The sequence below is a fragment of the Nicotiana tomentosiformis genome, chromosome 7, assembly GCF_000390325.3.
Source record: "Nicotiana tomentosiformis chromosome 7, ASM39032v3, whole genome shotgun sequence".
In the NCBI taxonomy this organism is placed as follows: Eukaryota; Viridiplantae; Streptophyta; class Magnoliopsida; order Solanales; family Solanaceae; genus Nicotiana; species Nicotiana tomentosiformis.
The window spans coordinates 77320768-77392856 of NC_090818.1; the positions used below are offsets into that span (position 1 = coordinate 77320768).

Genomic DNA, 72089 nt, shown 5'->3' on the forward strand with positions numbered 1-72089 from the left:
GGTTAATAATAGTAGAATGGCCGCAGAGTGAAGCAGCTACTTGGGCCATTTTGATGTCAACTTTGCGGTAATTATGTGACCGCATAACTATTTCGCGGGCCACACTTTGATCGCATAATCAGCCTTAGGATTTTTGCGGAGGAGGTTCTGCGGCGCATTAAGCGACCGCAGAACAGGTCTGCGGGATGCATAACAACCGCAAACCCAGGCAGAGGTTTTCCAGATTTTGGAACCAAATTATGCGGCCGATATGCGGACCGCATATCCATTCTGTGGTCGCATATGCGACCGCATACCCTGTTCCGGAGCTTCATTTTTGAATTTTTAAACCCGACCCTACTTTGATAAAACATATGCCATAGTCCATTTTTTAGAACATTTCTGATATTTTTAGAGTGAGAAAGAGTTCTTATAGTGGGGAAGTAACCTTCAACATAATATCCAATAATTCTTGCTCAATCCTTGAAGATTATCAAGAAAGTCTTCATCCTAAAGGTAAGAATCTATGCCCTGGCTCTTAATTTCGAAAATCTTCTAAAAGGGGGGATAATTAGAAAGAAAATTCTTGGGTGTGGGGGTTGTTATCTTGAATGCATGTGTTATCAAAGAATATGGGGAGGTTGTGAGCTAAAATTAGTAGAGAATGGGTTGGGGAATGATGAAATCTTTCACAAAAGGGCCTTAAAAACATTAATGCCCACCTTGTTTTTGATAATGTGCTCAAATGAGCTAGAATTATGACCATCTTCCTAATTTTAGTCCAACTTGTTATATTTCTAAAATAGATCGAAGTGCTAAGAATTTCATAATATTTTAGAGTTTAAAGAAGCTCCATTGAGGTATGTTGGCTAAACCCCCTTCTTCTTAGAATCGAATCTCACAGTGTTCATGTAATTGGTGTAAGTCCCAAATTGATCATAATAGAATTGGCTATTCCAAATGTGCTTGTGTTGAAGGATATATGCTCAATATGTATTGTAAATGCTTCATCATATCACCTTATAATTTAGGATGTGTTCAAAATATGGAATTTGTGTTAAAAATGTTAAAGACTTCAAGTCTAGGTCTATATAAAGGTTGTTATGTCAAATTGTATGAAAAGCCTCTAAGTGCCTAAGATTCTCAAATTGCTCATATGTGAATTTAATGTCTTGAATGGGAAGCCTTATTGTTGTTGATAATAATAATGATGTTCGAATGTGAAAAGGGAAAACTGGAATTATGAAATACGGACAAGTGCCAAGAATGACCTTATAATTGTAGCCACTAGTGCCAATGAATTCAAAGGATGTGAAAGAAGTATGATGTGAGATGATCGACTGAAAAAGGTAATATCTCGGGTGAGACGGCCTAGCCGATCGGGCCGTGATCGGACGCCATGCCACACTCATGGTGGTGACTGTACTGGAAAGTATAATGAAATTGTGGTTATGGTTGATGTCTCAAATGAGATAACCTAGCCGATCGGGTCGTGATAGGGCTCTGTGTAAGAATACGATGGTATTGTGAATTATGGTATATCAGCACTAAAGATCACCCAACCTAATAACATGGAAATTGACTTGAAAACTTATGTGATCCCTAACTTGATGTTTTAGTATTATTTGAAGCTCTTATTGAATTCTTGATTGTTCCCCTTGTATTATTATTCATTCTATTGAGATGGTGTTTAGTTTTACGTACTAGTACTATTCGATGCTACTAACATCCCTATTGCCGGGGGCGCTGCATCTTTAAATGTATGCAGGTGATTCTACAGCAAGCAGTGTTGATCAGCGATAGTGGTACATCCTCTTCCCATCAGACTTAGTGAGCCCCACTTCATCCCGGGGTCATGTATTGTATCTTTTGTTCATATTATTATCACATTTTGAGGTATAGCCGGGGCCTTGTTACCGGCACTATAATAACACTCTTTTGTATCTTATAGAGGCTTCGTAGACACTATGTGGGTTGTACATGGGTGCTAGAAAAGTCAAACAAGTTATGTTGTGTTTTGATCACTTGTTCCACTCAACTATAAGAATGTGTATTTTGACACTTAAAAGTGAAGTAACTAATAGAAAGGTTTTGGTATTGTATTCATGATCTCCCTATTGTCTAATTAATGAATATATGTCACCTCTTTTTCCATGAGTGAGTTTGGGGTAGAAAGTATCTAGCAGGCTTGCTCGGCCGGGTTCACTCAGTTGAGCTCCGATCGCGCTCCCCGAGGTTGGGGCGTGACAGAGGGCCACCATGTTCCACCATTGTTGAATTGAGTTGCACACACTTAATGCCCACCATGTGTTTGATAAAATGCTTCAAAGAGTAAATTGCGCACTGGTGAATTTGATATCGGGCCAAGTGTGGGGTGTTTGGGGGTGGGTTTACATAACCCGAAGCTTGTCTTTAATGTTCACATGCTATAACCATTCCACCCACACCATGTATCTTATATTATGTATGTTGTATCACTTTGTTAGAACTAGCTAGTGTAGTGTATTAGTTGTAGAGATTGAGGACCATGTGTTACATAATTACACTAAGGCTAAGTCACTTTGCCATGTTCCACTACTTGATTCGTGTGGCTTAGTTAGTGAATTATGATTATGTGGCATGGGTACTTGAGTACCCATCGTCGTATTGTGCAATACTTGTGCACTTTAAACCAATATTCTGAGTATATTACATAGAGCCTACGGTTTCAAGTGTGGGGTCATCTTTGACTCTCACGATAACCTTAGGCAGATTTCTTGATTCATTCTCACATTCATGATTATTGTGATATAGGTTGATATGGCTCGTGATGGTGCAAACAAGGGCAAATGAGTGGGAAGTCCTCAACCACTGCTCACACTCCTAAATAGCGCGAGGAAGGGGAAGGGTCATCTCGGCAAGCTAAGGGGAAACATGTTGCCGACGGATCGAGGAGAGCACCATTTGGTCCAAGGCCCCATATAGATCTAGCTCGGGAGGATGCCATCAAGTGGTATCATAGCTTTGAGTCGTATGGGCGGTACATCTTGAAAATGGGAATCAATGTGAAAACTCTAGAGAAGAACTTCCTAGACGTGCCAGGCCGGCTGAGAGAAATGAAGATGGATAAGTTCCTAGAGTGCCAGGGATATGCAAATTAGATCATGGTGAGGGAATCTATGCAAATTGGACTGGGGACCTGTTCATGCCGTGGGTCCGAGGAAAAGAAGTGCCGCTGGATAGGGACTCCTTATGTAAATTCTTGGGAGTTGACTGCCCTAACCCGTGAAGGCTGCAAAAGTTTGTCAATTGCCCAAGCTACTAGGCTATATGTCACACTCTATGTGGCGCCGATTCCAATGCAGTGTACAAGAACTAAAGGTGACACCCATCTTGAGATGATCCGCATCGACTTCAACAAGACTGCCAAGGTATGGCAAAACTTCTTGCAGGCCATACTGATGCTAGTTGAGCACAACAGTGAATGCACTCGGGCTCGAGTGTGTTTGATATTTCGTTCTGTTGAGTGGGAGACCCATCAATATGGGCGAGATCATGTTAGGAGAGATGGCCCGCACACGATTTGGGTGGAAAATCAAAAGATTTTTCTTTGGCAACTTGTTAACATAGTACATGCTTTCCCGAGAGGTACCCGAATACCCCAGTTATGATGAGGTTGTGGAGGCTCCTAAGGGGTTGATGGACATTACATCCTTGTTGGAGTCTACGTCTAAGCTGAGCCAGGCGGCGCGGAACGAGAGGGACAAAAACTTCAATAGGTATCTCTATAGCTCCCTGAATGTGATAATGAGTAGGTTAGGCATGTCGAATGAGGAGCGTCTACATCTACACAATTATATGTCCACTTCTTCAAAAGAGATGTTGGGAATTGCACCTGGCAGTCCAGTTCACCCGTCAGAGGATGAGAACACCCTCAAAGGCTCCGGCGATGAGGATGATCTTGATGTTGATGTCATGGGGCCAATGGCTTTGATGCCCCTGGTAACGGATAATGATGATGAGTCTAGAGCTGCGACTGGGGGACATTCTGAGTATGAAAGATCCGAGTATGACCCGCTTGGTTCCGACTAGCAGGGTGGGGGACCTACTTCCTGTGATGTAAATTGTATAAATCTGTTTCTTTTTATTAGTTTTTCTTTTAGCAACCCGTAGTATACATAGTCTAGTTATAGAAAATAATACAAAAATAGAAAAAACAAATTAGAAAAAACTCGGTCATTTCCCAACGATGGATCTTTTGGACAATTTTCTTGAGAGATTAAAGTCCGATTAAAAACACCAAAAGATTTTCTTTTTCTTATTTAGGATAGTTAGGTAGTATCCCTTAGTTTTATTTTGGGTGTCGGGTTTTTTTCCAAGGGTGTAGCTTGAACCGGGTAATTTATTTTTTATAGGAGTAGGATAGGAAGAAAAATGAGTTTCTCTGAGGTACCTATAGACATGCTTGGTATTGGGACATTAGGCAATGGCATGCGCTCTGTCCTCCCATACATTTGATTTGAATTGTGATGCTTGAGTAAAATAAATAGCCTACTTTGTGACACCTTCTCTCAATTGTTTGACTTGTATGTCACCTAGTGCAATGTTGCTTAAAGTTTCTCAACTATATGTACTTGCTTGACTTGAGAGTTGAACATAACCGTCTGGATTGAGTCATGTGCAATGTGTGTGAGAGCATTTATGATATTCTGTTCTATCATGTGTAGTCTAGAACTTGCCCTGTGTATTAACCGAAGCGAAATCATTAAAGTGTGCTAGTCTAGGAGATGGCAGGGGCATTTCTTTGCATGATCATAGATGTGCTTGTTACTTAAAATAAAATTTCCCCATTGCTAGCCCCTTTGAGCCTATAGACCTTTTCCTTGGCACGCACATTACAAGTTGTATCCCTATTTTGTTCTTAATTTGAGCTTGTTAAACCTTTACCTTCGAAGGCACTTAGTCGCTAAAAGAAGTAAGGTGAGAGATTGGGAAGTAGCTTTCGAGTGGAACCATGGAAGGTCCCTTAAGGTGCACTAAAGTTGTGAAAAAAGGCCACTAGCCGATGCCCCTTAATGTATTGAGTGTGTGTAGTAGAAAAAAGAGAAAACAATTCAAGAAAAGAAAAAAAATACAAATAATGTAGAAAAATACACCTCCTAATCTTACTAATTCGTGCTAGTGGGAATATAGAAGTGCTTAATTGGAAAAAGGGCTATGTTGTGTATGGTTTGTGGCGAGTGAATTGGTTGAGAAGAATATGTGTTCGATTTTTGAGTATAGTGTATTAAAGTGCTTAGGAGGGTTAGTAACTATTACTAAATGTATCCTACCCTTCCCTTAGCCTACATTACAACCCATAAAGTCCTAATTGATCCTAGACTCGGCTAGCTTAGATTAGTAGAGATGTATACTACGGGCAAGCTTATGGTACGACCACGGGATGCACATGAATTCTTTGTGAGAGTGAGTGATTTTTTTTTCAAATTGTGTGATGTCCTTAAATTATATTCAAAGTCATACTTGAATGTGGGGACTATTCTATATTCACTCTTTTGTTTGTTGGTGAGGGAACATGATCTCATGATGAATTGGTGATGTTGTGAATTTCTCTTGTTGGGTGAGTGCGCGAGTTGAGGGTGCTTAGTGGTAACGAATCGGCTCTTGAGGTAGGGCGGTTATGGATAAGTTTTTTGAATTGATTGAATTGAAATGTTTATACCTGGGTATGTTTAAAACATGGAGAATGTGAAATTTGTATGCTCATGCTTGATTGCCGGTATCGATCATAGTCAAGGGTAGAGTGTACGATTAAAAATTGAATTCTTCCTCCCTAATTGAGATGTGTACGTTGTTGGGGTGTGGTTGATAGTCCCATTGCTCGAGGGCGAGCAAGAGTCTAAGTGTGGGGTGTTGATATTTAGCTTAAAGTATGTATATTTATATGCATATCGCCTTGCATTTTACTTATGTTTCATATATTTCAGATGTGAAATGTAATCATTTATGTTAATTCGTGGTATTTTTATGTGTAGGAATCATCCGGAGAGAATATAGGACGAAGGTGCGAGATTGGACGCCAAAAGGAGCGAAATGGGAAAAATGCCACAGAGTAGCGCCCATGCTAGCGTGTGGTGCTACCTGTGGCGTAGAAGGCAGAATGCTAAAACATCCCAGCGCCAGGGCTACCGTCCCACGCTAACCTAGGCACTGGTGATGGTAAAGTTCTCCTAGTTCCCCAGAGACAAGGTTATTGCGGCCCAAGAACTCCAACTCGTATAAAAGCAATACTAAGCCTTGTGGGAGGAGATGCCACTTTGAGGGGAGAATACACACGAGGAACATCCGGGATCAAGGATATCTCAGTTTTCTTCATCTTTTCTTAGTATTCTCAATTATTCAACACTTGTGAATTTGGTTTGATCTTATCATGAGTGGCTAAAACCCATAGTCCTGGGGTTGTAATTTAGCCATGAATGTTATTTTTTGACGTTGACTTAACCTTGATTATAATTTTCTAATATATGGTTGTTTCTTCAATTCTGTGATTAATTGCTTAATTGTCTGGCCAACAGTTAGGTTCTATTTTAATCTATGCTATGCTTGGGAAAGCTACGTCTAGATTAGAGAAGAATTGGAGAGGGCATGATCTTAACTCTGAGTGGGGGGAGGATTTGTGGTTAGGATAGGAATATACCTAGTCATCATGCTTAATTAAATATCATAATCTTAATGCATTCTTAATAGATTGATTCCATAGGAAGTTAATCTATTTTGAATAGGTGAGTAGTAATTTGGGAGAATACTACGAGAGCAATGATTCTATTAATCTGCAACCATGAGTGAATTGTATGAAAGGGAGAGTTAATTAGAACACAATAGGATTGGTGAATCGATCACAACCCTGGAATATCCATCACTACTGAATACACAACAACTATTTTGTTGTTTGATTAATTAGTTACTTGTTAGAATCATTGCTTAGTATAATCACAATTTTGAACTCTGATTGACTCGACTGAATAACAATTTTGGTGAAACTAGTGGGTAGTTAACACAAATCTATGTGGGTTCGACACTCGATTTATCAGTTTATTACTTGTACGACCACGTATACTTGTTTGTGCGTTTAGGAGCAACAACCACTAGCTAGGGCCGTGAGAGGCCAAGGCCACAGTGGAGGTCGAGGCATGGCTCGTACTACGGCCAGAGCAGCACCTGTGGAGCCACCAGTTGCTCCAGCTTAGGAGCAGGTACTAGATGTGGTTGAGCCGGTGGGACCAGCTCAAGCACCAGTATTGCCCATTGTGATTCTAGGCCTTTAGGATGCCTTAGCCTAGATTTTGACTATGTGCACGTGCCTGGCTTAGGCTGTTTCATTTCCAGCTGCAGCAGCCACTTCACAAGCCAGAAGAGGTGCCCAGACTCCTGCCCCCCATACTCCAAAGCAGCTAGCTCAGGGTCACCAGACACCGGGTGTATTGCCAGTTCAGCAGGTTGCTGCCGATAGGGCCGAGGTTGGTCCCCATATAAGTGATGAGGAGCAGAAAAGATTGGAGTGGTTTGGGATACTTAAGCCTCCAGAGTTCAGTGGAGTAGAGTTAGAGGATGCTCAGGATTTCATACACTGGTGTCAGCAGATTCTTCGCACAGCGGGTATTTTGGACACCAGTGGGGTTTAATTCCCTACTTTTCAGCTGACAAGGGTAGCTTACTGATGGTGGCAGGCTTATGAGTTGAGCAGGCTAGCCGATGCAGCGCCACTTACATGGCATGAGTTCTCAATTCTCTTCTTAGAGAATTTTATTCCACAGACTCACAGAGAGGAGTTGCGTAAGCAGTTTGAGAAGCTACGCCAGGAGGATATGACTGTGACTCAGTATGAGATGAGGTTTTCAGAGTTGGCTCGTCTCGCGGTATGCTTGGTTACCACTGAGAGGGAGAAGATTAGGAGGTTCAATGATGACCTCAACTATGGATTACGCTTCACTATGGATCAGGATGTTGCGACAAGTGCGAGGTTCAATGAGGTGGTTGATATTGCTAGATGCTTAGAGCTGGTTCGCAAGTAGGAGCATGAGGAGCGCAAGTCTAAGAGACCTTGTAGTTCAGGTGGTTTCAGTAGTGCCTCATCTGAAGGCCAGTCCTACTATAGCAGAGGTCGTTCTTCTAAACCTCTTCAGGTAGCTCGCCATATTCCTCGTGGTTCTTTAGTTAGCCAAAGTTCCTACAGTGGACGCCTAGCTCAGTCAGCATCCAGTGCATTGCTGACATAGAGTTCTTACCATGCTTTATCTGCATAGGGTTCCTCAGGCAGCTATTTATATCATCAGGGTTAGTAGCTCCGTCAGATGAGGGGTTGTTTTGAGTGCTGGGATTTGAGTTAACTCAATAGGGAAATCCCTAGACTATTATGTAGGGTTCCACAGCAAAGTTCTCATCCTATGACTCCAGCACTAGCAGCCACACCACCCGTGCAGCTAGCTTGGGGTGAGGCTTAGTCATCTCGAGGCCGCCCTAGAGGGGGAGGTCGATTACGAGGTGGTCAGGCCCGTTGCTATGCATTTCCATCTAGGCCAGAGGCAGTTGCCTCTGATGCCATGATCACATGTATTGTTTCGGTATGCCACAGGGATGCTTTGGAATTATTTGTTCCTGGTTCAACTTATTCATAGGTAGCATCGTACTTTGCTTGTTATTTATATATGCCCCATGATTCCTTAGTTATGTCTGTTCGTGTATTTACACCGGTGAGCGATTCTATTATTATGGACTGTGTGTATCGGTAGTGTGTGGTGACTATTGGGGGATTAGAGATGAGAGTTGATATTTTACTCCTTAGAATGGTTTATTTTGATGTGATTTTATGCATGGACTAGTTGTCACCATGTCACACTATTCTGGACTATCACGATAAGACCGTGAAGTTGGCGATGCCGGGATTGCCTAGGGTGGAGTGGAGAGGTTCTCTAGACTATGTTCCCAGTAGAGTGATTTCATATTTGAAGGACTAGTGGATGGTTGGGAAGGGATATTAGTACTAATGCTCCTACCGTTGAGTCAGTTCCGATAATGAGAGACTTTCCAGATATGTTTCCTGTAGACCTGTCAGGCATGCCACCCAATAGGGACATTGATTTTTGTATTGACCTGGTGCTGGACACTCAACCCATCTCTATTCCTCCGTATCGTATGGCACAACAGAGTTGAAAGAATTGAAAGAACAACTTCAGGAGCTACTTGATAAGGGATTTTAGGCCTAGTGTGTCTCCTTGGGGTGCACCGGTTCAATTTGTGAAGAAGAAGAAGGATGGTACTATGCGGATGTGTATTGATTACAGGTAGTGGAACAAAGTTACAATTAAGAACAAGTATTATTTACCACGCGTTGATGATCTATTTGACCAACTTCAGAGAGCTAGAGTGATTTGAGGTCTGGATATCACCATTTGAAGATTCAGGATTCTGATATTTTGAAGACGGCATTCAGGACCCGCTATGATCACTAGGAGTTTCTATGATGTCTTTTGGGCTGACCAACGCCCCAACAACCTTCATGCACCTGATGAACAGTGTATTCCATTCATATCTTGATTCTTTTGCCATAGTATTCACTGATGATATACTGGTGTACTAACGCAACCAGGAGGATCATGAATAGCATATGAGGATTGTACTCCAGACGTTGACGTAGAAGAACCTATATGCTAAATTCTCCAAGTGTGAGTTTTTGCTTGATTTTGTGGCATTTTGGGGCACGTGGTGTCTAGTGAGGGGATCAAGGTGTTGAAGAAGATTGAAGCAGTTCAGAGTTGGCCCAGATTATCTTCAACTACTGAGTTTTGGATGTTTCTTGGTTTGGACGGGTATTATCACCGTTTTGTGGAGGGGTTCTCATCCATTGTTACACCTTTGAGTATATTGACCCAGAAGGGTGCCCTATTTAGGTGGTCTGATGAGAGTGAGGAGAGCTTTCAGAAGCTCAAGACCGCCTTGACCATAGCTCCAGTTCTAGTTTTACCTTCAGTATCGGGTTCATATACGGTTTATTGTAATGCTTCTCGGATTGGTATTAGGTGTGTCTTAATGCAGGAGGGTAGGGTGATTGCTTATGCTTCGCCCCAGCTGAAGCCCCATGAGAAGAACTAACATGTTCATAATCTAGAGTTGGCAGCCATTGTCCATGCATTGAAGATTTGGAGGCATTATTTATACAGCATGTCATGTGATGTATTTACAAATCATCGGAGTCTACAGTACTTGTTTAAGTAGAAGGATCTAAATTTGAGGTAGCGGAGGGGTTAGAGCTTTAAAAGATTATGATATCACCATTTTGTATCATCACATGAAGGCCAATGTGGTGGCCGATGCCTTAAGTAGAAAGGCTGAGAGTATGGGTAGACTTGCATATATTTTAGTTGGTGAGAGGCCGCTAGCATTGGATGTTCAGGCTTTGGCCAATCAGTTCATGAGGTTAGATATTTCGGAGCCTAGTCATGTTCTTGCTTGTGTAGTTTCTTGGACTTCTTTGTATGAGAGCATCAGAGAGTGTCAATATGACGACCACCATTTGCTTGTCCTTAAGGACACGGTGCAGCGCGGTGATGGCAAAGAGGTTTCTATTAGAGATGATGGTGTGTTGCGGATGTTAGGTCGGATTTGTATGTCCAATGCGGATGGGTTACGTGAGTTGATTCTTGAGTAGGACCACAGTTCGTGGTATTCCATTCATCCGGGTGCCACTAAGATGTATCAAGATTTGAGGTAGCACTATTGGTCGAGGAGGATGAAGAAAAATATAGTAGAGTTTGTGTCTCGGTGCTTGAACTGTCAGCAGATGAAGTACAAGCATCAGAGGCCGAGCGGTTTGCTTCAGAGACTTGAGATTCCCGAGTGGAAATGGGAGCGTGTTACCATGGATTTTATTGTTGGGCTCCCACGGACATTGAAGAAATTTGATGTAGTTTGGGTACTGTGGACCGGTTAACTAAGTCTGCACATTTTATTCCGATTGTGACTACCTGTTCTTCAGAGCGGCTGGCTCAGATATATATCCGTGAGATTGTTCGCCTTCATAGTATACCAGTGTCTATTATCTCTGATCGAGGCACGCAATTCACATTGCAGTTTTGGAGAGCAGTGTAGTGAGAGTTGGGTACACGGGTTGAGTTGAGTATAGCATTCCACACCTCGACAGACAGACAGTCCGAGAGCACCATTCAGATCTTGGAGGATATCCTATGCGTTTGGGTTATGGATTTTGTGGTTCTTGGGATCAGTTTCTACCGCCTGCAGAGTTTGCCTACAACAACAGTTACCAATCGAGTATTCAGATGGCTCCTTATGAGGCTTTATATGGGAGGCGGTGCCAACCTCCAGTTGGTTGGTTTGAGTTGGGGGAAGCTAGGTTGTTGGATACGGATCTGGTTCGGGATGCCTTGGAGAGAATCAAGTTGATTGAGGATCGGCTTTCTACAGGACAGTCCAGGCAGAAGAGTTATACTGATAGAAAGGTTCGTAATGTTGCATATATGGTGGGTGAGAAGGTTTTTCTCAGAGCTTCACCCATGAAAGGTGTGATGAGGTTCGGCAAGAAGGGCAAGTTGAACCCTCGGTATATTGGTCTTTTTGAGGTACTTGAGAGGATTTGAGAGGTGGCTTACAAGCTTGCATTGCCACCTAGTCTATCGGGTGTTCATCCAGTGTTTCATGTCTCTATGCTCCAGAAGTATTAGGGTGATCCTTCATATGTTTTGGATTTTAGCACGGTTCAATTAGATGGGGACTAGACTTATGATGTGTAGCTGGTGGCCATTTGGATTGACAGGTTACGAAGTTGAGATCAAAGAATATAGCTTCAGTGAAAGTTCAGTGAAGAGGCCAGCCAGTCGAGGAGGCTACTTAGGATGATGAGCGGGAGATGCGGAGCAGTCACCAACATATATTTAAGGCTCCAGGTATGATTCTAGACCCATTCGAGGATGAATGTTTGTCTAAGAGGGGGAGAATGTGACGATCCAGTTAGTCGTTTTGTGTATCATAGTTGTATTACCCTATTTATTGCTTATTCTATATGTTCTCTTGTGGTTACGTGACTTGTCGGGGTGGTTGGTTTGGCTTCAGGGATGATTCAGAGTAAATTGGGACACTTAGTCCCAAGGTTGGATGCTTAAGTTGAAAGAGTTGACCGGATGTTGACTTTTGTGTAAACGACTCCAGAATGGAGTTTTGATAGTTTCAATAGTTTTGTATGGTGATTTTGGACTTAGACGCATATCCAGATTTGGATTTGGAGGTCCATAGGTTGATTTGGTGCATTTTGGCAAAAATTGAAAGGTTGAAGGTTTGAAAGGTTGAGAGGTTTAACCGAGAGTTGACAATGCGGGTATCTGATTTGGATTTTGGTTTTGGAAGTTGGAATAGATCTGTTATGTCATTTATGACTTATGTGCAAAATTTGAGGACAATCAGAGTGATTTGATATGATTCGGCATTGGTTTTAGAAGTTGGAAGTTCATTAGATTCATTAGCCTTGAATTGTGGTGTAATTCGTGAGTTTGATGTTGTTTGTTATTATTTGAGGCTTCGAGCGAGTTCGTATTATGTTTTAATACTTGTTGGTATGTTTGGACAGGGTCCCGAGGGCCTCGAGTGAGATTCACATTGAAATCGGATGGAGATTTGGAATTAAGGAATTTCTGGCGCTTCGGGTCTGGTGTAACCGCACCTGCATGGTTTTGGCCACAGGTGCATAGCCGCAGAAGTGGCCTTTGGGGTCGCAGGTGCGTGTTTATATGGGCTACTGGTGGATTGCGGGTGCGAAGAATATGCCGCATCTGCAAGCCCGCAGATGCGTATTGGTTTTCGCATAAGCGGAGTGTGAACTGGGATTGGGAGTCCGTAGAAGCGGACGTAGGAGCGCAGAAGCACATTTGCAAGTGCAGAGGACCTTCCGCAGAAGCGGAACTTAAGCCATAAAAGTGGAATGTCGGAGTTTAAGTGGACTTCGCAGAACCAAAGCTTTTTCCGCAAAATGGAAGTGCAGGTGCGCTGATTTTGTCTGCAGAAGCGAGATTGCTGGGCAGTGTTTAAAATCGAAGGGTTTAGTTGTTTTTCTTATTTTTGGGATTTTGATGTTCGAAATAGGCAATTGTTGGAGAGGTTTCCACCTAGATTGAAGAGGTAAGTGACTTTTAATCACTTTTATCCATGAACGTTGAATACCCATTGATTATTACACCTAATTTCATGAATCTACTCAGAATTTGGGGATTTTTGGACTATGTTATTGGAGAGCTAAATTTGAGGATTTGAAGGGCGATTTGTGGTTGGAATTGGATGATTATGGTATGGTTGGACTCGTAATTGAATGGGTGTCCGGAATTTGTTAATTTTGTTAGAATTTGAGGTGCGGGCCCATGGTTGACCTTTGGGTTGACTTGAGTTAAAGATCTTAGCTTTATCTTTTGGAATCAATTCCTATAGCTTGTATTGATAGTATTATATTTTTTTGGCTAGATTCAAGTGTTCCGGAGATTGACGCGCGGGAAGGGCTTGTTAGCGGAGTGATTTGATTTGCTTGAGGTAAGTATCTTATCTAAACTAGTTGAAGCACTAGTTGCCGGAATTATTTGTGATAGCTACATGCTATGATGGCGCATATGTGTGGGGTTAAGCCCATATGCGTGCACCAGGGTACTATTTATATACTCGTGGTAGTGTTTAGGCTATGTCATGCCTTGAATTGATTGTTAAGCTTCCACTGAGATGTTTCTCCTATGTGTACCCCTCTGTGAGCTATTTGTACCACGTTGAGGTTTCATTGAGGTTATTTTCCCGGTTGGAAATGATAAACTACTATTCCATGATGAAATTATTTATTTCAGCTGTGATAGCACACATTACACATGCCTACACTATAGCGTACTGGATATACTAGTGCAGGAGTATGAAATTGGTAATCATTGATCATGTACATGTATTCTCGTATATTTTCTTTCTTTGTGTTATGAGCTGGACTGGTAGCCTGTGATCGCGCTGGGCGGATTGTGATTGTTGGCACGTGAGTTGTCCTTGCGGTTGATATTATTGGCACGTGAGTTATCTGTGTAGCACGTGAGTTGTCCGTGCGGATCCATATATTGATATTATTAGCACGTGAGTTGTCCGTGCAGCACGTGAATTGTCAGTGCGGTTTATATTATTAGCACATGAGTTGTGCGTGGAGCACATAAGTTGTGCGTTCAGCGTGTGGATACGGATCAATCCCCCTAGTGACCTAGTGACCCCTCTCATGTTTCTCTCTTAATGGTATACACGCGGATATTGAGGAAAGTCTGGCCAGTGTTGTTTGGAATTGCACTCATTTCTACTTGCAAATTTCCATGGATTATTATCTGACTTATCTGCATATAATCTTTATATGTTGAACATTGGCTGAGCAGGGTATTTGAATAACTGTACACATTCACACACAGATGATTCTTCATGCTTTATGACTTGATTTCATCACTGTTATGTACTTGTTAAAAATGAAGAAACTGTACAGGTTATAGCTAGTATCATTTATAGTCCTCGTTTATTTTACCTCGTCGAGGTTAGTTATGATACTTATGGAGTACATTAAGTTGATTGTATTCATTCTACACTCTATACTTAATTGTTCATATCTAGGTGTGGGGACCAGTTATTAGCGATATATTTACTTATTTGACCCAGCTTCGAGAGGCGAGGTAGAGCTTCTATCTTGGCCGCAGTTTTGACTTGTCTTTCTGATGTACTGTTGTTTCAGCTCAGACAGTATTACTATTTAGATTTCAGACTTGTATTCCTATGTAGAGCTCATGACTCTCTGTTTATCAGTTTCTAGGGGATTTACCTTGTATTGGCAATATTTTGTTACATTGAGGTTTCTGACTTATGCTATTTCTATGATTTACGTTGTTCTGGTTCTTTATTGTTATGATTCGGCTTGCCTAGCCCATATGTTAGATTCCATCACGACGGGTTGAGATTTTGGGTTGTGACAGCGGAGAAGAAATAGGGTTGGGATTAGGACAATCCATCACTTTATGATCAAAGCTCCCACAATTAAAACAAGCACCGGAAGCTTTCCTACAAGTACCATAATGATTCTTCCCACATTGTGCACACGTGGGTATACGAGTCTTGCCTTGGCCATAATTTGGAGTGCTACCAGTAGAAATATTAGATCTATTTTGATTATGTTGAGCTGACCTGGGAACACTACCAACCTTTGAATAGTCAAACATTCCTCTTTTGGAGGGACCGCCATAATCTGAATTAGCTTTTCAGAACCTGTTTTCATTTCTACTAGCTTTTTCCTTGTCAATTAGTTCCCAAGTAAGAGCAGCTGTAACTAGTTTGGAAAACAATTCATGTTGCAGGACTGCCACAGACTTTCGGATAGAATCATTCAAACCACCTTCGAATCACATGCACTTATCTTTTTCATCATTGATAATACCTTTAGCATAATGAGAAATCCTGAGAAACTTTTATTGATATTCAGTAATAGACATATACCCCTTTGTTTTAAATTCAAAAACTCCTTTTTTCGCATTACAATAAGCAGGTGGGACATAATTCATGCCGAATTCTATGACAAAATCATCCCAAGTAAGCACCGGAGGTTTTGATTTAGTAGTTGTTACACTTACCCACAAGTCAAAAGCATCCCTTTGTAACAGTGAGGTGGTATACTTAAATTTGTCACCTTCTGAACACTCTAATTTCTCAAATACTCTCTCTATGTGCTCAAGCCATCGTTCAGCATCAGTAGGATCAACAGTGCCTTCAAACTCAACTCCACCCATTTTTTTCATTTTCTCAATGTAAATTTCATTATGGTCAAACATTGTTCCGCCAAATGACGAAAGAAATCAGTCATTTGCCGAAAACGAGGATCAACAATAGGAGTATTATGACTCATATGAGGATGTGGCCCAACTCTTGCACCCTGATTATTTTCCACTTCAGCTCTACTTGTACTAGAAAAATTAAGATCGGAAAATTATTCTCCAACCCCTTCCTGTAAGTGAGGTTGGGCATAAGAGCTAACCGAACCCACATGAATGGCTTCCATAGGTCTATTAGAAGAAGAGGCCATAACATAATTACTACATATGGGAGATCACATTTCATTATGGATATGTACATGATGCATTTGCACAATACACGCAAAAAAGCATGTTAAAAAGAAACAAGTACACTAACAAGTCACAACAATAGTCCTAGAATCACAAACCTAAAGCTCTGATACCAAATCTTGTAGCAACCTCTTTGGGAGGGTGCTACTTACGAAATAAAGCTAATTTACTGCTTACAACTTTCGGAAGATATTAATATAAAAAGACATTCATAATAATTTAGTCACGGAAATAGGCCCATGCGATAAAGGTTTCAAGTGACATATTTGTTTTGTGAAAACACACTTCATAAAATTTCTTAAATGAAATACAATGTCAAAGTATAAAGATAATGTGATACTATCCTTCTTGAATAATCAACACGTTAAAACAACTTCCTAACAAAATTATATGTTTTGTTCAACATCACAGCAGGTTCGTATTGTACATGAATTTCAAAATATCAAGTACAAAAGGAAAGCTAGTCTTCTCCTTTGTAAATATTTACAAGACAAAGTGTAAATTTAGTATATTATAAGACTTGGGTCATTAACACACCCTAAAGCAGCAAAACAAGTCACCAAATTCAAGTTACAAGCTTATGGCCATAAGATCCAACAAGCCTCCAAGATTACATACATAAGTGTGGCATATAGATCATGTACAAGTCCCAAAACTATACAAAACCTAGAAGCATATGCAAATGTGATCTCCATAAAAGCTCCCAAAAAGACTACTTCATATGACCCTCTTCAAATCGCATCCCGTACATTATCTACGATAGAAAACAACTATCGTTAAGCAAAAAGCTTAGTGGCGTATAAACTTTAGGCTTGGGGCCATTAAATTCTCCTATTCCCCTTTTCAGTCATAGGTAGCTCAAATGAAACATAAATTTAAAGCAAGTAAATAAACATATCAAAAGTATAGAATATTAAAACCTTGAAGTATTTCCAAATATCAATAACAATGTTCAAGATTCAAGTTTCAAGAAAGCGCATACTATAAATCCAAGAGAGTTTGCCAAATATCCATTTTTGCCCAATATGTACTTCATGCCATCATACTAAGCATAATCAGATATCAAGATGGAACGAATCCCCAAATAAAGTAGGGTAGAAACCCGATAATCAAGAGAATCAAGAACCATATTAAAAATAATTTTCTAGTTCGTACTTAACACAGACAAGTTCCATAATTTAAGACAAACCACAAATCCAAAGTCAAGATGGAAAAAGATCCAAATCAAGAGGCATGCTGAGATGAGTGACAAAGTCACTGCCACAAGAAGGAAAAAGTCCCAACAAGAATGCAAAATGATCAAGCAATTAGTACGAATGGGCAATTTAGTTAATATCTTGCAATATTGAGATAATACCAATACAACGATATAAAGTAAAGAGAAATGAAGTAAAATTTCAAGTTATTTCCAAATATCCAGCAAGTACACAAACTTGAAGATCAAGTTTATACACAAAGCTTGGTGTTTTACCACAAAATAGTTCTACTACAAATTTGAGGACGTTCGAATTGTCTACGCCATAAACCAACTAAATTCGTCCACTTCCTTAAACACTTTCCTTTAAATTTTACAAGGGTATATATATACCTTAAATACGTAATCAAATATCTATATATGTTTAGTGATTTCAACATGTCGAACTAAACATGATATCGGTGAAAACTACCCTAAATGTTTAAAATAGAAATTTTGGACAGTACCACTATCTTGTGTTGTGGCTCCGTTTTGAAGATGTAAAAGGGAAAACAAGAATTTTTAGTCTTAATCAAATATGTAGATATATGTCTTGGAGTTCCAAGAAGTCTTGAATCACCCCCATATCCATTTCGTATGAAAAGGCATGCGCAAAAATACTAACAGTGGTACATGGAGGGTTTATAAAAGAGAAAATCTGGGCAGCACCCGCCCTGTACTTCATCACCTCTTTCCGAGTAAATACAGGCAAAATTAGGTTTTGGAGATTTAACAAAAGTTATAGAGATATGAAATATCTTTTCCAAAAAGCTTGGTTCACTTAAAAAAGAGTTTTATACAAAGAGATATGTTAAAACTACTAACAGTATTCTGGTTAAAAAATTGGTTTGGTAAACTTACCTCAAAGGTGAGAAGTAGCTTGTGGCTCAACCAAGACAAGTCTTTTTGGTTATTTGGTGGGATAATTTAATGAGAGAAGAGGAGTTTTGGGGTTTTATTTTGCTGGAGAAAACGAAATTAGAGGATGTGATTAAGGATATCTCACAAGGATGATATATATATCACCTTGGATAAAGATGAAACAAAAGGTAGCTGCCCAAACATTTTCTTCTTTGGATAGATATAAAAGGGTGGCTGCCCAAAACATTAAATATCTAATGTATTTCATAATAATTTATCAAAATGATATTAAGTGCTTAACATTGCAACACCATGAAGCTTCTTTGTACATATTAACACAATCTAAAGTAGGCAATTTTCATACATCGTCAAATTCACATTTAGGAAGTGTGAAGTAAAATCTATCCTCATTATAAAGATGGTTAATTGAGAATGCAAGTATTAGTCTAAAACCTTTGGGGTGTTACATGAGTATAATATTTCACCCTCAGACGGATGGGCAGTCAAAGCGCGCCATTCAGATCTTAGAGGATATGCTACGTGTATGTATTATGGATTTTGGGGGTTCATGGGATCCGTTTTCTACCGCTTGTAGAGTTCACTTACAACAACAGCTACTAATCGAGTATTCAGATGGCTCCTTATGAGGCCTTATATGGGAGACGGTATCGTTCTCCAATTGGTTGGTTTGAGCCGGGAGAGGCTAGGTTGTTGGGCACTGATTTGGTTCGGGATGCCTTGGAGAAAGTCAAGTTAACTTAGGATCGGCTTCGTACAACATAGTCTAGACAGAAGAGTTATGCTGATCGGAGGGCTCGTGATGTAGTATTTTTGGTGGGAGAGAGAGTTTTGCTTTGGGTTTCACCTATGAATGGTGTGATGAGGTTCGAGCAGAAGGAAAAATTGAACCCTAGGTATATTGGTCCTTTTGAGATCCTTGAGAGAGTTTGCGAGGTGGCCTACAGACTTGCATTACCACCCATCTTATCGGTAGTTCACTCGGTGTTCTATATTTTTATGCTCCGGAAGTATTATGGTGATCCATCACGTGTATTAGATTTCATCTCAGTCTAATTTCACAATCATTTCACTTATAAAAAGGAGCTGGTGGCTATCTTGGATAGTCAGGTCCGGAAGTTGAGGTCAAAGAACATTACTTAACTTAAGGTTCAATGGAGGGGTCATTCGGTCGAGGAGGCGACATGGGATACCGAGCACGACAAGCGCAGTCGTTATCCTTACCTTTTTGGCACATCAAGTATGTGTCTATGCACTTTCGAGGACGAACGTTTATTTTAAGAGGGGGAGAATGTAATGACCTGATCGGTCATTTGCGTATTTGAGCTCTTTTTCCCCTTTGGATGCTTCACAGATATGTATTTGTGGTTTCATAACTTGCGGGGTTGGTTAGTTTCGTTCGGAGAAGATTTTGGGTTGATTTGGACCCTTTGGTTCTTGATTTAGAAGCCTAAGTTGGAAGTATTGACCGAAGTTTGACTTTTGTAAAAACGACCCTGGAGCGGTGTATTGATGGCTCTGATAGGTTTGTATTGTGATTTGGACTTGGGTGCATGCCCAAAATTGAATTCGGAGGTCCCTAGGTTAATTTGGCTTGTTTTGCTGAAAGTTAGCAATTTGAGGTTTAGAAGTTTCCCTAAGTTTATCATAGGTTGACTTTATGGCTATCAGGTTTGGAATATGGTTGTGGGACTTGGAAAAGGTCCATTTTTCTATTTGGAACTTGACCGCAAAATTTGGTGTCGTTTGGAGTTGGTTTGATAGGATTTCGACGCTATGTTGCAATTCTAGAAGTTCTTGAGTTTTCTTTTGAAATTTATATGTTTTGATGTTTGATTCATGTTTCTAGATGTTATTTTGGTATTTTGATCGTGAGCGAGTTCATATGATATTTTTACACTTGTACGGGTGTTTTGGTTTGGAGCCCCGAGGGCTCGGCTGAGTTTCGAACGCGTTTCGGATTGGATTGAACTCATTTTTGGGTTGCTGGTGTGCTGGTTCAACAGTTATCGCAATTGCTAGCACCAGCCTCGCAATTGCAAAGTGATCAGTAGGGAAGCAGGTATCGCATTGCGATGCCTCACTCGTAATTGCGAAGTATAGGCTAGTCTGGATAATTTCGCAATTACGACAATTTGGTCGCATTTGCGATGGGAGCAGGCTTCGCAATTGCGAAGCCAGTGTCTCATTTGCTACTTCCCCTTAGACTGTGAGGAGCCGCAATTGCGAGGCTTTCTTAACAATTGCGAGGGTTTGCAATTACGAACCCAGTGTCACAATTACGACATCTACAACTGAACAAAGGGCTGGAAAGACTAGATTTCATCTCATTTCTCTCATTTTAGCACCCTGGACTCAGTAGGAGGCGATTTGGAGCGGGGATTTTCACCAACAATCATTGGGTAAGTAGTTTTAATCACTTTTCAACTATATTTCATGATTATATATGATATTTAACATCAAATTTATGAGAATCAAAGAGAAATTTGGGAATTTTTGTGTAAGTTTTGAAAAATAAAAATTTGGGATTTGAGAGTTGGATTGGACTCTGATTTTAAAACAAAACACATATATGGACTCATGGGGTTATGGGTAGTCAAGATCTACCCTTGGCCTCGATTTCTGACCGGGCAAGCCCGAGGTTGACTTTTGGGGAATTGTATAAAGATCGTAGCTTTATTAATTATAATTGGCTTCTCTTGCATTGTTTGATGATATTAAGTCGTTTTTGGTTAGATTTGAGCCGTGCGGAGGCGAAATTTAAGGGAAAAGCTATTTTTTATTGTTGATTTGACCTAGTTGAGGTAAGTATCTTGTCTAACTTTGTGGGGGGACTGTCCCTTAGGATTTGGGTTGATTGTGCTAATTGAAGCATGTGAAAGACGTGTACACGAGGTGACGAGTGTGTACACGGGCTTATATGTGTTATTTGACTGCTTTAGACTTCTAGGATACTTATAAGAACTTAATTGAAGTTAATATTAATTGTTCTATCTTTTGTTGTCAATTTCATTCTTACATGCATTAATTGAAGTTATTATTACATGTTCTAGTTCCCATTATCAAAGTTACTCTTATATGGACTTATTGTAGTTGTTTTTATATGCTATTCTTTCCTTTGTTAAGTTATTCTCATGCATTTAGACATAGTTTCTATTCCATGCCATCTCTTTCATTATTAAGCTTATGTTATGAACTTGGAGTGAAAGTTGTCGTTTCTTGGAAATACCTTCTTTATGCGCTATTTAAGTTGTAGTTGTGAAAGCCAATAATACATTGAGATTGAAGTTGTTAGTTATCAAGATATCTTTCTTTGTTGAGTAGTTTTTTATTCATTTTGTTATTATGGATATTCTTGTACATATTGTGGTTGAGCCGTGGGTTATGTATTGTGGTAATATCGGTATTGTTGATTTTTGGCAATGTTGTGGCATATGGGCACGTGTGGTGCAAGGTTACTATTATGTTGTGATATTGATGCACATGCGGCGGTATAAGGATAGGGGTTGATGTGCATGCGGCGAGATAAGGTAGGATTTATACGTGTGTTTCTAGTAAGGAAATTACTTGAAGCCATACAGTGAGATAAGAGGGCTAAAGCGCGTGTAGCTATTTTGGGAAAAATATTTTTTTAAAATAAATGCAAGTCTCACGCGATGATATAAGGGAGATTGTGATTGTGACTGTGAAATGTGAATATGAGGCGTGGTACCTCGGTATCATTTTTGTTGTACATTCTAAGTTGGAAAGGCTTGATGATTTGAACAACTGTCGTTCTTGTTTCCCTATTTCTTTCCATTAGTGTTTTGATTGTAATTGGTTACTTTTTGTCTTATCACATCTTGTTTCCATTTGTTGCTTTATTCCCGTTGTTAGCCCTGTATTGATAAATTTCTTTATTGTCCTTTAAATGCCTTTATCTTCCGTTATTAGATTATGTTATATTCTATTCAGGTTTCTTTTGTCTAGTAGGTATATTGACCTGGCCTCATCACTACTCTACCTAGGTTATGCTTGATACTTACTGGGTACCGTTGTGGTGTACTCATACTTACTGGGTACCATTGTGGTGTACTCATGCTACGCTCACAGCCCTCAGAGTCACCTTCTGCTTTTGGCTGTATTACTGTTGATTTTCATTTCAAAACAGTATAGTATTTAGAGATTCTAAGTGTACTTCTATTAGAGCTTATGGCTCAGTTCCACCAGTTTTGGGAGATATTTGATAGTTGTACCGTTTGGTTTTTTTATGATAGTTTAATAGTTTAATTTGGTATTTAAGTTGTTACTTGGGGTATTATCACTTTTAACCCGCGCCAGAAACTATTTACATTCAGTAGCCGAAAATATTTATAAAATTTGTATAATTTTTGTATATAACATACAGAATATATATATACAAAACATATATATTTTTCGGCTATTATTTTGAGAGCAGCTATACAATGTCATTTTCTCTTGTTATTTCTGCTAATTTAAATATATGTTAGGCTTACCTAGTCTTAGAAACTAGGTGCCATCACGACATCCTAATATGGGAATATAGGGTCGTGAAACACCTTCCCCTTGAGATAAATTGAACCCTTACCTAGAATCTCAACGGTTTCATAGACCATAATTATTGTGTACATTACATAGTGTAGTATAGGTGTTCTAGTGTACCTTAAATACTAGGTGGAAACTCTAAACCTTAAATAACCTTGTAGAGTACTATAAGTTGCTTTGACTCGTACAAAATAGGGTGCAACAGCTACTATTGGTGATGATGGGGTATTGAGGCTACAAGGTCAGATCTGTGATTCAAATGTGGATAGGTTGCGAGAGTTAATTCTTGAAGAGGCCCATAGTTTGTGGTATTTCATTTATCTGGGGGCCACGAAGATGTACCATGATTTGAGGCAGCACTATTGGTGGCGGAGGATGAAGAAGGATATTGTTGAGTATGTTGCTCGGTGTTTGAACTGTTAGCAGGTGAAGTACGAGCATTAGCGACCCGATGATTTGCTTCAGAGGCTTGATATTCCAGAGTGGAAGTGGGAGCTTATCACTATAGATTTTATAGTTTGGCTTCTACGGACATTGAGGAGATTCGATGGAGTGTGGGTCATTATGGACAGACAGACCAAGTCTGCACACTTCATTCTAGTCATGACAACCTATTCTTCAGAGCAGCTAGCTCGGATTTTTATTCGGCAAATTGTTTGCCTTCATGAAGTGCCCGTGTCTATTATCTAGGATTAAGGCACTCAGTTCACATCACATTTTTGGAGAGAAGTGCAGCGAGAGTTGGGAACCCAGGTCGGGCTGAGTATGGCATTTCATCCCCAGACGGACGGACAGTCCAAGTGCACTATGCAGATTTTGGAGGACACGTTACGTGCCTGTGCCATTGATTTCGGAGGTTCATGGGATCAGTTTATATCACTAGCAAAATTCACCTACTACAACATCTATCAGATGAGTATTGAGATGGCTCCTTATGAGGCCTTATATGGGAGGCGGTGTCGTTCTTCTGTTGGTTGGTTTGAACCTATGGAGGTGTCACAACCCAACTCCTACCGGAACTGCGACGGCACCTAATGCCACGTGCTAGACCAGCCAGCAGTTCACATAATAACTAAGGATTTGGATAAACATGGTTTAATAAACTTAACATTAGAAATATCATAATTATCTAATGAAAAAAGTAATAATATTGATACAACCATCCCCAAATTCTGGTGTCAACAAGTACATGAGCACTACTGAGTATCAAATTATAAACCAAATCCTTAGTACAATTGTCTGGACAAGAGAATAGTAATAAGGAAAATGAAGGAAAGAGAATCAAGGTATGCGGTTGTCATAGCAGCTACCTCGAAATCTCCAAGCACAGGTACTAGCACGACTCTGGCAATCACCGCGTCCAGATGTACCTGGATCTGCACATGAAGTGCAGAGTTTAGTATGAGTACAACCGACCCCATGTACTCAATAAGTAACAGAACTAACTTTGGGCTGAAAGCAGTGACGATATCAGAAGAAGACAATCAAAACCAATATAAACGACAACACGGATATAATGATGAAAATTGCAATAACTAACTCAAAGTAATTATCAAAATTTGCTCGTCCATATTATAGGAATTTAGACATACTTTCAAGTATAACAATTAAATCCCAACATGTCAGTTACAGTTAGCATGAGGAATGATACATCTCTAAAGCTACATGTCAAGTATGAATATCAAATGAATGGTTTGACGGTAGTATCCCCAAGTACTCTCACTCACATCACTCTCCAGTTGTCTGTCTCAAATGCCCACCTCATCACACACACATACACAAAATCACTCAGCACTGTAAGGGTGCCTGGCATCAATGCCCCTCATCAAAGCACACGTGTGTGTGTGTGTGTGTGTGTGTGTGTGTATATATATATATATATATATATATATCATTGTGCCTGCGCTCACTGCTGGTATGTCAGACTCCGGAGTGGCGGATCCTGCACTAGCGCTAAACAAGCCTGCTGCAGCGTGCAGCCCGATCCACATCATAATAATAATAATAATAATAATAATAATAATAATAATAATAATAATAATAATAATAATAATAATAATAATAATAATAATAATAATAATAATAATAATAATAATAATAATAATGATAATAATAATAATAATAATAATAATAATAAAGCCAATATGGCATGCTGCGGCGTGCAGCCCGATCCACAATGACACTCTCAACACGGCTCTAAGGCCACCTCAGTCATCAACCTCTTATGGGAAAAATCAACACGGCTCACAATCTCATACTCACTCAACCCAACAACACCACATATGGGGAAAATAATGATAACATGCGATGTAACAATGAATGAAGAGTAGAGACTGAGATACGATATGCAAATAAAGAATCAGGACTGACTGTATAATTATAATTAAATCATATAACCCAAAACAAGAGAAATAGCCTCATTAGGTCTTAATTGAATAACCACATAGCATAAATATTATTTCTAACATGAATCATGGACCAATTAATCTAACAAGTAGGAAAAACATGGATTAAATAAGACATGATAGCAACACAATACAAAAGTCAACCCGGATCATGATTAACCCGGTGCACACCTACACGCCTGTCACCTAGAATGTGCGTCACCTCCACACATCACAAATAACATAGTTCCCAGGGATAAATACCCTCAATTCCAAGTTTAGAAACGCTACTTACCTCAAAACACGCAAATCTATACTCCAACAAGCCCTTCCCACGCGAATCAGCCTCCGAAAGACACGAATCTAGTCACAAACAACTTAATATCATCAAATAATACTGTAGGAAACAACTTCAAACAATAAAGTTTCGATCTTTATCAAAATCAAAAAGTCAAACCAAAAGGTCAACCTCGGGCCCGCACCTAGAAATCCGGTCAAACTCACAAAACCGAACACCCATTCAATTACAAGTTCAGCCGTATTAATTTCATCCAATTCCGACTTCGATTCAACCTTCAAATCCTCAATTTTTACTTTAGAAAGTTGTTACTAAAATCCCCTATTTTTCACTTTAATTCACCAATTAAATGCTAAAAACGAAGATGAAATCATGAAATAATAACAAATCCGAGTCAAAAACACTTAACCCGATTCGAATCTTAAAAATCCCCTCCAAAATCGCCCAAAACTAAGCTCTCTAAATCAAAATGTCATATAATAACTCTAACACTCGAAATGGAATTTAAATATTCTACCCAGGTGTTTACCTTTCGCGATTGCGTAAAGTCCTTCGCGATCGTGAAGAGCAAAGTTCACCAGCTGCTCAATCCTCTTTCGCGAACGTGATATCTTCGTCACGTACACGATGCACAACACCCCAAAGCTACGCGATCGCGGACCTGGCCACGCGATTGCAAAGAACAAATGCGTGAAATCCCCAGGCCCTCCTTTCCTTCTATGCGAACACGTCTCCTCACTTGCGTTCGTGAGGAACAAACACTCCAAGGCTTCGTGAACGTATCCTCCTTTTCGTGAACGCGAAGAACAAAGACCCACCTGCTAACAATAACTTTACGCGATCGCGATCGCGACCCACTCTTCGTGATAGCGAAGAAGGAAACTAGAAGCACAGATTCACCAGTTCCTCAAGTCAAAAACATGGTCCGACAACCATCTGAAATACCCCCGGGACACGCGGGACCCTATCCATACAAACCCACAAGTCCTAAAATACGATACAAACTTACTCGAAGCCTCAAATCTCATCTGTCACTACCCCAATTTCCCTCCGTAGGGTATCGTGATGACACCTAGTCTTTAAGACTAGGTAAGCCTAAAAATTTGCGGAATAACTGAATATAAAACTGAACTCAAATCTCAACACATGAAAAATAAATACGAACTGCGATTCAATTGATTTACAACTCCCAAAACCCGGTAGAAACAAGTCACAAGCTTCTAAGAGAAAATATTAAGTGTCTCTATACATCAGAGTCTAAAGAGAATAAGGAAAACAACATAGTAAGGATAGAGGGGGATTCTGAGGTCTGCGGACACTGGCAGATATACTCTCCACGTACGATCCAGCTCACTGGTATCTGGCCTAGTAGGAAAACAACATAGTAAGGATAGTGGGGGACTCCGAGGTCTGCGGTGCCTGGCTCGCACCTGCGACACAGCCCCAGGCCAAGCCCAAATCCGCTTATGTGCCTTGCCAGCCGCACCTGCGGCAGCGCACCTGCGAGAATAGTTTCGCATGTGCGATTGCACCAGAAGGCAGAAAAACCCAGCTTTATTCTAAGTCCGATTTCGATCCGTTAACTATCCGAAACTCACCTGAGGCCCCCGGGACCTCAACCAAACATACCGACAAGTCCTAAAATATCATACGAACTTAGTTGAGCCTTTAAAATCACATCAAATAACGCTAAAAATATGAATTGCACATCGATTCAAGCCTAATGAACTTTAAAACTTCAAACTTCTACATCTGACGCCGAAACTTATCAAATCAAGTCCGATTGACCTCAAATTTTGCACGAAAGTCATAATTGGTATTATGGACCTACTCTAACTTCTGGAATCAGAATTCGGCCCCAATATCAAAAAGTCCACTCCAGGTCAAACTTCCCAAAAATCATCCAAATTCTCTAACTTTCGCCAATTGACGCTAAAATGACCTACGAACCTCCAATTCAACATCTGAACATGCTCCTAAGACCAAAATTATCATACGGGGCTATTGAAACCGTCAAAACTCTATTCTGAAGTCGTCTTCACATAATTCAAGCTATGGTTAATTCCTAGAACTTAAACTCCCAATTTAGGGACTATATGTCCCATTCCACTCTGAAACCAAAAAACAAATCCTCCCGGTAAGTAACGTAACCCAAGAATGAAATAGAGGGAGCAATAATTAGGGGTTCGGGGCTAATACTCTTAAAATAATGGGCCAGGTCGTTACATCCTCCCCATCTTAAAATAAACATTCGTCCTCGAACGAGAATAGAGTGGTGAAAAGAATAGGATAACGGATGCGCATATATTGCTCGGTCTCCCAAGTCGCCTCCTCGACCGGATGACCCCTCCACTGAACCCTCACAGAAGCGATGTTCTTTGACCTCAACTTTCAAACATGCTTATCCAAAATGTCCATCGGCTCCTCAACATATGATAGATCCTTGTCCAACTGGACTGAGCTGAAGTCTAACACATGAGACGGATCGCCGTGATACTTCTGGAGCATGGAAACATGGAATACGGGATGAACTGCAGAGAAATTAGGTGGCAGTGCAATTCTGTAAGCCACCTCTCCAACCCTCTCAAGAATCTCAAAAGGCCTGATATACCTAGGGCTCAACTTGCCCTTCTTTCCGAACCTCATAACACCCTTCATGGGCGAAACCCGGAGCAAGACTCGCTCCCCAACCATGCATGCAATGTTGTGAACCTTCCAATCCGCATAACTCTTCTGCTTGGATGGGGCTGTATGAAGTCGATCCTGAATCAATTTAACCTTTTCCAAGGCATCCTCAACCAAGTCTGTACCAATAGCCTAGCCTCGCCCGGCTCAAACCAACCCACTGGAGACCGGCACTTTCTACCATACAAAGCCTCATACGGTGCCATCTGAATGCTCAACTGATAAGTGTTGTTGTAGGAAAACTCCGCCAGTGGAAAGAACTGATCCCAAGCACCCCTAAAATCCATCACACACGCACGAATCATATCCTCCAATATCTGAATAGTGCGCTCGGACTAACCGTCTGTCTGAGGGATAAAGGATGCACTTAACTCCACCTGAGTACCCAACTCATGTTGTACGACTCTCTAGAACCGTGATGTAAATTGCGTACCCCGGTCAGAGATAATAGATACCTGTATGCCATGAAGCTTGACAATCTCGCGAATGTAAACCTGAGCCAGCTGCTCCGAGGATTAAGTAGTAACTACATGAATGAAATGAGCTGACTTGGTCAATCTATCCACAATCACCCAAACTGCAACGAACTTCCTCTGAGTCTGTGGGAGCCCAACAACGAAATCTATAGTGATCCGCTCCCATTTCCACTCTGGAATCTCTAGTTTCTGAAGTAATCCACCCGGTCGCTGATGCTCATACTTCACATGCTGACAATTTAAGCACCGAGCTATATATTCCACTATGTCCTTCTTTATCTGCCTCCACTAATAGTGCTGCCTCAAATCTTGATACATCTGCACGGCACCTGGATGAATGGAGTACTGCAAACTATGAGCCTCCTGGAGAATCAACTCACGCAAACCATCTACATTAGGCACACATAGCCTGCCTTATATCCATAATACACCGTCGTCTCCAATAGTGACTTCTTTGGCATCACCGTGCTGAACTGTATCCTTAAGGACAAGTAGATGGGGATCATCATACTGACACTCTCTGATACGATCATAAAGAGAAGACCGAGAAACCACACAAGCCAAAACTCGGCTAGGCTCGGAAACATCCAATCTAACGAACTGGTTGGCCAAGGCCTGAACATCAAAGGCTAAAGGCCTCTCTACTACTGGTAGATATGCTAAACTGCCCAAACTCTCTGCCTTGCAACTCAAGGCATCGGCCACCACATTGGCCTTCTCGAGATGATAGAGAATGGTGATGTCGTAATCCTTATGCATCTCCAACCATCTCTGATTCCGTAAGTTAAGATCTTTCTATTTAAACAGATCTTGTAGACTCTGGTGACCGGTGAAGACCTCACAAGGGACACCATACAAATAGTGCCGCCAGATCTTTAAGGCATGAACAATAGCTGCTAACTCGAAGTTATGGACAGGATAGTTCTTCTCGTGCACCTTCAGCTGTCTAGACGCGTAGGCAATCACCTTATCGTCCTGCATCAACACCGTGCCGAGACCAATGCTCGACGCATCACAATACACCGTGTAGGACCCCCGATCCAGTAGGCAACACTAACGTCAGGGTTGTAGTCAAAGCAGTCTTGAGCTTTTGAAAGCTCTCCTCACACTCCTTTGTCCACCTGAACGGAGCACCCTTCTGGGTCAATCTGGCCATAGGTGCTGTAACAGACGAGAAACCCTCTATAAATCGACGGTAATACCCTGCCAAGCCAAGAAAACTCCATATCTCTATAGCTGAGGACGGTCTGGGCTGACTCTGCACTGCTTCAATCTTCTTCGGATCTAACTTGATCCCTTCACTCGATACCACATGACCCAAAAATGCCACTGAATCTAGCCAGAATTCACACTTCAAAAATTTTGCATACAACTTCTTTCCTCTCAAGGTTTGAAGCACAGTCCTCAGGTGTTGCTTATGATCCTCCCGACTCTGGGAGTACACCAGAATGTCGTCAATAAATACAATGACGAAAGAGTCAAGATAGGGCTGAAATACAATGTTCATCAAGTGCATGAATATTGCTGGGGCATTGGTCAGCCCAAAAGACATCACAAGGAACTTGTAATGACCATACCGAGTCCTGAAAGCAGTCTTCGGGATATTTGGCTCCCGAATCTACAACTGATGATAGCCTGAACGCAAGTCGGTCTTAGAGAACACTCTAGCATGCTGAAGCTGATCAAATAGGTCAGCAATACGTGGCGATGGATACATGTTCTTCATTGTAACCTTGTTCAACTGGCGATAATCAATACACATTTGAATACAACCATCCTTCTTCTTTACAAACAAGACAGGAGCAACCCAACGCGACACACTGGGCCGAATGAAGCCCTTATCAGACAACTCTTGCAACTCTTCCTTTAATTCTTTCAACTCTACTGGGGCCATACGATAAGGTGGAATAGAAATGGGCTGAGTGCCCGGTAACAAATCAATGCCAAAGTCAATATCCCTGTCGGGCGGCATGCTTGGAAGATCCACCGGGAATATATCTGAATAGTCCCTCACTATCGGAATGGACTCGACGGTAGAAGTATCAACACTAACATCCCTCACATAGGCCAGATACGCATCACACCCCTTCTCAACCATTCCATGAGCCTTAAGAAATGAGACAACACTGCTAGGAACATGATCTAAGGTACCTCTTCACTCTAGCCGTGGTAGACCTGGCATAGACAATGTCACCATCTTGACGTGACAATCAAGGATAGCATGATAGGGAGAGAACCAGTCCATGCCAAAAATAACATCGAAATCCACCATACTGAGCAATAATAAATCAGCTATGCTCTCAAAACCACTAAGAATAATCAAAACCACAATGACACTCTCAACACGGCTCTAAGGCCCACCTCAGTCATCAACCTCTTAAGTCTCAAAGGCTCACAATCTCATACTCACTCAACCCAACAACACCACATATGGGAAAAATAATGATAACATGCGATGTAACAATGAATGAAGAGCAGAGACTGAGATATGATATGCAAATGAAGAATCATGACTGACTTGTATAATTACAGTTAAATCATATGACCCAAAATAAGAGAAATAGCCTCATCAGGTCTTAATAGAATAACCACATAGCATAAATATTATTTCTAACATGAATCATGGCTCAATTAATCTAACAAGTAGGAAAAAAACGGATTAAATAATTCATGATAGCAACACAATACAAAAGTCAACCCGGATAATGATTACCTCGGTGCAAACCCACACGCCCGTCACCTAGAATGTGCGTCACCTCCACACATCACAAATAACATGGTTCCCAAGGATAAATACCCTTAATTCCAAGTTTAGAAATGCTACTTACCTCAAAATACGCAAATATATACTCCAACAAGCCCTTCTCACATGAATCAGCCTCTGAAAGACTCGAATCTAGTCACAAACAACTTAATATCATCAAATAATACCGTAGGAAACAACTTCAAATAATAAAGTTTCGATCTTTGACAAAATTAAAAAGTCAAACCAAAAAGTCAACCCATGGCTCGCACCTCGAAACCCGATCAAACTCACAAAACCGAACACCCATTCAATTACAAGTTCAACCATATCAATTTCATCCAATTCTGACTTCGATTCAACCTTAAAATTCTCAATTTTCACTTTAGAAAGTTTTTACTAATATCCCCCATTTTTTCACTTTAATTCACCAATTAAATGCTAAAAAAGAAGATGGAATCATGAAATAATAACAAATCCGAGTCAAAAACACTTAACCCGATCTGAATCTTAAAAATCCCCTCCAAAATCGCCCAAAACTGAGCTATCTAAATCAAAATGTCATATAATAACTCTAACACTCGAAATGGAATTTAAACATTCTGCCCAGGTGTTTACCTTTCGTGATTGCGTAAAGTCCTTCGCGATCGCGAAGAGCAAAGTTTACCAGCTGCTCAATCCTCTTTTAACTCTGTTGGGGCCATCCGATAAGGTAGAATAGAAATGGGCTAAGTGCCTGGTAACAAATCAATGCCAAAGTCAATATACCTGTCGGGTGGCATGCCCGAAAGATCCGCCAGGAATACATCTGAATTATCCATCACTATCGGAACATACTCAACGATAGGAGTATCAATACTAACATCCCTCACATAGGCCAGATATGCATCACACCCCTTCTCAACCATTCGCTGAGCCTTAAAAAATGAGACAACCCTGCTAGGAACATGATCTAAGGTACCTCTCCACTCTAGCCGTGTTAGACCTGGCATAGCCAACATCACCATCTTGGTATGACAATCAAGGATAGCATGATAGGGCGACAACCAATCCCTGCCCAAAATAACATCGAAATCCACCATACTGAGAAATAATAAATCAGCTCTGGTCTCAAAACCACTAAGAACAATCAAACACGACCGATACACATGGTCAGCAACAATATAATCACCCACAGGTGTAGACACATAGACAGGTGAACTTAGATAATCACGGGATACACCCTAATACGGAGCAAAATAAGATGATACATAGGAATAAGTGGATCCTGGATCAAATAAGCCTGATACATCTCTATGACAGACCGGAACAATATCTGTGATGATAGAATCTGATGCAACGGCCTCCATACTAGCAGGAAGGGCATAATATCTGGCCTGGCCTCCCCCTCTAGGGTGACCTCTACTTGCTCGACCTCCACCTCTAGTTGGCGGTGCAGGTGGAGTGATAGTTGGTGCTCTAATATAGCCTGAGGACCCGGTAGAGCACGCGGTGCCTGAGAAATCTGTGGAGGTGCACCCCTCCTGAGTCTAGGGCAATCCCTCACCACATGATGAGTGTCACCACACTCAAAATAAGCTCTCGAAAGACGTGGCTGTTGCGACTGGCTCAGGCCTGATCGGCTGGACTAACCGCTGAAAGCACCCCGTACAGGAGGTACACTAGACACTGGTGGTGCATAATAGGATCCTGGGGCCTAGGAGTGGCCGGAGCACCGCTGGCGGCTGGAAGTGCTGAATGAACAGGGCGACCCATATAACCCCTGCCCTGACGAGCTACAGCTGGGGCACGAGTACCACTATAAGTGCCAGACTCTCGAAACCTCTTGGCCTCTCTCTCCTCTCTCTCTCGGGTCAGCATACCCTCCAACCTCCTAGCAATCCCCACTACCTGCTGGTACGCAATATCCATCTCCAACTCTCGGGCCATGCTAAATCTGATGTTGGGGTTAAGCCCCTCAATAAATCGACGAAGCCGCTCGTGAACAGTAGCAACCAAGGCTGGTGCATGCCTGGCCAAATCACTGAATCGGACCGCATACTCTGACACGGTCATAAAACCCTAGCGCAACTACTCAAACTCAGTGCGCCATGCATCTCTCGGACTCTGGGGAACATACTCCCTCAAGAACATATCTAAGAACTGAGTCCAAGTGGGTGAAGCAACCTCAGCCGGACTACCCAACTCGTAAGCTCGCCACAATTGATAAGCCGCTCCTTTATGTTGGAATATAGGGAAAGAAACCCTACTAGTCTCTGCAACACCCATGGTACGAGGAATATAGTGGCACTCCTCAAGAAAGCCTTGGGCATCCTCTGACACCAAGCCATTGAAAGTAGGAGGGTGGTACTTCTTGTACCTCTCGGGCCTGAGCTGCTCCACCTCAGAAACTGCTTCCCTAACCTCGGGTTGAACTGGAGCTACCGGCTACATTGGTACGACCTCTAGAACCTGGTCGACCTGGACCCGCTACTCTGGGGTACTGGCAACAGGAGTCTGTGCTCCTCCCCTAGCATGAGATGTGGCAGGAGCAAGTGGTATCAATCCTGCCTGAGCCAAGGTACTGAACATGCTCAGAACCTGGGCTAGAGTCTCCTGGAGGGCTGGTGCAGTAACAGGCATCTCAGGTGTCTGCCCTTCAACTGGAGCTACTAGTGGCTCCTCTGTAGCAGCTCGTGCGGGTGCTCTAGCTGCACCACGTGGACGTCCTCGGCCTCTACCCCGGCCCCTTCCCCGACCTCTCGCGGCTCTATCAGGGGGCGTGGGTGTCTGGTCATCTGATCCAGCTGTACGTTTCCTCACCATCTGTGAGAGAATAGAAATACATAAATTTAGAATCCGAAGTCAAAATATCGCACGATAAGGAATCAAAGAAGTGAAGTTTTTCCTAATAGTTTTATAGCCTCCCGAAGATAAGTACAGACGTCTCTATACCGATCCGCAAGACTCTACTAAACCTGCTTGTGACTCATAACACCTACGAACCTAGAGCTTTGATACCAACTTGTCACGACCCAATTTCCCTCTGTAGGATATCATGATGGCACCTAGTCATTAAGACTAGGTAAGATTAACAATTTGCGAAATAACCGAATATAAAACTGAACTCAAATCTCAACATATGAAATATAAATACAAACTGCGATTCAATTAATTTACAACTCCCAAAACCTGATATAAATAAGTCACAAGCTTTTAAGAGAAAATACTAAGTGTCTCTATACATCAGAGTTTGAAGAGAATAAGAAAAACAATATAGTAAGGATAGAGGGGGACTCCGAGTTTGAAGTCTCCACGTACGATCCAGCTCACCGGTATCTGGCCTGGTAGGAAGAACCTGGATCTGCACAAAAAGATATGCAGAAGTGTAGTATGAGTACACCACAACGGTATCCAGTAAGTGTCAAGCCTAACCTCGGTAGAGTAGTGACGAGGTCAGGTCGGGGCCCTAATGGAATAAAAGGAGATGAGGCAGAAAATATAATAATACAATGAAGTGACTGAGAAATGAACAACGAGAAATTTTAGAAAGGTAACGGCACAACAAATAGAGGAAAACAACAGGGGTGCTCCCGAAGTATCCCCTCGTAGTCCCAAATGTAAATACATAACAGGGGGATCTCCCGAGGTATCGCCTCGTAGTCCCAAATGTAAATACATAACATGGGGATCTCCCGAGGTACCGCCTCGTAGTCAAAAAAGTAAATATGCAACAGAGGATCTCCTGAGGTACCGCCTCGTAGTCCCAAAAGTAAATACGGGACAGGGGGAGCTCCCGAGGTACCGCCTCGTAGTCTCAAAAGTAAACACACAACTCATAACCTATGGAACAACTACTTTACAGCAAGGAATCATACAGCTAAATACTGAATACAAGATCACGGAGGCAAGTAATTTAACTAAGCATGTTACATAAATTTCAAGTAAAAGTTAAGACATGTAAACATGCGATACTAGGCTAAACATGATAGCTACACATGCTAAGGCAACTCAGTTACGGAATTTAAAAGAAGACTACTTAGCAAGAACCAGAATTTCCACATTTAGCCCATGTACGCACTCGTCACCTCGCGTACACGTCACTCACATATCACAAATTATTACAACAATACCAAATCCTAAGGGTAGTTTCCACCACACAAGGTTAGATAAGTCACTTACCTCAAATCTCGCTCAATCAGTCGATAAGAATGCCTTTCCCTAGACTTTCCGACTCCGAACGGCCCAAATCTAGCCAAAAGCAATTACATACTATAAATACAACTACAAGGAACTAATTTAAATAATGAAACTACAACTTTAGCAAAGAAATGAAAACTCGGCCCAAAAAGTCGACCCGAGCCCACGTCTCGGAATCGAGTAAAAGTTACAAAATAGGAACACCCACTCGACCACGAGTCCAACCATACCAATTTTACCAAAATCCGACACCAAGTCGCCACTCAAATCTCCAAACTAAACTCCCCAAATCCCTAGCCTCAAAGTCCCAAATTTCACCTTAAATACACATAAACTAGGTGGGAAAATCAATGGGGAAACAAGATTATTGATCAAAAATGAGTACAAGAGACTTACCTGAAGAAATCCCTCGAAATTTCTCTCAAAAATCGCCAAGACCCGAGCTCAAAATGTTTAAAATGAAGCAAAATCGCGTACCCTTATATTTAAGTGTTCTGCCCAGCAGTTCCGCTTCTGCGGAAACTTAACCGCATCTGCGCGAGGTCCTCCCCGCTTCTGCTGCTTCTTACACTTTTGCGGACAAGAGGTCCGCTTTTGCGGCTTCGCGTTTGCGGTCGCCACTACCGCTTCTGCGGAACCAGCTGCCCCCTTCACTCCGCATCTGCGGCGCCTGGCTTGGACCTGCGGGCTCGCAGATGCGGAAAGCTTCATGCACCTACGATGCAGCACCAGGCCAAGCCCAAATCCGCTTCTGCGCCTTACCAGCTGCACCTGCGAAAATAGTTCTGCAGGTGCGATTGCACTAGAAGGCAGAAAATCCCAGCTTTGTTCTAAGTCCGATTTCGATCCGTTAACCATCTGAAACTCTCCCGAGGTCCCGGGACCTCAACCAAACATACCAAAGAGTCGTAAAACACCATAAAACTTAGTCAAGCCTTTAAATCACATCAAACAACGCTAAAAATACGAATTGCATATCGATTCAAGCCTAATGAACTTAAAAACTTTAAACTTCTACATCTGATGCCGAAATCTATCAAATCAAGTCTGATTGACCTCAAATTTTGCATGCAAATCATAATTGACATAACAGACCTACTCCAACTTCCGAAATCAGAATCTGACCCGATATCAAAATGTCCACTCCCGGTCAAACTTCCCAAAAGTCATCCAAATTCTCCAACTTTCGCCAATTGATGCTAAAATGATCTACGTTCCTCCAATTCAACATTTGAACATGCTCCTAAGACCAAAATCACCAGGATAGAACTATTGGAACTGTCGAAACTCCATTCCAGAGTCGTCTTCACACAATTCAAGCTACGGTCAATTCCTAGAACTTAAACTCCCAATTTAGGGACTATGTGTCCCATTCCACTCCGAAACCAAAAAACAAATCCTCCTGACAAGTCACGTAACCCAAGAATGAAATAGAGGGAGAAATAATTAGGGGTTCGGGGCTAATACTCTCAAAATGACAGGCCGGGTCGGTACATCATCAAACAACATCAAAATCATAAATCGCACTCCAATTCAAGCCTAATGAACTTCGAACTTCTAAAACTAATGCCGAACCATATCAAATCAACTCCGAATGACCTCAAATTTTGCAGGCAAGCCCCAAATAACACAACATACCTATTCCAACTCCCAGAACCAAAATTCAAACCTGGTGTCAACAAAGTCAACTCTTGGTCAAACCTCTCAACCTTCCAAACCTTTATTTTTCCAAATTTCTCCAATTCAAGCTAAAACAACCTATGAACCTCCAAATCAAAATACTGACATGCGCCTAAGTTCAGAATCACAAATACGAAGCTGTTGGAACCATCAGAACTCCATTCCGGGGTCGTCTACACAAAAATCAAACTCCGATCAACTCTTTTAACTTAAGCCTTCAACCTTAGGACTAAGTGTCCCAATTCACTCCAAAACTTTTCCGAAACTAATCCAACCACCCTGAAAAATTACATAACTATAAATGAACATAGAAGAGGCAATAAATAGGGGAACGGGGCTTCAATACATGAAATGACCGACTGAGTCGTTGTATGAGGCTAGGTTGTTGGGCATTGATTTGGTCCCCGATGCTTTGTAGAAAGTGAAGTTGATTCAAGGGTGACTTCATATAGTGCAGTCTAGGAAAAAGAGTTATGTTGACAGGAAGGCTCGTGATACTGTATATATGGTGGGTGAGAAGGTTCTACTCACAGTTTTGCCTATAAAGGGTGTGATGAGGTTCGGGAAGAAGGGAAAGATGAGCCCTAGGTATATTGAACCTTTTGAGGTGCTTGAGAGAGTGGGAGAGGTGGCCTACAGACTTCCCTTGCCACTTAGTCTATCGGGATTTCACCCAGTGTTTTATGTCTCTATGCTCCGAAAGTATTATAGGGATCTGTCACATGTATTAAACTTCAGCACAGTGCAGTTTGACGGGGATTTACTTATGATGTATCACGACCCAAACCGACGGGCCGCGACGTGCACCCGATGCCTTACTTAACCGAGTACCAGCGTAACGTACCTTTCTTATCATACTATAATGGATAAATGAGCCGGAAAGAACCTCATGAGATAACCAGAATAAAAGTTAAGGGAATACTCGACATAAGATGACCCAACTTGACATACAAACTTATACATGTGACATACGGACCTATAAGGCTGACATGGTCATTTGTAAACTCAAAGCATAGGCCGACAAGGCCATACAAGTATCCATATACATGACATCTATCTACAAGCCCATAGGAGTACATAAATGTCATAAAGGTCAGGACAGGGCTCTTCCGAACCAATCTATACATGTCCAAAATATACTGACCAAATAGGTAACTCCGGAGCAAGTGGAGTGCACCAACACCTTCCACTGAACTGATAGCCTACTATGAGGACTATCAATCTATCTATCAGGGCATGTAGGCATAAAACGCAACGTCCCTAGGAAAAAGGGACGTCAGTACAAATAAAGTACCAAGTATGTAAGGCATGAAAAGCAGTATATAAAAGACATGAAAGAAACATTGAGTAAATGACTCAACCTGTAAGTCTGAATAGCTTTGTGAATCATGAAATATTTATAATGTCATTCATATGCGTATAAATGTCATATCATTCATAGGTATATGCGTACATAATATCATCAAGCCTCTGACGGCATCCCATCATATCATCTCGACCTCTATGGGCGGAATCATCAACGTATACCAGCTGATCAGGTGGTTGTGCATATATAATGCCATAACCCTTCACCATACCCCATATACATATAATATACGCGTATATGATGTCATCTAGTCATGGGTCAATGTACATGTATAAATGAATGCAATGCATAAGAAGTAAGTCAATAAGATACCTCAGGATGTCATAAGATCAATATGCCTTCGGTTAATATCATGAAATAAACTTTATCAACTTACGTATTTTCTCAAAACCATGAACAGACGATATAATAATAGGACTCATGGGGAATCAAGAACATGGGCACCCCTAGTACTTCTAAGAATAGAGTCATTTGTGAAAGTTCCGCGTTTGCGTGTTTCATTTGTATCGTATGGATCATGCCAAAAGGAAAGAAGAGATAGCCTTAACATACTTTAACTCTGTTGAGTCCTTAATACCTTCTAAGAAATTCTTCAAACAACTCAACTCAAATCTACCATAGCATAAGGAGATTCAAAATCAATGTTGAGTAAAGGCTAAGTCCGCAACTTAAACTAGTAGCTCGTTTATGTAAATTCGGGCAGCATCTCCCATGTAACCTTACTTTACTAAGTCCATCAACCAACACGAACCCATACAACCTTCACCTATATACTTTCAGCACCATAACACAAATCAAGCTACACAACAACAAGTGCATAAACATCACCAACGAAACTACTATTTAACACGAGAAACGACAAGCTCGGATTGAATCTCTTTTGAACCCTTTAACCCCAAAGTCATTCATTTATTAACTTAAAAACATAGCCAGAATGATATTACGTACAATGGGAGGACTTCTAACATCCTATTCATCTCCTAATTCACCCCCAATCAGCCCAACAATCTAACAACAACAAGAAGTACAACTTTCTATTTTTATGTTGCCCTTTCTCTTCATACTCACAGTACCAACAACAAGTTCGACATGTAGACAATATTATATAATAACAAAATCATAAGAGAGTCATTTTCAAGGGTTTCCAACCATTAATAGTTCATGGAAATAACCTTTCCAAAACAGTCTATTAAAAATAATAGCATCTCAAACTATTTCAAGTCTCCTCTTGTAGTATTTTGCTCAAATAATGCAACCAGCACACAAACAACTTCAAGAACATGTAGTAGGATATTATACTCACCTTAACCAGTAGAAAAAACTTTAAATATTAGCCAAGCATAGCCCACAACTATCCTCAATGACACTACAACACTATAGGTGTTACATTCTCTTATTGAATCAACTTTTGGTGTTCAAGTTGGTGTGTAAACACTTGTAGTTCGCCATGAAAATATAATATATATGAAGTAGGGACTGATCATTAACTTAATCAACAAGAACAATACGAAACCTGAGGTTACTTCACTTGAAGAATCCTCCAAAACAGCCACAAGATGAAGGGCTACGATCTAACAAGCACCACAGGATCTCTAGTGTTGGATTCATATTTTTATCTTTGGTTTTCACTCTAGAATCATGGAAACTTCTTTGAGAGTGTTTTGGGAGAGTATAGGGTCTGGTTGGGTCGAAACATGACCCCAAATGAGCCTTGACCCGATCTTTAAAGGTTGGAGAATCACCCACCGCCTAAGTGGGTCCCAAGGGAGCTGCTTACGCAGTCTCGCCAAAACGCTAATATCTCTCTACTCCAATGTTGTATTGACAAACTGTTTAATGAGTTAGAAACTAGACTTGTAGAGATTCAATTTAGTATGTGTATCATCCCTTAATTCGCGGTATATTGGGAGAAAACCTCAGCTACATTTGACCTAATGTTCAGCATATTATGAATGTAACTTGTGATGACCTTTGCCAACTTTTGTTCCACGACTTGCTTGACTCCAAAACGAAACACACGACTATCATACGACTAAAATAAATCATAACATAAACTTATTATCTTGTTAAGCACCCTAGTATCACCCCAAAAGTACATGTTATAACATTCCCAACTAATTGACTTTCGACGAAACTTATTTTCTTCAATTCGTTTAACTTCTAAACCTTCCATCCCTCTTGGTACTTGTTGTTCATGATCTTAAATATTTGTAACCTTCATGGTAACATGATTAACTTACTTTATGTATTTTTAAAGATGATCCTATTTCTGAGCTTACATCAATTGACTTACGACGTACTCTTACATACGAAAGCACAGGGTGTAACATGATGTGGAGCTGGTGGCCATTTTGGATCGGCAGGTAAAATTTGAGGTTGAAGAATATAGCATCGGTGAAAGTTCATTGGAGAGGTTTGTCGGTCAAGGAGGCTACCTGGGAGACCGAGCAGGAGATGCGGAGCGGATATCCTTACCTTTTTTAGACTCCATGTATGATTCTAGACTCGTTTGAGGACAAACATTTATTTAGGAGGGGAGAATGGAAATGACTCGGCCGGTCGTTTTGAGTATTTTAGACTTATTTTCCCTATTTTCTATTTTACATATGTGTATTTGTGGTTACGTGACTTGTCGGGATGGTTGGTTTGGTTCTGGGGAAGATTTGGAGTGAATTAGGACACTTCGTCCAAAGGTTGGAAGCTTAAATTGTAAGAGTTGATCGGAGTTTAAATTTTGTGTAGATGACTCCGGAATGGAGTTTTAATGGTTTTAATAGCTTCATATGGTGATTTTGGACTTAGGTGTATGCCGGATTTGGATTTGGAGGTCTGCAACTTGGTTTGGTACTTTTTGGCAAAAGTTGAAGGTTGATTGGTTTGACAGTGAGTTGACTTTATGTGTATCGGATTCAGGTGTTGGATCTGGGAGTTAGAATAGGTCTGCTATATCATTTTTGATTTGCATACAAAATTTGAGGTTATTCAGAGTTGTTTAGGCTTGTTCGGCGTTAGTTTTGAATTTGAAAATTTGGATTAGTTCTTTAGGCTTGAATTGAGGTGTGAGTCGTATTTTTGATGTTGTTTGGTGTATTTTGAGGCCTCGAGTAGGTCCATTATATATTTTGATTGGTTGGTATGATTGGACGCGGACCGGGGCACCCCGGGGGTGTTTCAGATTAAGTTCGGGCCATTTTTGGACTTGGTTATATTGTAGAAGGTTCAGGTTTTTGGTATTTTTGCATATGGGGGGGGGGGGGGGTTGTCCGTAGATATGTCGTTTGAGCGTAGATACGAATGGGGAGGCTGGTAGAGGAAGTTCGCAGATGCGGACCATGAGGCGCAGGTGTGCAGCCGGGGGTGCGGCCAGTTATTTGCAGAAGCGCTCTCGCAAGTGTGAAGGAATGATTCGCAGAAGCAGATGGTCGGGGGATTAGTTGTGTCTACATCTGCGATGGTTTTTTCATAGATGCAGCGTCGCAAGTGCGACTACATGGACTGCAGCTGCGATTTTTCTAGATAGTCTTTATATTTGAAGGGTTTGGTTATTTCTCTAATTTTTGGAGTTGTAAAGCTCGGTCTAGGGCAATTTTTATAGTGCTTTTCATCACAATTGAAGGGGTAAGTGATCTTTATTTAACTTTGGTGTTAGTTATTGATTATTACACCTAATTTATAAGAAATTTAAGGTGTGATTTGGTGGGTTTTGGACTATGTTATTGGAGAGTGAGATTTGATAATTTGATTTGTGGTTGGAATTGGATGAAACACATATATTTGAACTCATATCGGAATGTGTGTTCAGAATTTGTGAGTTTGGTTAGATTTTGGGGTGCGGGCCCGGCGTTTACATTTTAAGTTGACTTTCTAATTTTGGTTAGAGATCGTAACTGTATCATTTGAAATTATTTCCTATGACTTTTATTGATGATATAATGTCACGCCCCAAACCTAGGAGCGAGACAAGCACCCCGTGCCTCACCTAACCTGGCGTACCAAATTGCGACTAAGGGACTCTGAACACATAATGTCATACTTTGGCCATGGGGCCACCTTGCAAGACAATTTGCGAAGCAAAATATAAAACTGAATGGAAACTAGCACTAACTAAATATCAATATAAAGCTAGGCCGACAAGGCCGTCATAGCTACTACAGCTGACAAACCACCAATTTATACAAACCCAACATACTGCACTAACCAACAGGATATGCCTACAAGCCTCTACTGATAGATGTACTATGATCGGAACAGGGCCCCGACCTACCCATAACATATATACAGATATACATAAGATGTACACAAATCTCTAGTCCTGGCAACTCCGAAAGACGTGGAGCTTACCGATCAGGCGGAACTCGGAAAACACCTACTGAGGAGGTCTACCCGTCTGTCTGTCTGAACCTGCACGCATGAAATGCAGTGCCCCCAAAAAGGGACGTCAGTACGAAATAATGTACCGAGTATGTAAGGCAATAAAATAACTGAAATCTGAAACTGAACTGATAATATGATAACTGAAATTAACTGGGAGTCAAAGATGATCTGGAGATATACTTACCTGCTGATACTGACTCAACTCCTTCAATATAGTAAGTAAAATAATTGTACGGCCTTATAAGGCTCGGTATATATAACTGCTCTGCCATAGTAGGCTCGCTTATAGGCGCTCGGCCATACTAGGCTATGTATCTCGACCATGCTGGGCTCGCTCATAGGCGCTCGGCCACAGTAGGCTCGGTATATAACTTTCCATCTGATCAGAGGTTGCCCAATAGGGGCCTGCCCATCGATTATAGCTCGATGGTAATGAAAATACTGTAATACTGTATATATAGGCTTGCTGCTCTCTTGACTGAAAGAAGACAATACTAAAATTGAATATAGAGTCTCGATAAGGAATAATATTGTAACTTATGAGACTAGAATAGTGTGAATAAATTCATGAATATGAACTTCTCTTTTTGTCTCATTACTAACACACGTAGCTACGAGATCATGCCAAAATGAAGGAAGGCTTAGCCTTAACATACCTTATCACAATCTTTTCAATCACCAAGTTGAACTCACCTCTTCGCACCTTAATCTACAAGAATGATAATAATACTATCGTTAAGTTACGAAAGGTACAACTATCGCACAACGAACGACAAACCTATTTTGTATTAAAACGGGCAGCATCTCCCCTATAATATGCCCTTCCTCCAACTTCAAGATAACACCAACAATACAAGGACAGAACAATAACAACATATATACATCATTTTCCAGCCCTATATACACCATCAAATACTACAAAACAGCCCAACACACCCCAATCTCTTCGTACACAAAACGACCACCGTAGTAGTGTCAAACGACCCGAAAATGTTATGACGAACGACCAGCCAACCACCCTACATTTATATGGTGTTTATAAACCCCTTCCTCCTCCAAAACTCCACAAAATAGTAATAAAACACGCAGCCCAACAGCAACACAAAACAGTCCACAAAACAGTCCGCTACAAGTGAATAACTCGAACTCACGGCTTCCGATCACCATCCCGTGAGTTCTTACAAGTATAGAACGACTTACCATGAATTTACAGAAGAAAAAATGGATGAAAGAGAGCAGTAAACTCACCTTATTTGTTGGATAACTCAGCTCCTATCTTGGTTCTTCAAACTCTAAGTTTTACCTCCAATTGGAACTTGAAAGGGAGAGAAAATCAATTAGGGTTTGTGGGAAATTTTTGGGAGGATTCTTTGCAGAGCTTATGTCTGGTTATTATGCTCTATTTTAAGTCTAATATATGAAGAAAATAGGCCCTTAAAAGGCCTCTTTGGACGACCCGAAATGGCCCATTTTTGGGCTTTCATTTAAGCAAGTAGGTGACACACCTACTTGTCACCTAACAGCTTGCGCAGTATCGCAAAAATGCACATATCTCTCTACTCCGATGTCGTATTGACAAATGGTTTAATGGTTAGAAAATAAACTCATAGATCTTTAATTTGATGTGTGGAACACACCATAACTCTAAGTATATTGGGAGAAAATTGCAGTTACATTTGACCCAAAGTTTCAGTAAAACTTATGAATGTAACTTGTTGTTCATGATCTTCAATATTTGTAACCTCAGAGGTAACATGATTAACTTACTTTATATATTTTTAAATATTATCTCATTTTTTTGTCCTACATTAGTTTGCTTACGACGCATTTTTACATACGAAAATATAGGGTGTAACATCACTCCCCCCTTGGGAACATTCGTCCTCGAATGTTTACTCTTGGAGACTTTGGAAACTTTTTTCCAGAGTATCCTTCGTACACTAGGTTAAAACCAACCTGCACGTAGCCAGAAACATACTATGCATGCCACACATGGCCAATCTTTATAAATAGCAGCAATTTGCCTCACCGACCGTAAATCATAAATATTGAAAGTGAAAAATAAAAGCTTACCTGATGACCTGCTAGCCTACATAGAGCTATGTTGTAGCGTCCCATCTCGAACCATATCTTCATTTTGAAATAGGTGGGGGTATTTAGACTTCATTTCTTCCTCCGATTCCCACGTCATCTCTTCTACATTCTTGCTCCTCCATAAAACCTTTACGGAAGCTACCTCCTTATTTCGTAGATTGCGGATTTGTCGGTCTAGGATGGCAACTGGAATTTCCTCGTATGACAAGTCCTCTGTAATCTGTACATCATCCGTGGGCACCACTCGGGTAGGATCGCCAATGCACTTCCGTAGCATAGATACGTGAAAAACCGGATGGACAGACTCCAATTCTGAGGGCAACTCTAACTCATAAGCTAGTTGGCCCACTCTCCGAATGATCCTATAAGGCCCAATATACCGTGGGCTAAGCTTTCCTTTCTTGCCAAACCTCATCACGCCCTTCATAGGTGATACCTTTAAGAATACCCAGTCATTAATCCTGAACTCTAAGTCTCGTCGCCGCACGTCAGAATATGACTTCTGACGACTCTGAGCTGTCAACAGTCGCTCCCGGATAACCTTTACTTTCTCTATGGCCTGCTGAACCAGGTCTGGCCCATGTAACCCAGATTCTCCAACATCAAACCACCCTATAGGAGATCTGCACTTACGCCCATACAAAGCCTCGTACGGAGCCATCTGGATACTGGAGTGGTAACTGTTATTATATGCAAACTCGATAAGAGGTAGATGTTCATCCCAACTTCTTTTAAAATCCAACACACATACTCGTAACATATCCTCGAGCGTCTGAATTGTGCGCTCGGCTTGTCCATCAGTCTGTGGATGAAAAGCTGTGCTGAGATTCACCTGAGTCCCTAGACCTCTCTGAAATGACCTCCAAAAATGTGCTGTAAACTGAGCCCCACGGTCAGATATAATAGAAACTGGTACTCCGTGTAGCCGCACTATCTCCTTAATATATAACTTTGCATAATCTTCTGCTGTATATGTAGATCTGACCGGTAGGAAGTGAGCTGATTTCGTGAGCCTATCGACTATCACCCATATGGAATCGAACTTACGATTAGAACGAGGTAAACCCATGATAAAGTCCATGTTTATCGCCTCCCATTTCCATGTCGGGATCTCTATAGTCTGCATTAGCCCTCCGGGCTTCTGGTGTTCTACCTTCACTTGCTGGCAACTAGTACATTGGGCGACAAACTCAGCAATGTTCTTCTTCATATCATTCCACCAGTACATATCCTTAATGTCATGATACATCTTCGTCGATCCAGGGTGGATGGAATACCATGAATAATGTGCCTCTGACATAATCCTGTCTCGTAGCCCTGCTACATCTGGAACACACAAACGACCCTTGTATCTGAGAACCCCATCTCCCTTGAGCTCTAACAATGGCTTCTTCTGCTGCGGAACTCGCTCTCTCAACTCGACCAACTCTGGGTCCTCGTACTGCCTTTCCTTGACTTCAGCTATGAGGGATGATTTTGCAGTGTTTTGGATTACAACTCCACCATCCTCAGAATCTACTAACCGAACCCCCAACGAAGCCAATTGATGAATATCTCTAGCTAATTGTCTTTTCTCGGGCTCTACATGTGCTAAGCTACCCATAGATCGGCGACTTAAGGCATCTGCTACAACATTAGCTTTCCCTGGATGGTAGAGAATGTTAACATCGTAATCTTTCAATAACTCAAGCCATCGCCTCTGTCGCAAATTCAACTCTTTCTGCTTGAAAATATATTGTAGGCTTTTATGATCAGTAAATATATCAACATGAACACCATATAAATAATGCCGCCATATCTTAAGTGCATGGACAACCGCAGCTAACTCGAGGTCATGGGTCGGATAATTCCTCTCGTGCTTCCTCAACTGCCTTGAAGCATATGCAATTACCTTCCCATGTTGCATCAGGACACATCCTAACCCGACACCTGATGCATCACAATACACGGCATAACCCTCTAGACCCTCTGGAAGTGTTAGAACTGGAGCTGAGGTCAACTTGTTCTTAAGCTCTTGGAAACTCCGCTCACAAGCCTCTGTCCATTGAAACTTAGTTTCTTTCTGTGTCAACTTCGTCAATGGTGCCGAAAGGGAAGAAAAACCCTCTACGAACCTCCGATAGTATCCTGCTAAGCCTAGAAAGCTACGAACCTCTGTCGGAGTGGTAGGTCTAGGCCAAGATTTCACGGCCTCAATCTTCTGAGTGTCCACCTTTATCCCTTCATCTGATACAATATGCCCCAAGAATGCTACAGACTTCAACCAGAACTCACATTTAGAAAACTTAGCATACAACTTACGATCACGGAGGGTTTGGAGTACCGCTCGCAGGTGGTCCGCATGCTCATCCTCTGAACGGGAATAAACCAGAATATCATCAATAAATACTATCACGAACAGATCTAAAAATGGCCGGAATAGGCTATTCATCAAGTCCATAAATACAGCGGGTGCATTAGTCAACCCGAAGGACATGACAAGGAACTCGAAGTGGCCATATCGGGTCCTGAAGGCTGTCTTCGGAATATCTTTTTCCCGAACTCTGACCTGGTGGTACCCCGACCTCAAATCAATCTTGGAAAAGCATCTAGCTCCCTGCAACTGATCAAACAAGTCATCGATCCTTGGAAGTGGATACTTATTCTTAATAGTTACCTTGTTCAACTACCTATAATCGATACACATCCTCAGCGAGCCGTCTTTCTTCCGCACAAATAGTACCGGTGCACCCCAAGGTGAGGTACTGGGCCTAATGTAACCTTTCTCCAGCAAATCTTTTAACTGCTCCTTCAACTCCTTCAATTCGGCAGGTGCCATTCTATACGGAGGGACGGATATTGGTTGAGTTCCTGGAAGCAAATCGATGCTAAAATCAATCTCTCGCTCTGGAGGAATACCTGGAAGCTCATCTGGAAACACATCTGCATACTCTTTGACTATGGGAATAGACTGAAGTGTAGGTATCTCAGCATCTGCATCTCTAACTCGCACAATATGATAAATGCACCCTTTTGCGATCATTTTCCTCGCCTTCAGATAGGAAATAAACCTACCTCTGGGTGTTGGTGTATTACCTACCCATTCAAGGACTGGCTCACCCGGAAAATGAAATTTGGCTACCTTTGCTTGGCAATCAACTGTGGCATAGCAAGCTGCCAACCAGTCCATGCCCATGATAGCATCAAAGTCCATCATCTCTAGCTCAACTAGGTCAGCTGAGGTCTGACGACTACAAATTGTCACCGTACAACCTCGGTAAACCCGTCTAGCAATAATCGATTCTCCGACCGGTGTAGATACCGCAAAAGGATCACTTAGTATTTCAGGCACTATACCAAACTTCCTCGCGACAAATGGGGTAATATACGATAAAGTAGATCCTGGGTCTATCAAAGCATAAGCATCGTGAGAGCAAATGGTTAATATACCTGTCACAACGTCTGGTGAAGACTCCTGGTCCTGTCGACCCGCTAAAGCATAGATACGGTTCTGATTACCACTTGAACTGGAACCTCTACCTCTGCCTCGACCTCTACCAGCCGAAGACTGAGACTCACGCCTTGAAGGATGCACGGACATAGACGATCCTGTTGCTGAACTCGCTGGTTGTGCCATTCCCCCAGAATCTCTATTTGGGCAATCTCGCATCATATGCCCCGGACGCCCACATGTATAACAAGCATCAGAACCTGCTCGGCATTGACCCAAGTGTCCTCTACCACAGATGTCACACCGCGGAGGAAATGACCATGTCTGCGCAGAACCTTGTTGTCGCTGCAAACCCGATGCCCGTGAGCTCTCACCTGGTCCTGACTGAGTATAGCGGTCATACCCGTAACCCTGTAACTGAGGTGGCGGAGGCCTAGGTGGCCGTCCGAAGTACTGGGTCCTATAACTACCCTGAGATTGCTCCTGAGACCTGGGAAATCTCATCCTCTTACGTTGCCCTTGCTCAGCCCTCTCTGTACCCTGCTGCCGACGCCTACCCCTTTCTATATTCTGGGCGAATGCCTGAATCCGGGAGATATCCATACTATCCTGCAATGCAGCGGTGGCACATGCCTCGGTTAACTCTGGGGCTAACCCTGCTATAAACCTGTGAATCCTGTCCCGCATAGTAGAAACTATGGATGGTGCATATCTGGCCAATGAGTCAAAACGGAGACTATACTCTCGAACACTCATATTACCCTGCTTGAGGGCTAGAAACTGATCGACTCGAGCCTGTCGGATCTCCCGCGGTAAGTACTGGTCAAGGAAAGCATCTGAAAAATTCTCCCAAATAGCTGGAGGTGTATCACGTCCCCTGGACCTCTCCCATCCCTCATACCAAAGGATGGCTATATCTCGGAGTCGAAAAGCTGCTAGCTCAACTGCCTCTTTCTCCGTGGCATGCATAACACGAAAGATCCTGTGAAGCTGATCTATGAAATCCTGCGGGTCCTCCCTCTGATCTGTCCCCGTGAACTCTGGGGGACTCAAAGCAATAAACTCTCGGACCCTTGAACTCCCAGACCCCTCAGAAGTTCCTGCACTAGCTGATGCCCTAGCATGTTGCTGGGTAGCTACCAACTGTGTCAACAAATGCACCGCACTCCTTAAGTCCTGATCTGATGGAAGTGGAGGGGGAACTGGATGTGCGGTTTCCCTAGGAATCTCCGTAGTTGGTGGAGGAGCCGGTAATGGCTGAGTAGGGGTCTCCCCCTTGAGCCTCAGACTGGGCCCCATCTACTGGGGGTACCCTGTTGGTCCCCTCACCTACTACTGTATCTCTCCTCTGGCTAGCCATAGTCTTCCTAGTCACCGTCATCTGTGCATGCAAACACCAACACATAAGTTTAATTCAAATTTCCTATAACTCAGTTCTATAGCACGATTTAGATTTCAAAGAAGTGTAACCAACTCCTAAATGCCCTGTAGTTCCTTGCTTATATAATGTGGTGCACAACACATCTATAAACAAGACCCTACTAGACACGGCTTGTAGACTCCCTAGGACAGAACTGCTCTGATACCAAGTTTGTCACGCCCCAAACCTAGGAGCGAGACAAGCACCCCGTGCCTCACCTAACCTGGCGTACCAAATTGCGACTAAGGGACTCTGAACACATAATGTCATACTTTGGCCATGGGGCCACCTTGCAAGACAATTTGCGAAGCAAAATATAAAACTGAATGGAAACTAGCACTAACTAAATATCAATATAAAGCTAGGCCGACAAGGCCGTCATAGCTACTACAGCTGACAAACCACCAATTTATACAAACCCAACATACTGCACTAACCAACAGGATATGCCTACAAGCCTCTACTGATAGATGTACTGTGATCGGAACAGGGCCCCGACCTACCCATAACATATATACAGATATACATAAGATGTACACAAATCTCTAGTCCTGGCAACTCCGAAAGACGTGGAGCTTACCGATCAGGCGGAACTCGGAAAACACCTACTGAGGAGGTCTACCCGTCTGTCTGTCTGAACCTGCGCGCATGAAATGCAGCGCCCCCAAAAAGGGACGTCAGTACGAAATAATGTACCGAGTATGTAAGGCAATAAAATAACTGAAATCTGAAACTGAACTGATAATATGATAACTGAAATTAACTGGGAGTCAAAGATGATCTGGAGATATACTTACCTGCTGATACTGACTCAACTCCTTCAATATAGTAAGTAAAATAATTGTACGGCCTTATAAGGCTCGGTATATATAACTGCTCTGCCATAGTAGGCTCGCTTATAGGCGCTCGGCCATACTAGGCTATGTATCTCGACCATGCTGGGCTCGCTCATAGGCGCTCGGCCACAGTAGGCTCGGTATATAACTTTCCATCTGATCAGAGGTTGCCCAATAGGGGCCTGCCCATCGATTATAGCTCGATGGTAATGAAAATACTGTAATACTGTATATATAGGCTTGCTGCTCTCTTGACTGAAAGAAGACAATACTAAAATTGAATATAGAGTCTCGATAAGGAATAATATTGTAACTTATGAGACTAGAATAGTGTGAATAAATTCATGAATATGAACTTCTCTTTTTGTCTCATTACTAACACATGTAGCTACGAGATCATGCCAAAATGAAGGAAGGCTTAGCCTTAACATACCTTATCACAATCTTTTCAATCACCAAGTTGAACTCACCTCTTCGCACCTTAATCTACAAGAATGATAATAATACTATCGTTAAGTTACGAAAGGTACAACTATCGCACAACGAACGACAAACCTATTTTGTATTAAAACGGGCAGCATCTCCCCTATAATATGCCCTTCCTCCAACTTCAAGATAACACCAACAATACAAGGACAGAACAATAACAACATATATACATCATTTTCCAGCCCTATATACACCATCAAATACTACAAAACAGCCCAACACACCCCAATCTCTTCGTACACAAAACGACCACCGTAGTAGTGTCAAACGACCCGAAAATGTTATGACGAACGACCAGCCAACCACCCTACATTTATATGGTGTTTATAAACCCCCTTCCTCCTCCAAAACTCCACAAAATAGTAATAAAACACGCAGCCCAACAGCAACACAAAACAGTCCACAAAACAGTCCGCTACAAGTGAATAACTCGAACTCACGGCTTCCGATCACCATCCCGTGAGTTCTTACAAGTATAGAACGACTTACCATGAATTTACAGAAGAAAAAATGGATGAAAGAGAGCAGTAAACTCACCTTATTTGTTGGATAACTCAGCTCCTATCTTGGTTCTTCAAACTCTAAGTTTTACCTCCAATTGGAACTTGAAAGGGAGAGAAAATCAATTAGGGTTTGTGGAAAATTTTTGGGAGGATTCTTTGCAGAGCTTATGTCTGGTTATTATGCTCTATTTTAAGTCTAATATATGAATAAAATAGGCCCTTAAAAGGCCTCTTTGGACGACCCGAAATGGCCCATTTTTGGGCTTTCATTTAAGCAAGTAGGTGACACACCTACTTGTCACCTAACAGCTTGCGCAGTATCGCAAAAATGCACATATCTCTCTACTCCGATGTCGTATTGACAAATGGTTTAATGCGTTAGAAAATAGACTCATAGATCTTTAATTTGATGTGTGGAACACACCATAACTCTAAGTATATTGGGAGAAAATTGCAGTTACATTTGACCCAAAGTTTCAGTAAAACTTATGAATGTAACTTGTTGTTCATGATCTTCAATATTTGTAACCTCAGAGGTAACATGATTAACTTACTTTATATACTTTTAAATATTATCTCTTTTTTTTTCCTACATTAGTTTGCTTACGACGCATTTTTACATACGAAAATATAGGGTGTAACATATAAAGTCATTTTGGCTAGATTTGAGCCGTACGGAGGTTGATTCACGCGCGAAGGGCTTCCTAGAGTACTGATTTAGCTTGCTTGAGGTAAGTATCTTACCTAAAGTTGGTTGAGGCACTAGTTGCCTGAGTTATTTGTGATAGCTACGTGCTATGGGTAGCGCACATGTGTGGGGATTGAGCCCATGTGTGTGCACTGGGGTATTATTCATGCTCGGGGTAGTGCTTAGGCTATGATATGCCTTGATTTGATTGCTAAGCGTCATGCTATGATGTTCCTTCTATTTGTACCCCTTTTGTGAGCTATTTGTACCATATTTGAGGTTACGTTGAGGTTACTCTCCTGGTTGAACCTGAAAAATGCTACGTTCGTGATGTATTTGTCGGATTGAGCTATGATAACACACTTTGCATATGCATACACCTTAGAATATCATTTATGCTAGTTCAGGAGTATGAAATTTGATATTCATCGATCATGTACATGTATTCTTGTATTTCTGCTTTCTGTGTGATATGATCTGGACTGATAGCCTATGACCACGCCGGACGGGTTGTAATTATTGGCACATGAGTTGTCTGTGCGATTGATATTATTGGCACGTGATTTGTCCGTGCAATATGCGATTTGTCCGTGTAGTTGATATTATTAGCACGTGAGTTGTCCGTGTAGCACGTAAATTGCCTGTGCAACGTGTGGATATGGATCCATCCCCTAGAGTCACCCTCTCATGTTCCTTCTTGATGGTGTACACGCGGTTATTGAGGAAAACTGATCAGTGGTTTGGTATGGTTGTGAAAATTCAGAGGAAAAGTTGGCTAATGTTTGATTTTGTTATTGCATTTCATCTTTACTAGCAATTTGTTTGGTTGTTTGCCTGATTTATTTGCATATCTCCTTTATATGTCGGATTGTTGATTGAGCAGAGGATGTTAAGAGATTATGTGCACCAAGATGGTTCTTTCGAAGATTTATAACCTACTCGTATTATTGTTCTGTACTTGTTGAATTCATAAACAGTACATGTGATTAGCAAGTATCACTTATAATTCTTGCTTCTATTACCTCGCCGAGGTTAGTTATAATACTTGTTGAGTACATGTGGTCGGTTGTACTCATACTACACTCTGCACTTAATTGTGTAGATCCAGGTGTTAAACCCAGTCACCAGTAGCAGAGTTTTGCTTGCTGAGTTACCTGAGAGACGAGGTAGAGCTGCATTTCGATCGTAGTCTTGGCGTCTCTTTTCTCTTATATTGTTGTCTTTATTTTAGACAGCATTGCTATTTAGCTTTTCAGGCTTGTATTTTCGTTTTAGAGCTCACGACTCTTTATTTACCAGTTATGGAAGAGATGTTTTGTATCGACACTGTTGTTTATGTTAATTGGTCTTAGACTTGTACTATTTTGTTAAATTCAGTAATTATACTTCGTTATCGTTATGTTTGTCTTGCCTAGCTACTGGGTTAGGCGCCATCACAAACGGTTAGTGGTTTTGAGGTTGTGATAAGATAATGCAATTGAAAGATCTTTTCACATTTCAATTAAATACTACAGTTACAATTTTTGTTTTTGCAATAAAACAATTACTAGAACAAACTAGATAAAGACATTAAAGTGGACCCAACACTAAATATGATTCACGATTAGCATTAGCTTTTATAAACTTTTAATTTTATTTTTATTTTATAACATAAATACATCTTTTAAATATTATTTATGTTAATATAAACAAAAATTTATTTTCACTAATACATAATATATCTAAGACTAGTCATCAGTTAAATAATAAGGACTTGTTCAAAAGAAGAGGAGCTGACAATATAAAGTACTGTCAGAGTTGTATTAGGACTCGCAAATTAGTAGTTACTAACGGAATGAAGAGGGAGCACGTCAAGAAATTATACCCCTAAGCTATATTCAAATTACTATTATTAATAAGGGACTACCCAAAGATTTTGTCGTCCTCGCATTCAAGTTTTCAAAACTATTGCCCTTAAAGTTGCTATTTTTTACCTTATTAATTTTATGGGTGTTGAATTAATGATATTACTTTTAAGTCCTATTTTGTAATTTTATGGGTTTCTTATAGGAGATAGTACACTTATTTTTGTACTATCCCTTCTCATCTTACATTAACCTTTTATTACGGTAGATGTCTTCGGACATTTCGTAAATAAAACTAACTTTTTGGGCTTTCTTATTGCATCTTAACCAAAATATTTAGTTCTATAATTAGAATTGTTGAAGTACTATAGCTTATATGTATCTTTTATCTTTATAAATTCAAGAAAAACATGTAAGCATCCAAACTCCTATTCATCAGTCTTCATAATTTTATCGCTACATTAGCATAAACGCATCCTTTAAAAGTAAAAAAGTTCAAATATTAATAAGAGTAAAACATGTTAAGCCTATTATTTTTAAACTCTATTTTGGTGTGTGGACATTTATAGTTTTATTTTTTGGCTAAGAAGATTGTAGGAACTTAAGTAATGTTATTCCAAGGGGTATCATCAAACGTGTGTCTCCTTGGTCTTCTTTGCCTAATTTCAATTTGATTTTGGTTTTGTTTCTTTTAAACATATTTTTAAAGAAAAAAAATTCTTGGTTAGGTTTTTTGGTCTTTTAAATAGTTTTTTGGTTTTGTATAGAATATTTTGGTCAGGTTCTTTTTTCAAAAACATAACTTTGTGCTCTTTTTATTCTGTTTCAAAAATCATTCCGATTTAATTTTTATATATCAAAATTGAACTTTTCAAAGCAAAATGTATTTTAAATTTGAAAGGCTTTGATATATATATATATATATATATATATATATATATATATATATATATATATATATATATATATATATATTTTATGACAACTTATGCTCGGGAAATTATGAGAAGTTCTTTTAAAAAAATATATAATTATTATCATTATCATTAGATTTTGAATTTTTGAAATTTAAACTAAAACTGACACATTTGTCTATCCTACACTATGCATCAAAGGAACAAATGTCCAAAAGCGAAGATTTATACAACATCAATAAGATATTTTGATCATAAATATATGGGATATTGTTACCTTTAAGTAAAAATATGAACCTCCAGATTTATATTGATTATGTCCGCTAGATGTCCATGTTAATCTTACCTCTAAATAAAAATAGAACATTGCATTTTAAAAGTAGCAATCAACAAACTAAAGCCATGTGAGTTCGAAAATAAGGGAATTAGATTTGGTTCTTTGTTGTGTTGATACGAGTTCTAAGCAAATCTCTTAAATATGATACATGGTGCATCAATTCAGGATTCACTTTGAATACAAGACTGAAAACGTGTCGGTGGATTTGAAATTTATCTTGGCTATAATTTGAATACACACGATTATTTTTTATCAGGAGAAATAAGATATTTGGTGAAAACTTAAAAACATAATGCAACTTTTTCTTTTTAATCATATGTATTACTTTTTGGCCTTGAATTTGGGCCCAGCCTCAGCACGGGCTTACTGCGTCTAGTTTTGTTAAAGAAAGAGAAATTTTCAAAAACCACTATTGTTTAGTGGCTATTAACTTCCTATAGCTACCATATGTATAATTACTTCCTATAGCTAATATTTAGTTGTTACAGTAGTGTATTCACATGTATTCGTGCTGATGCATTCATGAATATAGCATCAAAAAATGCCTAAAATCAGGGCAGTCCAGTTGTACGCGCATGTATTCACATGTATTCGCGCCATGTATTCATGAATACAATAGTAAAAAGCGCCTAAAATCAAGGCAGTCCAGCTGTACGCGCATGCATTCACATGTATTCGCGCTACTGTATTCATGAATACAACAGTAAAAAGCGCGTAAAATCAGGGTTGTCCAGCTGTACGCGCATGTATTCACATGTATTCGCGCCATGTATTCATGAATACAACAGCAAAAAGCGCATAAAATCAGGGCAGTCCAGCTTTACGCGCATGTATTCACATGTATTTGCGCTGCTGTATTCATGAATACAGCTATACGCGCATGTATTCACATGTATTCGCGTCATGTATTTATGAATACAGTAACGTCAATCCCTTAAAAATAGATATGTCATAAGAGAGAGGAAAAACATAAATAACGTATTTCATGCCTCAACGGTAGTATATACCATAAAATACTTATTTTGCTATAAAATATAAAAGGTAGTTATAGAAAATAATATTTTAAAATAATTTTAATTTATAATAAATAAAGCGTATACGTTTGATATAAATGGTAAAATTTCGTTAAAGAAATAATCATTCACTTCAAACGGTTACCACTAATGACACCAAACAAAATACGGATCCATCTTTTTGTTTTTTTCCGGGGTACAAGGATATCCCTTAACGGCTAAGAACAGACCACGTAGCCTCCCGCCAATAGAGAGAAACACTAACGTCGGAAAAAAGACGGAAAACTCCTCGACTGACCTAGGTAATTGAATTCTTCGAATTTCCCCCTTTGTAAAGTCGGTGCAGTTAACCGCGGGCTTTCAATTCCTATTTTCTGCCACCCCCAAATTCAAATCAGTATCTCTACTCCTAAGTGTGACTGTATCCAAAATGCCTCCACAAACCAGAAGAAGTTCGTTTCCGAAAGTGGTGATCGAAAGAGACACCGAGTCCGAGGAAAGCTCGTCAGAGGATGAGGCTGTTGAAGAAGAAGAAGAACAAGAAGAAGCTAATGTGGTTGTACCTGAAGAGACAATAGAAGCAGAGGCTTCGGAGTTGAAGAAGAAAGGGAAAACACCCATCACTATTACTCTCAAGAAAGTTTGCAAAGTATATGCCGACCCCCTTTTCTTCTTTTTCAAATTTATGCTCTTCGGGGTGCGGAATAGTGGGAATTTTCATCCATTTTTTTCCCAGGTTTGCAAGAAAACGGGTCATGAAGCAGGGTTTAGGGGTGCCACTTACATTGATTGCCCAATGAAACCATGTTTTCTCTGCAAAATGCCTGGTAATTTCTGAAGCTTTTAGTTAAGACTCTGTATACAAGTATTTAGGTAGCTTGTATTTTTCTCTTTGCAACTTTTTCTAGTTAGTTCTGGTAAAATATTATCACTGTTTCTGCTCGTCTTATGTTAATATATTTTTTCTTATTTATTCCGTTGCATGCCCTGTATCTCCTGAATATAATAGTTGTCTATTTCATGATTCTTTTTATACTTTACACGAACATCTTAAATTTTGTTTTGTTTATTTATTATTATTTTTTTGGTCGGGGTTGAAGGGCACACCACAATGACTTGCCCTCACCGAGTAGCTACCGAATATGGAATAGTCCCAGCGCCACGCAAGAACACAACTACTTCTTTGGAATTTGTTTTCCAGCGCCAGCTTCAACCACGGCTTCCTCCAGTAAGCTTTCTCTTACTGTGCAAAAGATTTCCATAGTTATTGGAGATGCTATCCTGACATATAATTTCTTCTTGGATGTTGTGTCTCAAAACTAATCTCCTGTAGTATCTAATTAACGTTAGAGGTATTGTTGTTTGTCATTAGACATGAATGTTCATACTTTATTGGCATTATTCAGAGAATCACGGATAATAGTAGTTTGTGAGTAAGCTTTACAGTTTGACTAGAAGGTTTCTGCTTCCGTTTTGGGGTTATATATTGATATTCTAGTTGCCGGTGATGTACTTTTGTCTCATTTGGCACATGGTTCTATTCGTTTATACTCTTTCTGTGCCGTTTTTTGTTGCAATCTTTCCTTTTTAGTCTGTTCCAAAAAATAGACACTTACAAACTTTTAACTTTAGACTTCCTATTTTGCAATGTGTTAATGGTTATTATTTTTCACACACGAAATTTATTTTCTACCTTGGTCTATGGTTATAGGGTAATTTTTCATTGTCACTCCTTGTAAGCTTAAAGAATCACATTCTTGTTTACTATTGTGCAACATTTTCTCTTCAAGTAGTAGATGTCCACAATCTGTATCTTCAGTAAAGCTGTTTCATATTTTGCTTATTTGGTTTCTTTAATAGATCAAGCCAGCTTATGTGATCCCAGATCAAGTCCACTGTGCAGTTATCAGGTACCACAGTAGGCGAGTCACATGCTTGGAGTTTCATCCTACAAACAACAATATTCTTTTATCTGGTGATAAGGTGCGGGTTCTTTCTGCGATATAGCTGTAAAGTGTGACTATGAATTGAGGTCACTGTTGCAAGGGTCACATAAATTTCTGGAGGTTAATGCAATATTACTTTATTTTACAGAAAGGCCAACTTGGTATCTGGGATTTTGGTAAAGTACATGAAAAGACAATATATGGGAACATACACAATTGTATACTTAACAACATGAAGTGAGTATTTATCTCTCTTGTTGTTGCATCTTTTGATAGTCTTTAATGTTTGCAGCTACTTATAGATTTCACCTGCATTACTATGTCCTCAATCAATAAATGAGTTATGTTTAACTCGTGTAGGTTCAACCCGACAAATGGCGGTTCAATATATGCTGCTTCATCAGATGGGACAATAAGTTGCACTGACCTGGAGACTGGGATTTCCTTGTCACTAATGAACCTTAATCCAAATGGGTGGGAGGTGATTTTCCGAATAGAAGCTGTTGTGTGAATTGATTATCTTTTATTTCTGATATTGTGCTTGGACGAGCCTATGGCACATTTTGAACTACCTTGTCCCCTTTTAGGGCGTGTAGATACTTTTCAGCTACAAGGACACCGATCATTTCAGGAAATTTCAGCCTTGCTGATATACAGAAACCTATCACATTTACATATTTGATTCATTTTTACTCTCAAGTTCGGTCTTCCTCTTTGGTTTCCAGTTAGGTTTGTTGTTTAAATCAGCTTGAGTTTTCACCTGTAGTTTAGTTGAATACTTTGTTTGAATCCGTGAATACATGAGATTAAGTGTGTTCCCTGACTGTGGGTCAAAGTAAACGACATCTTGATGCACCGATTGTTTCTAAAAATGATATCGATGATGTTCTAGGTTCTCACTAATTACATCACTGAATCTATTGCTTTCAGTTGGGGATAGCAAAGAAAAGGAGAGTGAAATACATGACGCCAACAAGTAGGTTATCATGAAGTGGTTATATGGTTCTATTGGAGTTTAAGTTACAGATGATTTTTCTGCAGGGACCAAGCCGTTGGAGGATGCTTTATGGGTTGGATGTTAACTCAGATAAAAGTGTTGTCCTTGTTGCTGATAATTTTGGATATCTGTACATGTAAGTGTCTTTTGAACTTTTTGGGGAGGTCAATGTTTATGCAGTATTGAAGATACGAATTTCTTTCTCTAAAAAGTTCTGTAGATATGAAATTCTCTCTTCTTATCTGTTAAAATGACTGGTTTGATGATACTTTGTCATGTGCATTAGGTTAATGGACGTCTCATATATCACTAACAGAAAATTTTAACCTAATTTTCTGGGCAGCTGGAAATTATTAAGGATTGTTTACTCGTCCTTTGAAAAAATAATTTTCATTAGGTTAGCTGTCACAGTAATTCAAGCAGACTTTTGTGCAGTCTGATTATCATTTGGGCTGTAGCCTTAAAAATTATGCTAATCTTGATTCTTTTACTATATTTGAGGCGGAAAGGATTTTTTTTTTTTGGGGGGGGGGGGGGGGGGGGGGTTGTTTCTGGGGATGAACGGGAACTGGATAAAAGATTACGTTTTCTTATGGGTAAAGATGATAATGCCACACTTATTTTTCCTGAATGTTGCTTTCTGAACTGAGTTATTTTCAGTTCATGTGACAACAACAACAAACCCAGTGAATTCCCACAAGTGGGGTCTAGGACGGATGAGATGTACGCAGCCTTACTCCTACCCTGGAAGGCAGAGATACTGTTTCCGGAAGACCCTCGGCTAAAGAAAAGATAAAAAGAAGCAATGAAAACAAGTATAAACAACAATAAGATAAAAAGACGACTGAAACCAAGGTAGCAAATAAACGGTAGTAATAGCAATCTAAGAATAAATGTATAACAAACTAACACTAATGCTACGAACTGAGGAAGACAAAGGGAGACACTCGACTACCTATTAACCTTCTACCTTAATCCTCGACCTCCACACCATCCTATCAAGAGTCATGTCCTTTCAGTTCATGACTTCATGTGAATATTATAGAATAATTAAGTAGTATTTAAAATGACCAACAACTACAGATAAATGATTGCTATAAGACACGCCAAGTTTTAAGCTGAATTCGTATGTATAGAATTCTTTTGAGTGTTGAATCCTCTACATGGAATATCTGCACAGTGTGGTTCATCTTTTAATTCCAAGCCCTTTGGCAAAAGTAATTTTGTTATCTTTCAGTTGCATACTGTTTGCAATTGAACTTTGAAAACTTTTACTGGAAGACTAAGTAAAATTTCAGCCTAGAGTATCAAAAGTAGAAATGTTTGAGGAGAGTTGGTAGTTTGGAAGAAAGATTCTAATTGATGGAACTTCTGTTCCATTTCCTACAACATTGCTTGTCAAAGCAAGAATAGACTTTGCTGTTGACTGTATTCCACTACCCACACCATCTTTTTATGTGTTTGATCCCCCTATGGTTTTGTATTTGGTTGCATTTGTTTTTATTTGGTGCACATGTACAGGGCTGATATGCGGAGCAATAACATAATAAGCAAACCTACTTTGATTCACAAGAAAGGAACTAAAGTTGTTGGTCTAAACTGCAATCCTCTTCAACCAGATCTACTTCTGAGCTGTGGGAATGATCACTTTGTAAGTTCCATTTACTTGATCAGTCTATATGATCTGGCTCTTGATTTCACTTTGATTCATGTAAATAGCATAAGAGCTCGTTGCAGAAAATACCTCTATTCCTTCTTTATATGCGTTAAATCAGTGGTGGTAATTTTTATCAAGTGAAATATTTTGTTGCCACAGGCTCGAATATGGGATATGCGCCGCTTGGAAGCTGGGTCTTCTCTTTATAATCTTGAACATAAACGTGTTGTTAGTTCTGCATATTTTTCTCCACAAAGTGGCAGCAAAATACTTACTACTTCGCTGGATAATCGGATCCGTGTGTGGGATTCAATTTTTGGCAACCTTGATTATCCAAGCCGAGAAATTGTTCACAGTCACGATTTTAACCGATATCTTACAGCATTCCGAGCAGAATGGGATCCAAAGGCAAGCATGTGCAGAACTAATTTGTTAATTGAAGAATTCACCATTTAACTCGTGATTGATTTCAAAGTAGAAAAAGTGGAGCAGGTCTATATCAATGAATATTACTTTGTGCAGGACTCATCAGAGTCTCTTGTTGTCATCGGGCGTTACATTAGTGAAAATTATGATGGAGCTGCTTTGCATCCCATTGACTTCATCAACATCAGTACTGGGCAGTTGGTTGCCGAGGTCATGGACCCAAACATAACAACTATTAGTCCGGTGAACAAGCTACATCCACGTGAAGATATTCTGGCATCTGGTAGTTCAAGGTTTGAACAATGATCATATTTATGTGTCTTATGCGGTGATAACCGACAAGTGGTGAACGTACTATTTTGGTTGTTTGTGGCATATGGATGCCACTTTGCTTATATAGAATTATATTATGACTGTTCTCTGTTAAACAACAATAAATTGACCCTTTCTCTGATAGAAATCTTCCTACTGTTTGAAGCATGTTAATGCAGAACATGATTCAAGGTTGATTTGTTGCCGAATATCTTTTCAGATTCTCACATCTTGTTATTATACTTTGCACCCAACATCGTAGTTTAAGGTTTCTAACACTTACTTTTCCCATCAATCACATTGATCCTTCCAGTGTTGCATGCTCTATTGTCAATAGACAACATCCCATTGTCAGTTATTTGAAAAGGAGCCCCTTCAACAATCTAACTGCGGTTTTCGTAGTTTACTTTGATTTGGATTAAGATTTCACTAGCTATTTGTAAGGGAATATGAGGGATTGTGTGTTTGGCCTGCCTTGTGATATATACCTCTGTTGGTTTCTCATTCTAGTAAGCATTTTAATATGTACTATTGATTATCTTTGTATTTCAGATCTCTTTTCATTTGGAGGCCTAAGAAGCTGTCTAACATTGCACAACCTAGAGAAGAAAAGAGAATTTTATTATGTGGGGAGGCCAGTAAGAAACATACCAAGAAGCATGATCATAACAGTGATGATGATTCTGACAATGATATATTTAGAGGCAAGGATAAGGGCCCCAAGCAGAAGAAACTTCCCTTAAAATCGTCTTCTTATAGTTCCCGGAAAAGCCGTTAACTTTTGGAACCGAACGACACCTCTGCCAATGATTAAGTGCATTTTTGTCAAGAAACTCCACTTCATACTTGGGAGAAATGTGTCTTAACTGTGCTATAGTGTTGGAGTACGACGCAGTATCTTGGGTCCCCTTTTGGTTTGTATAATTCCCATCTATGCTGCTCGAAACAGCTAATGTTTTTGATTAGTTTAGAGTGTGTGATTGCTGATCTAGTGTCTGTAAGTGGTACTGCAAATGTGATTCATTGGAATTGGAAATGGCCTTTTTTGGGGTTCCTTCGCGTAGATGTAATTCATGTCAACCAATTTGGGCTGACGTTTGTTGTTGCGTCAACTCCATCTTTTTGCTTATAAAACCATCACGGTGAACTAGTGTTTTAAAAGGGTGGTGCATGAGTTGGGGCGTTTTACTTAATATGAGGCGAGGCGTAAGCCCTGAGATATGGGGCGTAAGCCTCACATGTCTTTAAATTTTTTAATTTATTAATTGATAAGATAAATAACTCAAAAAAGTAAAAAAATATATTAAAAGCTTAAGAAAATTTAAAAGGATCAAAGAAACTTATAGAAAATAAAGTATCTAGCATGTATTTTAGTATAATAAAGTTATTATGAGATAGAACTCAACTATCATATCTTAACATTCAAATAATTTATATATATATATATATATATATATATATATATATATATATATTGTCCAACTACATCCTTAAAAGTAAATAGTCAATAAATTCTACCCGTATTACAATTTAAAGGTCTCTCTTTCATGAATAAATAAAAAATACTTTCAAATAATTCAGCAAAATAATAAAATTTAGATAATTTTGAGAGACATAGAACTAAGGCATGAAGACTAGTAGCAAGTGAAGATATAGATTTCGACTATTTATTTTTAGAAGAAATATTCAAATGATATTCACCCTCACAATATTCTCAATTGTTAATTAGATATGCAACACTATTGTTAACTGAATTAAGGAATTTGACACATGATTTGCAAAGAACTGTTGAGCGAGCTTACCATTAAGCGTTAGGCGTGTCCAGGGGGCATAGTTGGGTGGTTAGAGTGTAAGCCTTACAAAACCAAGCTCCACACATAAGTCTCAGGACATTTTTCAAGTGCCCCCCTCGGGACGAGTCCTAAAAAAGCCTTTTGAAACACTGTAGTAAACTAGCATGTCTTTGCTCTATTCAAAATAAGGTAGTTATTTTGCGTCTAGGTGTCGCGTGTTGTTTCTGAAGGAATTATTGTAGCGATGAATGAGATTATGTCATAGTGGTGAGAATGAAGTAAAAAATAAAATTACCTAGCGTAATATTTTAAATTCTTATCTTAAAATACCTATCTAGATATTCTAGAGCTTTGTTGGTAGATAAAGTTACTAGATATTTTTTGTATATGGTTCTAGAATAATGTATAAAACCATTCTTTGACAAGTATAAATAGGGAAAGTCTTGACCATTTGTAACCAAGCCAATTCAAGAAGTCTTCTTCAATAACAAAGTTCTCCTTTCCAAAATCTTTCTTCTCCTATCGTAACTTCCTCTTCTTTAGATGAATCTTCAATTTTTGTTATTGATCTTGGGCTAGCAAAAGGTCTTCAAATAATATTTTTTTTATTTTCTACATGATATTAGAGCCATAGGTTGACTTCTGGATATATTTACAAGGGCGGATTATTAGTTAACTCAATTGATTTGTTTGAATGGATTTGGGTGGTTATGCTAATGGACTGGGGATGGAATTGTTGAAATTAAGAGCTACAAATAGTTGTACATTTCTGTATTTAACTTGTACTCTTCTAGAAGGTAGTTAGTTAGAAAGTTAGTTATTCATTTTTTCTGTTAGTCGGTTAGTAGATCTGTTAAGTGTTAGGATAAATACGCAGTGTACAACTTCATTTTGCAAGCAAGACAATTAATCGATGATTTGATTTCATCTCTCTACAATTCTTCTCTGCCTTCTCTCTATAATTGCTTCTCCTCTTTCTTATCTTCAGTAAGCTCACTAATGACGGAACCTAGGGCTGGAATTTAACATGGTATCAGAGCCATGGTTCTTTGCGATTCAAGTAGCGAGCTTCTAGATTGATTGAGTACTTTCATTTCTTCCCTCTTCTACCTAATTTTGGGTCTTCGATTTCTTTCTGGTTGAATTTTCCTAATTCATCAAAATCGTTAGTTTTCTGCACAAATGACGATCGATTCACCTCAAATCACAGCTGGAATTTCGCATGCAAACACTCAACAGATAAATTGCAATGATCTGTTGTATGTTCATCCCTCGGATGAACTAGGATTGCCACTCATTCCTCAATTGTTGATTGGAGCTGAGAACTACTTAAACTATAGATGATCTATGGAAATATATGTCCTAGTGAAGAATAAAGTAGAATTTGTTGATGGAACTTGTGCGAGAGAGTAATATGAAAAAAATGTCTTTCAATTGCGCCAATGGGATCATTGTAATTCAATAGTCCAGTCTTGGATCCAGAGCTCAGTGGCGAAGGAGATTAGAAACGGAATTGTCTATTCCTCAAATGCATAGAAAGTTTAGAAGGCACTTAAGGATTCTTTTTGTCACGCCCCAAAACCGAGGAACGCGACTGGCGCTCAACCGAGTGAACCCGACTGAGCAAGCATGTTAGATTTCATTCTACCCAAACTCATCCATGAATAAAGATAATACATATTATCATTAATTAGACGAAATTGTGTTCATGTCTACAATACCAATTCATTTCCAATAGTTTCATTATTTTTAAAGTCTCAAATGTATAAGTAATACATCCACAACATAACATAGTTTGTCTTTCCCCAGCACCAATACACAACTCACACTATGTCTACGGAGCCTCTATAAATAAAGAAGAGTACAATGATGATGCCGGCAACAAGGCCCTGACTATACCTCAAATAGAATACACAAAGTACAAAAGATTCATGACCCCGAAATGAAGTGGGGCTCACCAAGTCAGCTGGGAAGAAGGTGCACTGCTATCACTGACTAATATCTCCTGCAGTGGAACCACCTGCATCCATTGAAAGATGCAGTGCCCCTGGCAAAAGGGACGTTAGTACTGTCGAATAGCACTAGTATGTATAACTAAATACCCTCTCAATAGAATGACAAATAATACAAATAAGATTATCATAATATCAATGAAAGACTTAATCAACATCAAACCTCAATTTAGGATCAAGACAATGTTCAAATTAATTTTCATATCTCACATTGGGAGATTTTTAGTATCGATATACCATTGTCCACAATACCATTATTCACAAAACCAGTACCACCGTACTCTCAGCACGGAGTCTGATTACGCCCGATCGGCTAGGCCATCTCATTAGAGGCATCAACCGCAATTTCTCTCAATATCAATACCACTGTCTTTAATACGGAGTCCGATCATGACCCGATCGGCTAGGCTATCCATTAGGGACATCAACCACAATTACCATTTCAATTATAATTTCCAGCACAATCACCACCATGTGTACGGTATGGTGTCCGATCACGACCCGATCGGCTAGGCCGTCTTATTTGAGACATCAACCTTTTTATATCAATCATCGCATTTCATAATACTTTCACATCTTTTCATTTTATTGGCACTAGTGGCCATAATTATAAGATCATTCTTGGCACGTTAGCCATATTCAGTATTTCATGCTAACCTTATCAATCTCAAATATCATTATCATCATCAACAACAATTACAATTCAAATCAAGATACGTAGTACACATGTGAGCAATTTAGAGTCTAAGGCACATAGAGATATTTCACAAAACTTGGCATAATAACCTTCATTTGAACTTGACTTAAAGTCGAAACATTATTAATGCACAGCCCATATTTTAACACATCCTCAATTGGTAACATAACATGAATAAAGCATCTGGGATGCTTGTTGAACATATTTCTTTCAACCCAATCTTACTCGGAAGAGCCAGTTTCATAATGAATCACTCGGGACTTACATAATTTACATGAATATCATGGGATTCAATTATAAGAGAATAGTTTAGCCAACATACCTCACTTGAGCTTCCTTACACTCAAAAATATTCCGGAATTCTTAGCAACTTCAATCTATTTTAGAAATATAATAAATTGAATTAAAATTAGGAAGATGATCATGGTTCTAGCTCACTTGAGCATTTTATCAAACATTAGGTGTGCAAAAGGTTTCAATGTCCTTTTTATGAAGGATTTCATCATCCCACAACCCAATCTTTACCATTTTTAGCTCAGCAATCTTCCTACACCCTTTGATAACACATGCATGTAAAATAAATAACTCTCATGCCCAGAAATTTATCTTGCTAGTTACCCATTTTCAGAAAATTTCGAAATTAGGGTTTAGGGTGTAGAATCTTACCTCTAGGATGAAGACATACAAAGTTTCCCTTCTTAATCTTCCAAAACTTGAGCAAGAGTTGAAGAAAAAATATTGAAGAACACCTTCTCACTCTAGGGCACTCTCTCTCACTCTAAAATATCAGATTATGTCTCAAAAATGGCCCAAAGAGTGTATTTAACGAAATAGGGTCGGGTTTTAAAAACCCAAAAATGGAGCTCCGGAACAAGGTATGCGATCGCATAACCGATATGCGGACCACATATCGATTGCATAATTGGTTACAAAATAGCCAAAAGAACAACTGTGTATGCGGTCACTATGCGGTTCGCATAACCGTTATGCGGTCGTATAATGCACCGTATAACAGTTATGCGGTCGCATAGTCGACCGCATAATTGCTTCCAATTAGCCCAATTAGCTGCCTCACTCTGCGGCCATTATGCGGTCCGTAGAGTGATTCTGCGGTCGCATAATGGATCGCAGAAATACACTTTTCCGCCAATTTTTTTTTACTTTCCGGTGCATTGCTCAACCCAAAAAGTCTGAGCTTTCTAAAATCCTCAAACACGTAAGCCTAGTCCGACACCATGAAACATTATTTTCTTTGCAAAATTTATCGGGCTTACCACTTAAGTACTGCAAAATTTTTCGGGGTGTTACACTTTTGATAAGGTAAATGTGACTTATATGAACAGGGAAATCAGTTGTTTGATGCAAGGGATTTCAAGTGTATCAGTATACTTTTCTAATTTGAATGACCTTTGGGATGAATTTGAGTCGATAATTCCTCAACCTTGTGAATGTGAAAAGTTCAAACGTTTTGTTGAGTTTCTCCGTCAACAGAAACTTATGAAGTTCTTAATAGGTCTAAATGATACCTATGCACCACAAAAAAGCCAAATATTGATGATGCAACCAACGCCTTCTCTGGACCAAGCCTACTCGATGATAATTCAAGAGGAAATCAAGATGTTAAATAATGGTTATGGTGCATAAACTGGAGTTTTGGAAAGTGGACCTATGAACACTGAGAGTAGCTCTTTTGTTTAAGCAAATAGCTCGAGTGTAAAGTACAAGAAGAATGCAAATCTGCAATGTGATTACTGCAAATTGAAAGGACACCAAAGGGACACATGATATAAATTGGTGGGCTATCCACCAGGATTTAAATTCAACAACAAAAGGATAGGTGGTTATGACAATCACACATCAGTGGCACATAATGTGAGTGTTATGGAAGAAATTTAGTACACAGGAAATGCTGGAAATGTGATGACAAATGGTATGGTTAATGAAACAGCTCCAATATTCACACCTTAGCAATATCAACAGATTCTCAGAATGAGAAAGGAGAAAGGACCAACAGAAGTGGCTAACATGGCAGGTAATTCAATTACTGACCAAGTTAAGTGGATTATTGATACTGGAGCCTCCAATCATATTGCTTCCTCCTTAGATCTGTTGTCCTGTCCTAAGCCTATACCTCCCTTCAAGTCTACTTTAGTATATTTACCAAATAGAGATAGTACTATTATTACAAACAGAGGGTCTTATGCTTTATCCAGTACTCAAACACTACATGATGTGCTTTATGTGCCTAAATTCCAGTATAATTTATTATTTGTGTCCAGATATACAAGAGAATTAAAGTGTATAGTCTCTTTTTATTATATTTTTGTCTCTTTCAGGACCTCTTTAGTGGAAAGGTGAGGGGGATTGATAACCTTAAGGATGGACTCTATATCCCCAATCCTTCAAAGCCTGTTGCTCTTCTTGTCTCCACATGTATGACTACTTCTACCTAGCCTTCCTCAAGTCTTTTGTGGTATCAAAGACTTGACCATTCTCCTCATTCATTTCTATGAAAATCCCTACAATAAAGACATTGTTATCTTGTTCAGATACTTGTAACTGTTATGTTTGTCCACTAGCAAAGCAAACTACATTACCTTTTCCTACTAGTACTTCAAAATCAAGTTGTACATTTGAACTTGTTCACATGGATGTATGGGGTTCTTATAGAGTATGTACCTACAACGGCTATAGATACTTTCTTACTCTTGTTGATAATTTTTCAAGGATGACTTGGACTTTTCTCTTGAGACTGAAAAGTGATGTGTATGTAGTTATGTCCAATTTCCTTCACTTAGTAGAAAATAAGTTTTCTTCAACTATCAAGACTTTTAGATCCCGCAATGGCTATGAATTTTTTAATTCTCTTTATTCTACTCTGCTTAAAGCCAAATGAATTATCCATCAAAGCAGTTGTTTCTACACCCCTCAACAAAATGGGATTGTAGAAAGGAAGCATAGACACCTCCTTGAAGTAGGTAGAGTCATGAGATTTCAGGCTGCACTCCCATTGAAACTCTGGGGTGACTATATTTTACCAACTACCTATATCATTAATAGATCGCCTAGTAATGTTTTACATATGAAATCTCCCTATGAACTATTTCATGGTTCTTCTCCCAAACTTGATCATATGAGGATAATAGGTTGTCTCTGTTGTGCCAAAAAACCTGATCTTCATGATAAATTTTCACCAAAATCTGTACCTGTTGTCCTCTTAGGATACTCTTCCACTCAGAAAGGATATAAACTCTATGATCTTGAGTCTAGAAATTTCTTTATCAGTAGAGATGTTGTTTTCAAGGAAAATATCTTCACTTTTAAGTTTCCAAAAGGACAGTTCTTACTATCTCACCCTGATTCACTCACTTGCATTCCTTCATCTTCTCTTGATACATCTCTTCCACTCTCTGACCTCCCTAGCACTGATATGCCAGCTTACATGCCAACTTCTTCTTCTTCTTCTTCTTTATATCCAACACCTTCTCCATCCACAGAGCATGCCATTCCCTCATCCACTGCCAGTTCATTTCCTCCTGAAGAGCGTAGTTCACCGGGCATATCACTATATGGTTCCTCTACTAATCATACTTCTCCTTCTAATCTTGATTTACCGGCACCACCTTACATACCTCACCATAGAAAGTCAGGTAGAACAAGTAAACCTCATATTTGGTTGACTGATTATGTCCATCCTCCCTTGCCTTCCACCACTTATTCTCTTTATCCAATTCAACAGTTTGTGTCTTACTCTCACCTTTCTGTTACTTTCCAATCCTTTCTTACCTCTTTTTTGGAGACACTGAACCCTCTTATTTCTCTCAAGCTAACCAAGATGAGAGATGGGTTTAGGCCATGAAGCTTGAGATTGAGTCTCTAGAATAGAATAACACTTGGACCGTGGTTGATTTACCTGTTGGTAAGACACCCATTGGGTGAAAATGGTTGTACAAAATAAAGTACAATGCATATGGTATTATAGAGAGGTTTAATGTCAGGCTAGTTGCTAAAGGCTTCACATAGTAGGAAGGGTTAGATTTACATGATACCATCTTCTTTGTGGCTAAGCTAACCACTGTGAGGGCTGTCTTAGCCACTGCAGCTCTCAAACACTGGCCTATTTTTCAAATGGATGTCCAAAATGCTTTTTAAATGGTGATCTTGATGAGCAAGTCTACATGACTTTGCCCAGGGATTTAGTAGCCAGGGGGATCATAAAGCATGTAGGCCACTCAAATCCCTTTATGGTCTAAAACAAGCATATAGTAAAACTGTCTCAAGCCTACTCCGTATCTGGTTTTCACCAAAGTAAACATGACTATTCACTGTTTACCAAGTCTGTGGTAGGCAAGTTTGTGCTAATACTTGTCTATGTAGATGATCTTCTTGTTACATGAAATGATTTGTAGGAAATACAGCTTGCTCAGAAAGCTTTGCACAAGCACTTCAAGATGAAGGAGCTTGGAGAAATATGGTAGTTTTTGGGAATAGAGTTTGCCAGGTCAAAAGAAGGGATTTTAATGTCTCAAAGAAAATATGCATTGGAAATGATATCTCAGGCAGGGTTAGCATGTTCTAAACCTAAAGAGACACTAATGGAGCAGAACGTGAAGTTAACAAGCATAGAGTTTGATATATGCACCAGTACAAACATTGGAGATGATTTACTTGAGGAGAGGGGGAGTTACCAGAGGCTTATTGGAAAGCTTTTGTACCTTACAATAACAAGACCCGACATCTCATATGCAGTGCAATATCTAAGATAATTTATGCATTCCCTTAAGAAATATCACTATGAAGCATCACTACACTTAGTGAAGTATATTAAAAGGTAACCGGGACTGGGGTTGTTAATGTCCAGTAACAACAGTGAAGAGATAGAAGCATTTAGTGTTTCAGATTGGGCCTCATGTCCTATGTCAAGGAGATCTATTACTGGATATTTCATTAGGCTTGGATCTTCAACTATATCTTGGAAAGTAAAGAAACAGAACACAATCTCAAGAAGTTCAACTGGGGCTGAGTATAGAAGCATGACACTCACAGTGGTTGAACTTGTCTGGTTGAGTGGTTTACTGAAAGAGTTAAATGTAGACTTGAAATTACCCATGAAATTATTCTGTGATAATAAGGGTGCACTATAAATTGTTGCTAATCCTATGTATCATGAGAGGACAAAACACAGAGATAGATTATCATTTTATTAGAGAAAAAAATTTAAGAATGATTGATAAAGACTTTCCACATTGTAGTGAAGAACAACCAGCAGATATGATGACAAAAGGTTCTTGGACATCAGCAACATACAACATTAATCTTTAGGTTGGGAATGAAAGACATTTTTTCATGCTCAACTTGGGGGGGGGGGGAGTTGAAATTAAGAGCTACAAATAGTTGTATATTTCTGTATTTAACTTGTACTCTTCTAGAATATAGTTAGTTAGAAAGTTAGTTATTCATTTTTTTCAACTAGCCTGTTAGTAGATTTCATAAGTGTTAGGATAAATACACAGTGAACAACTCATTTTTGTAAGCAAGGCAGTTAATCGATGATTTGATTTCATTTCTCTACAATTCTTCTCTGCCTTCTCTCTTGAATTGCATCTCCTCTTTCTCATCGTCAGTAAGCTCACTAATAGAGAACCTATGGCTGGAATTTAACAGGAATTATTAAACCATTCCAACTATAGGGTATGGACTTGTATAGAGTT

General features: G+C 39.9%; 3 protein-coding genes across 3 annotated transcripts; all 3 read left to right on the forward strand.

Moving 5' to 3' along the window:
* Positions 1–10303: 10303 nt before the first annotated feature.
* On the forward strand, positions 10304–10663 carry LOC138895848 (uncharacterized). The gene has a single exon (XM_070180588.1). It carries the CDS (start codon positions 10304–10306, stop codon positions 10661–10663), a length of 360 nt encoding a protein of 119 aa, XP_070036689.1.
* A 535-nt stretch (positions 10664–11198) lies between these two features.
* Positions 11199–11868, forward strand: LOC138895849 (uncharacterized). Its single transcript, XM_070180589.1, has 2 exons — positions 11199–11532; positions 11786–11868. Exons 1-2 carry the CDS (start codon positions 11199–11201, stop codon positions 11866–11868), a joined length of 417 nt encoding a protein of 138 aa, XP_070036690.1.
* Positions 11869–56857: 44989 nt separating this feature from the next.
* Positions 56858–62939, forward strand: LOC104111780 (protein DAMAGED DNA-BINDING 2). Its single transcript, XM_009621547.4, has 11 exons — positions 56858–57187; positions 57275–57365; positions 57639–57766; positions 58399–58521; positions 58633–58721; positions 58845–58965; positions 59526–59617; positions 61003–61132; positions 61298–61546; positions 61661–61857; positions 62429–62939. Exons 1-11 carry the CDS (start codon positions 56969–56971, stop codon positions 62652–62654), a joined length of 1665 nt encoding a protein of 554 aa, XP_009619842.1. The 5' UTR covers positions 56858–56968; the 3' UTR covers positions 62655–62939.
* Positions 62940–72089: the final 9150 nt, after the last annotated feature.

What these genes read in the sequence shown, in the direction of transcription:
- LOC138895848 (XM_070180588.1), top strand. Translation starts at nt 10,304, where the DNA reads ATGAAGGCCAATGTGGTGGCCGATGCCTTAAGTAGAAAGGCTGAGAGT.
- LOC138895849 (XM_070180589.1), top strand. Translation starts at nt 11,199, where the DNA reads ATGCGTTTGGGTTATGGATTTTGTGGTTCTTGGGATCAGTTTCTACCG. An exon ending in CAGAGCTTCACCCATGAAAG is followed by an intron (nt 11,533 to 11,785) that starts GTGTGATGAGGT and finishes TTGGATTGACAG; the next exon opens with GTTACGAAGTTGAGATCAAA.
- LOC104111780 (XM_009621547.4), top strand. Translation starts at nt 56,969, where the DNA reads ATGCCTCCACAAACCAGAAGAAGTTCGTTTCCGAAAGTGGTGATCGAA. An exon ending in TTCAACCACGGCTTCCTCCA is followed by an intron (nt 57,767 to 58,398) that starts GTAAGCTTTCTC and finishes TTTCTTTAATAG; the next exon opens with ATCAAGCCAGCTTATGTGAT. An exon ending in TGTATACTTAACAACATGAA is followed by an intron (nt 58,722 to 58,844) that starts GTGAGTATTTAT and finishes TAACTCGTGTAG; the next exon opens with GTTCAACCCGACAAATGGCG.